At 38.9% G+C, this 72,089-nt stretch overlaps 4 protein-coding genes, 1 non-coding gene and 1 pseudogene across 7 annotated transcripts; 2 read left to right on the top strand and 4 right to left on the bottom strand.

The window, feature by feature from the left end:
- Nucleotides 1–12,852: 12,852 nt before the first annotated feature.
- Nucleotides 12,853–13,628, bottom strand: LOC148801889 (uncharacterized). The gene has a single exon (XM_088898429.1). It carries the CDS (start codon nt 13,472–13,474, stop codon nt 13,055–13,057), a length of 420 nt encoding a protein of 139 aa, XP_088754555.1. The 5' UTR covers nt 13,475–13,628; the 3' UTR covers nt 12,853–13,054.
- Nucleotides 13,629–21,777: 8,149 nt separating this feature from the next.
- LOC104594679 (receptor-like protein kinase HERK 1 pseudogene) lies at nt 21,778–25,704 on the bottom strand (annotated as a pseudogene). The gene has a single exon (XR_016082612.1). The product of XR_016082612.1 is annotated as a receptor-like protein kinase HERK 1 pseudogene (transcript).
- An 8,751-nt stretch (nt 25,705–34,455) lies between these two features.
- Nucleotides 34,456–41,519, top strand: LOC104594678 (kinase-like protein). The gene is made up of 9 exons (XM_010255084.3): nt 34,456–34,672; nt 34,809–35,343; nt 35,450–35,928; nt 36,027–36,159; nt 36,336–36,404; nt 36,502–36,573; nt 36,930–37,001; nt 37,108–37,325; nt 40,836–41,519. Exons 1-9 carry the CDS (start codon nt 34,519–34,521, stop codon nt 41,090–41,092), a joined length of 1,989 nt encoding a protein of 662 aa, XP_010253386.1. The 5' UTR covers nt 34,456–34,518; the 3' UTR covers nt 41,093–41,519.
- A 1,835-nt stretch (nt 41,520–43,354) lies between these two features.
- LOC104594677 (putative NOT transcription complex subunit VIP2) lies at nt 43,355–62,303 on the top strand. Of its 2 annotated transcripts, none has more exons than XM_010255082.3 (14): nt 43,355–43,583; nt 45,003–45,128; nt 48,260–48,368; nt 48,476–48,654; nt 48,765–49,134; nt 51,824–52,033; nt 52,127–52,228; nt 59,030–59,118; nt 59,223–59,405; nt 59,534–59,965; nt 60,054–60,106; nt 60,199–60,240; nt 61,768–61,912; nt 62,012–62,303. In XM_010255082.3, the coding sequence occupies exons 2-14, from the start codon at nt 45,111–45,113 to the stop codon at nt 62,069–62,071; spliced, it is 1,992 nt and encodes a 663-aa protein (XP_010253384.1). In that variant the 5' UTR covers nt 43,355–43,583; nt 45,003–45,110; the 3' UTR covers nt 62,072–62,303. The 2 variants fall into 2 exon arrangements, with proteins under 2 accessions (XP_010253384.1, XP_019052829.1); XM_019197284.2 differs by lacking the exon at nt 43,355–43,583 and adding an exon at nt 43,712–43,829.
- On the bottom strand, nt 48,288–48,368 carry LOC148801888 (small nucleolar RNA snoR35). The gene has a single exon (XR_016083322.1). It is a non-coding gene; the product is annotated as a small nucleolar RNA snoR35 (small nucleolar RNA).
- A 1,780-nt stretch (nt 62,304–64,083) lies between the features above and the next one.
- LOC104594676 (chalcone--flavanone isomerase-like) lies at nt 64,084–65,479 on the bottom strand. The gene is made up of 4 exons (XM_010255080.2): nt 65,194–65,479; nt 64,885–65,043; nt 64,559–64,782; nt 64,084–64,447 (listed from the first exon to the last, which is right to left on the bottom strand). Exons 1-4 carry the CDS (start codon nt 65,411–65,413, stop codon nt 64,283–64,285), a joined length of 768 nt encoding a protein of 255 aa, XP_010253382.1. The 5' UTR covers nt 65,414–65,479; the 3' UTR covers nt 64,084–64,282.
- Between the last annotated feature and the right edge of the window lie 6,610 nt (nt 65,480–72,089).

Raw genomic sequence — 72,089 nt, 5'->3', positions numbered from 1 at the left:
ACCCTTCCGCGTTACGGACTACGAAGTAACGCTTCTTCCAGGCCGGGACTTTGTTGGGGAGCTCGTGTAACAACTTGTACCCGGGGCGAGGAGACATGTAGTAACTACGCCTGTGCTCGGGTAGAACACATGCAGAATTCTTCTTGATGGAAAGGATCGAGGAAAAAATGTCGAGATCAAGAGGTTGATTATAGTCGTGAAAAAGGGAGATGGTACCTATAATATTGCGAATGGAGTTCCGGTGGAGCTAGTCTATGGCGATGTCAAAATTTGGTGATCTCGATTATGAAAGGGTGGAGTGGAAAACGAAGGCCAGTTATGAGTTGGTCCTCGAAGATCACGATCTCATCGTGACTATGATCCCAAGGAAAATTGCCTAAGGGGATATTATAAACGAGGTCGTTAGGAAGTCTATAGCGATCAACTAAGGAGAGGAGCTTGTCTGTTGTCATTGTAGACGGACTGAAGCTGTTTGACAGGCGACATCAGTGTGAGGAGGAAGCCAATTTTCCAGAAGCTTCTCGCTCTCGCCGAGGTGAGTCTACATCGAACGGATTGGGGTCCTCATCTTGTGCCGAAGTGCCCACCTCGGCAGGATGAGGCTCCACAGTCTGCACTAAGGTACCCACCTCGGCCCTAGCAGACTCATCGCTCCCATCTAGAAGGCTATCTAAACTAAGGCCAGGCATAATGAATAAAAAGGAAACAAAGGAACTCACCGAAAGACGAAAGAGGAAGCGAACTGCCTCGGATACAAGACGCGTGCTGAAGAACGGATGCGTGACATCAACTATCGGATGCACTTTGAAAGACGAAGGAAAGGGGACTTGGGTCCCCCCTATTTATAGCCACCATATCCGGGAACTGACGATTCAGATCGACGCGATCCTACGGCTTTCGTGAAAACTGGCCGCACTCTCTTCGAGGAAAGATTTCAGTTGAGTGCGATTTTTGGCGTCCGTAGAGTTTATAAACCACGTCGCATCTGCGTGTCCTCGACACGCGACCTGGTTTTTCCATTGAGCCACATGGGTTAAATTGATCTGACCATAAAACCAGGAGGTGAGGCAAGATGAAACCGGGCCAACCGGCTTGCATTGACCGTAAACTCCCCGCACCGGGGTTGCGACCCCTGGCACGAGGAGTGGGGGGAAATTGCTGAGGGGTAATTTGGCCCGACCTAGCGACCGAGGTACACGTGGATGCGATTGGCCAGTAGGGTGACAACTCAGCAAGGGAGCCTCGCCAGCAGCTCGAGACTTTGAGCACCTCGACACCTAATTCAGTTTGGGGCCAAAGGACCAAGGTTCCAGTTCGAAGCCAAAGAACCGAGGTGCCAGTTCGGGACCAAAGAACCAAAGTACCACGTAAGTGACTACAGAAGCTTCCCCAACGGATTCTGAATCTCCCGGGATTACGACGTCTAGTAACAGAGCTCATCCTCACCCCGTCCGAATTGGAGGAAAGTGATAGACCTTATCAAATGGCGCATTGCTCTCTTTCGAAAACGGAATGGATCTTATCTATGCAGCTCAGGGATCCCAGAGCATTTTCGTAAGGTTCACAACTACTCAACTATATAAGGGCATCTATCCTCAAGGCAAAGGTACGCGCGATTACTCACATTCAAGCTCTCTAGCATTCATACTGAACTTGCAAACACAGAATACTGACTTAAGCATCAGAGCGACCTTACTGGGTCTTCCACCCCGGTCCCTCTGAGCATTGTTTTACAGATTGATCAAGCTCGCCATGCGAGTACGTCCAGGCATTCTCCAGCTAAGAGCGTCCAGATCGTACATCATCACAACTGATTTATTTATATTATAACCATTTTACTGTGACTTTATAAAAGAAAAATAAAGAAAAAATAAAAATATATTCTTTATCATAGAAATCTTGAGCTTGGCCCAAAAAATTAACGGTGTTTTTGGCTCGAGCCTTTACGAACATGTGTGGGGGATGGGCTACCCGGCTACCCCCTGTGTAGCCCTATCATGCCATCAGGTCATGAATCGAAAAACAAAACTTTAGCAGTGCCATCGGGCCATGAATCGAGAAACAAAACTTAGGCAAAAACTAGATTTTTTATTTTTTATTTTTATTTGTATTCGTAATTATGGCTCAATTTGGAAAGAGTACAAATATAAATATGTACAGTGTAAAACCAATCAGTAAATTTTTGGCTCCAAGTCGGCCGAGTTATGGACTACCTACTCGTGTTTAGTAATAAAATAATACGGAAATAATTCTATATTTACGTTTAAGCTCCTTTGTTCCTTCATGTCTATTAATTATTTATGATCTTGTATTTTAGTAACCTCTGATTGCAACTCGCTTGGAGCCGTTGGAAATGGTAAGGGTTGCATAATTTTATATATTTGTAATCTTTGCAACCCGTGCATTTCTTTCCAAAACAAACTTAGCTGGGGTAACTTTGTTATAAGGGAAGTGTTGCCTTATTTACTTTCATACCAAAATAAATAAATAAATAAGGATAAATTGCTGAAACAAGTTTAGTAATTGTAATCACATGTTCAAAAATACCATGCAGTTATTTTGATTAAAATGTTTATTTTTCAATTGTTTTTTGTAAGCTGGAACTTTTTAATTTCTTTTCTAAAATTGATTAATTTTTCAAATTTTTCCTTCATATCAATCTTTCAAATGTAAAGTTGTGACTTTAAGTTTCTCTATTTTTTGTTGTTTATAAAGTTTGTATTGTTTTGTTTTCTGTAGAAACCAGCCTCAAAAGTAATTATATGGGTATTTTGGATATTTTTCATCCTTCTTTTTAGAAGATTCTAATAAAGGGGGTTTATTTGCAACTATGTAATAATGTTTAGGGGAGGTGATTGCAAATACCAAACTTCAGGGGAGGTGTCATTAATTTACCCAAAAAATAAATAAAAATAGGGCAAATTTCTTAAAGTACCCCTATGGTTTAGGAAATTTACTAATTTTACCTTTACTGTTTACATATTGTTTTAGAGTACCTTTAAGTTTTTTGACAATTGTCTAAAAGCTCCATTGCTATTAACTATCCATCATACTCCGTTCACATGTAACGTCACGTGACTCATATATATATATATATATAATACATATATATATATATATATAATACATATATATATATATATATATATATATATATATATATATAGAAATCCTAAAATACCCTTTATTGGCATCTTCCCAAAAGAGCTTTTTTATCCTAATTTCTTCATGGAGCTTCGGGGTACAAATTTCTTAGTAGAGTTTTGCAGCCCAGGCAAAAAGTCCAACAGTTGTCGAAAAAGCCAAATAACGTGTTGTGCCGCCCATGGCCCGACACGGCCCGGTTTGACTTTGGTCTGGCCTAGAATGGCTCATCACGTGGGCACGTGGGTCATGTTAGGCTCGGTATGATCGTGTGTGCCGTGTTGGGCTTGGGGTTTTAGGTCCACGGGCTGGGCCGACAAGGCACGATCGAGCGAGCCATGCCACCCACGGCCCGACCCAACACGACCCATATATATTATTTATATATTTATATAAATTATAATTATATAATAATATATATTATATAATATATTAATAAAATAAACAATTGTTTTTAATTTTATTATATTAATTTATTTAATTATTGTATATATAAGCAATTGTATACATCAAAATTCATAAAAAATTAAAATTTTAAGTTTTTTTTTTCAAAATTTTTAAATAAATAGCTTTGGCCCAGTCCACGGCCCAACCTAGCTAAGGCTTGGCCCACGAATATGCAATAGGATTGATTCCATTATTACCATCAAGCCTTACACAGTTAGTATTACACCCCCTATTGCTCCAGCCTTGGTGTGGCAACCATCTAATCTAAAAATCTTTCTACAACTATCCAACAACCCATCCTTTGGACTTGCAAGACATATGAAGACTTTGTGTTGAAAATCCCAAATGTTTCTTCTTCTCTAGAAAGTGGGGCATGTAGCTTCACCAAGGTTCAAAATATTGATACGCCCAATATGCTCGGCGTATCGGGTGAATCGATATTCCTTTTGGTGTTTTTTATTTTTTTAATTTTTTCGCTAACTAGTTCAGGGGAGTCGGTTTAGGTCTTCGCCACACCCTAAACCGGTTAGACCACCGACACACCCATTGTAGGGGCATATCTGTGGGGTGCCAGAACGATACGTATAGGGTAATACGGGCCGATACGTGTCGATGCTTGAAACCTTGAGCTTCACAATAGACCCAAGGTTGCTTGCAAGGAAGGTTGTACAATACTGAGGGAGTCTTGCATATGATTCAACTAATGATCCCCTGATTTTATCAACAACTTTAAGACTAGCTTTGTGTATTTTCCTCCAAGAGGCATCTATTTCATACATCCTCCTAATTTCAGACCTAAGCACATGGCTTGACATATTAGGATCAACTCTTAGCAACCCTTCAATCTTTGCTGACAACTAAGCATTTGTTTCTTCCCTATTTGTTGTCAAATTCAAACAACTATGTGTATCGTTGAGGGTCTTCACTATGAAACTGCCTCCATCATAGCTAAGGGATGTATGAATCTTTCAGTCACGGTCAACTACAGAGCAAACCCTAGTAAATCTACTATTCTCATTTTCTTTTCTTTTGATCTTTATACCCTCCACCACACAATAATGCCTCAATGCTTGCCTAAACTCTTTTGCAGTGTCAAGCTCCATACCAACCCAAAATCCTGGTTTGGAAAAGTCAAAATCAAACTCACCCCCTGTATTGCCTCAGAGCCTTGGACTGTCATAATCACTGATAGGCTCATAGTTAGACAAATCAACACCACCTCCTAGACCACCCTGTACACCCTCACCACTCTCACTACCACCATCCTATACACCCTTATTGTCAACACATTAATCATCAAACACCTACATGGTTCATACCCTCATGATCATCACTATCCAAGTCGTCAACATGATGATCATCTAATCCCTCATCCACCCCATCACTATCCAAACCCTCAAATTCACCATCACCATCATCAACATCGCCATCACAACCCAACTCATCACCACCATCCTCATCTAATCCCTCATCATCAATTACACCTCCTTCAACATTAACTACATAAAAGTCATCATCATCATCATCTTGCAATTGATCATTTCCCTTTACAATACACCCATCATCCATACTAACACACTTAGGCTTCGGTATATGTAATATAGAACATTATCTCACAGAAGTCCCTGTGGGTGGCAAACATAACTATTACATCATTTTCACAACCAACAACACCTAAATGCTCCTCTAACTTCCAACCCGATATCTTATAGTTGATAGTCACCATTCTTCCAGGAGGTACACTAGTCACTAAACAAAAGTCTTTTTTTTTCAAGCCCCAAAATTTACTCCTGGTGGTGGGGTGGCCATCAAAACTTTATTGATATGCAGAAAACCTTGGAGGGTGGGGGGACGTGAAGCCTTACCCCTCGCTCTATATAAAGGAAGTCTGGCTCATATAAATATAAAGGGTCCAAGCAACCTAGAATCAACGAATTCTCAAAATAGGAAGACCTAGACCATCTGCTGTAACAAAGTTCATGATTCAACAAAAGTCATTCAAGATGTCTAGGTAACATATTCTGTCACTATCCACATTATCTACATATCCAACCTGACCATCTACGTATTATAATTTACCATTTGTGATCTTCTAATGACCACCATAATTGATGATGAAAATGTATCTAACACCATCCACTGCCTACATCAAAGAAACAAACAAATACTAGCTACATCATAAGCTACACTATGGGCCCCACTTTCAATTATAAGCATACACATGCTATAAGGTATAGCACATCATATATTGAAAACTAGCTACATCATAGGCATGGTCCCTACATTCAATTATAAGCTACACTATAAGCATGCACAGGCTATATAGCATATCAGAGATTAAAACCCAACTATAAGCATATACATTATATTATAAACTATATTATAATATAGCACATCAGATATTGAAAACCAGCTACATTATAAGCTAGGGACCACATCCAATTATAAGCTACACTATAAGCATGCACAGTCTGTAAGGTATAGCATATTAGAGATTCCAACTATAAGCATACACAGTATACACTATAAGCTACATTATAAGTTACGCTATAAGCTATACTATGAGCTACATTATAAGCAATAATATAAAAGTTAAATTTTAAGCTACACATATAAGTTTCAAGCATTTACATAGGTTTTAGGCCAACCCATATTCCCGTGTCAGAAATCAAGTGGAAACAGTGTTTCAGGCATTTTGTCAAGCACCTGAATCCTCTTACCCACTTGTGGATCCCATGTGTATGCATTGAAGCAGGCACATGGGTCCAACACTGTACAAATGGTCTCCAACGCCATTTTCCTGACCAAATGGGGGTTTGTCAACGAATCTCTATGCGTAATCCCCCATAACCTAGACTATACCTGGCTTTTAATACGCAGAAAATCTGCAAAACAAATCAATAGTAAGATAAAGCTCATAGAAAAGAGCAACGAAGGACAAATGTCATCCTTCCATTGAACAAAAAGATTAGAATATGGTTTGCTATTAAGGGTTCAAAGGTATCAAACAAAAAGATGAGGATAGGGTTTGTTATTTAGAATAAGGTTTTATTTAGGATTTGCTATCACAAACCTTATGCCGCCATACAACTGGCTAGATTATGCAGTGGTAGTCATCGAAGACTATACGTTCCTTTTCTGTTGCACTCCGTTGGAGGTTTTTAGGAAATGTTTCTAAATGGGCGATAGACTTTTAATCAATCCCTTTTTTATTCTAATAAGAGGGTAAAAAGTAATTTGAACATTGTGAGAAATCTTACTGGAAGGGTAAAAATGTAAATTCAAGATTTTCGTCCAAACTTAACGATGATGGTAATTGTGAGAAAATTTAAGGGTAGTTTAAGACAATATATAAATAGTAAGGGTACAATTAGTCAATTTCGCAAACAGTAGTGGTAGTTTAAGAAAATTGCCCTTAAATTAATTAAGCGCATGCGCTTTAAGATCGATATTCTTTGTGTGCAATAAATATAATAGGATTAAGTCATATGTAGTAGCCGGTAGGTGGCGGTGTGCATTACCATTGGTTGCGTGCTTTACTGTGCGATTCCACGTGTAATCTACTTTATTAGAGGATGATGAGAGGAGGGCTTCTCCACTTGATCAAAGCCTTTGATTTATTGTTACAAAATTAAAGGATTTGATTTTGAGTCATTTTGTAGGTGTTTGGCATCGGTGTTGGGAACTTTGCACTTGGTTTGTGGAGTTGTAAGCATCGTTTTCTTAGAAAAGGGTGCTTATTTTTTGTTTGGAACCAGTGTTACCACATAGGCTTTTTTTGAGAAAACAATGTTGGTTATGTTTGGTACAAGTGCTGGCAGCAACATTTTCAATATTGATCTATGTTATTCAATGTCAAAGATGATGCCACATCATTGCATCGTTGGCAGCAATGCACCGTTTTCTTAGAAAACATTGAATTTAGCATTGCTCCATACCACACTTTCCCAATTTCCAAGGCATGGTTTGGAGCAACACTTTTTCTAGAAAAATGGTACCAAAAAGAGGGTGTTGTTTGAAGCACCGCTTTCTCTAATGTGGCACCATTTTTTCAGAAAACGACAATGGTGCCAAACACCCACTGTTGTTTTGGCTAAACATTACGATATTGTTATAGCAAATGTGATTTGATTCGAAGCATGTTTAGGAGATTTATCAAGAAAAAACAACAAATATGTATTTTCTTAAGGCTGCGTTTGATTGAGGTGTAAATGTGAATCGACGTAAAACTCAACCGTTGATTCACATTTACATCTTTTTGTTTCCGGTGTAAAAGCGAACTGGTGTAAAAGCTACATCGAAAATTGATGTACTCCTGTTTTTTGGTTGACTTTTACATCGTTAACTGATGTAAATGATACATCTATAAAATCGATGTACTTTTACATCCATTCTCTCTTAAAAAAATTCCCAACGGTTCAAACAGTTTTAACCGATGAACTTTTACACGATGGATTTTTCCATCAATTGACTTTTACATGATGGATTTTCCCACCGCATTCAAACACAACCTAACGGAATCCTGTCTGCACCAAGGTTGGGGGATGGGCTACCCTCCCAACTCCCCCTTGGCCATTGTGTAACCCCACAGAGGAAAAAAAATATTGTCATATGGCAAGTGAGAGATCGAGTTGTATGGCTGGTGTGGAGCAAAATTATTGGTCTTACAATCTGTGAAACAGTTACCAAGGAGTTCACATCAACCCCCCACAAGACGCCCAACAATGTCCCACAACACAACTTAACGGAATCCTGTCTGCACCAAGGCTGGGGGATGGGCTACCCTCCCAACTCCCCCTTGGCCATTGTGTAACCCCACAGAGGAAAAAAAAAAATTGTCATATAACAAGTGAGAGATTGAGTTGTATGGCTGGTGTGGAGCAAAATTATTGGTCTTACAATCTGTGAAACAGTTACCAAGGAGTTCACATCAACCCCCCACAAGACGCCCAACAATGTCCCACAACACATCCCAACCTTGTATTGGGAACATCTCCCGATGATGTATCATCATTTCTAGTACTATCATCGATAAATGTTCCCAATACACGACTGAGATATGCTGTGGGATGTTGTGGAGCACCCCCTTATGGGCGGCTGATGTGAACTTGCTATCAAGTTAAGCAAATCCATTTTTCATTCAACTAGCTTCATCTTTTTTGCAAAGGTGTCGTTTGATAACACTGAAGTCTGGTATTTGAAAAGTATAAAAGCTATTATTTAGCTCTGAAGTCTGAAAAGAGGTATACATGCTTTTCTAATTTTCAGAGAATAAAGTTGTTTGAGATAGATCAATCATTCAGCATCTAAAAATGGTGGATTTTACCATTTTAATCCAAAGGGAAGAGTTCATCCTACCATTTACCGTATTGAGGTTGAACAAGTCAAAATAGCATATAGTTGGTGGATGCACCTTCCACAAGGAACCATCATCGGTGTCATCGGTAGATGCCGCCGGTTCTACAAAAATGAAGTGAGAGTTCCCAAAGGTATTGACACCGGGATGCATACTTTGCCCATGCTTCTTCAGCCATAGGAAATTCGTGCCTTGGAAAAGCGACTGGTTGGAAGCAGAGGGTCTGAACGATTGCTCTCTAACGTTTACAACTGGCCAGGATCTTGGTAGGAGAAGGTGTTCCTTGAGTTCCATCATTAATGGAGAGCTTTACAAAGTGAAAAGTGGAAATCATTGCTGGTAAAATTCATTGTTTTTTTTTTTTTTACATTGTGAGAAATGGAAACAATCGATGGTAGAGTTGTCAGCATGGAGAAGGAAGACAAAAAAAAAAACTAAAAAATATGTTGTTTTTACTTGGAAACTATTCCTGGTAGAGTTGTCGGCATTGGAGAAGGAGACTTGAAGCTTTAACTTGGGAAGTGAATTGGGGCTTGGATTTGGATTAAAAGAAGCAAATTTTGTCATTTGAAAATTGATAAGAGGGCATTTAGGATATTTTATCAGCTCTGAATTGCCTTTGACCGCATTAAGTAGCTGGGCGACCTCTTAAAGTTTTAGTTCTAAAACTGGCATCTAGATCCTACTTTTAGACATGACCCCAAACGTCTATTACCACTACAAACAAATTTTTCAAAGATAAGAGGCGAAATTAGTATTATCAAACACGGCCTAAGACAGGTAGCTTCATTTGATGACGTCCCGAGGCCCAACTGCCCAAGTATTAATTCGCAAACTGGTCCCCGTAAAATAAATACACATATATTTGCATCTTGCAATGAACCAACGAGACTTGTATGATAAGTCTTGTGTTGATTAGATAAATGTATGTGGTTGGATTGATGAGACCTAGAATAATAGATGCCTCAATCAATCATCATCATCTTCATCACTTCATCGCTTTTCTTCACTACTTTTCCCTACCATTGCTGCTGTTAATGATGCTCATGATTCAGACTCTGAGTCACATCCACTCACTCTTTCTCTCAAACTCAACCACACCCCCATAATGAAAGATTTTAGATTCTCCTAATGTCTCAGCTTAATTATATTCATTTTATGACTATAATAATACATGATTTACATGTAATTAATGGCTTTATACAAGATTAATTAACCGCCACTTGCATTTGCTCCCGTATGAGCAAGAGGGAAAAGAGAGTGGATAGAGGAAAATAAACGGTTGCCTTGACGTGAAGATATTGAGGAGGTCTAAAATTGTTGTTTCATAAAGGATAATTTAAAATAGGGAGAAGTATTTAACCTTCCCCTAACTATATATTATTTAGGCAATGTGCTTGTCATGACCCCTTATATAAGATTAGATGTATAATAATAGTAATAATGAGTAAGTTAATTAATTTGACTAGCTAATTCTTAACCACAATATTTTATATTGTAGATTAGAAGACACCAATTATCTCAAGATTTAATTTTATATTAATCCAATTTCTATGCCTTTTGATTAGAATATTAATTTAACAAAACAAATATAATGGTTATGAAAAAAGAAAAAAAAAGATTCATGGATATGCTTATAAATGTATAATTTATTTAAATAGTCCATATTTTTAGAATTCTAATATTGCATAAATTAAAGTAAAGAATTAACATTACATTTATTTATGTTGAATAAATAAAAAAAAAGGATTAAGTCCATGTAACAATTCAACTGTACTGGTGTGTGGTAGATGAACAGTTCAACTCTTTGAGCCTGTGGCTTTATAAATCATATGATAAAAATGCAAAATACAAAAACTATAGAAAAATTATCATGCCTTAATATTGTATGCTTATCACGTTAAACACAAATAATATGCATTAATATTTAGCTTATGACCCATTGACCAAGCCAAATTGTTCAATGGCTCAAGCAAATGTATCACTAGGTCCCATCATAGCTGTCAAATTAAAAATGGGATAAAAATATTGATATGCGCGTGGTAATACTTTTGGCTATAAAACCAATTGAAAAAAAGTGGATCAATTTATATTAGGATCTAACCAATATAAATGCATTTACAGGATGATAAGAGGGTTGGAATTGGTTTGGGCTATATTGAAATGGACTAGATGTGGATTTTATCTATTAATCCACTCAAATTCGAATCTAGATTCAGTAGGTTGGTAGGGCATGGAGGCTAGGGATGAGCAAGAAAATCCGATTAACTGAATCGATTGATTTAGTTTCGGTTTGGTATTTTTAAAAAAATTGAAGGTATCAGTTTGGTTTCGGTAAATTAATATAGAAAATCGGTGGTTAATCGAATCAATCGGCATATATATTTTATATTATATATATATATGTATATAATATATATTTTATATATTATAAATTAATAGATATGCTTTGTATATAAATATATATATATACATATGGGTAAATCTATGATGCCGAAAAGATATGGTATAGGAAAAGTTTTAACCAATCAAAACCCACCCATGCTTTTTATATATTTCTATTTTTTATTATATATTTATATGTTTTTTATAATATATATTATAAATATAAAAAAAAAACTAAAAAACTGACGAACCAAACCAACAATTAATCAACTGGCTTCAATTCAATTTCAATTACCGGTTTTACAAAAACCAACAAAACTGGTTTGATTTAAAAAATAAGCCCACGGCTCGACTAACCAAACTGTGAGCAACCCTAATGGAGGCGAGAACATTTTAGATGTGGAGTACCATTTTGGTAGATGTCACAATGCCTTTATGATTTTTATGATTCTTCTATGTTTTAATTGTTTTTTTTTTTTCATTTACAAATACAAAATATCAAATATAAGACTACTTGAATTGTTATTTTATATTACTAATATTTCCAACGACGATTGCGACTGGATGAAGGTAGCCAACAACGTTTTTGTGGTCTCAAACTTACACCGTTACACACAACTATTACAAATTTACAATGTCCTTTTTGTATTCGGAATACGATTTTAGTCATATGAGGCACTTTGTCACCAGTCCATGTTCACTTGTAGTACTTTTTGAAACAAGGAACTGAAGTTCTCTAGTTATTAGTCGTTCCATGTTCTCCCATAAGCTGAAAATTCCTCTACTTTTTTAAAATAAACTGAAACCTCTTTATTCAAGAATCTCCGTAGAAACACAAATGGAAACATCCACCCTTCCCACTTAATGAGATAAAGTTTTCTTTACAATCAAAGTACTAAGAATACCCTAATTGATATCAACGGTTCTTGATCCATTACTTACAGACCCTATATTGGGGCCAAGACTTCTCTTAAAGCGCCGTAACCCGATCCATTCACAGGATTAAGCTTAATGAATAATGATTGGAGTTTCAAACTACCGAACTTTATGTGTTTGGGGGATTTTTATAGATTTGTAAATATCGTAAATGGATTTAAAATAATATATTAAAAAAAAACAATAAAAATTTACAGGGGAAACAAATCATAAAATTCCTTGCATAACCCAGTGATCGGGTTATCACCTGTTATTTTACTACTCACCAAATACATAGCCTAACATGCAAGCCAAAAAAAATTAAAAAAACAATAATACAAGACTTCTATTAGGTTTTGTATAAATAGAGCTCGGATTTCTTTAAATGGAGCAATAATCAAGTAATTAACCACGGACCTATCTTTCCTCTGCATAGATGAATGGCCTTCAAATTTTCGCTGACAAGTGACTAAATTGTGTTTCATCACAGAGAGAGAGAGAGAGAGAGGCATGACTGCTGAATGAACAAAATTAATACTATAAACTCAGAACACCCGGAATTAAAGAAGAAAGTAAATTTGACAAATTTCTAAGCCAGCAAGTCCTCACTCTTTTCACACTAACTTTTCATTCCATCTTCCAAAGAAGCAATTACAGAAGATTAAGAAAAAGGACCCTGATGGATAAACAGTAAGAAATACAACCTAACTTTTCGATATAAATAAAGAAGAGAAAAGAACTTTTCGATATAAATAAAGGAGAAAAGAAGAAGAAGACAACGATGATGAAACTAAAACTCACAAGTACTCAACGATCCACCACATCTACAGTGGTAGTACAGGATAACAGCCTGTGAAAGATGGAGAACAACGCGGCGCACGATACCTCCTTTACCCTTCTCATCACAAAGTACTTCCTTCCACCGCTACCTCCACCATTACCGTTAACCTTTCTTCTCCTGCAAACCACCCTTTCTTTAACTCTGCCCAAACACTTCTTCGTCTTCTCGGGCATGGTTTCTTTCCTTGAAAATGTATAGCTCCTCAAGTACATCTGTCTACACGAAATGCTGTCTACCACCCTCGGGTGTCCACATTTGCGCGCATTAGAGCTCACCGATTTCACGAACTCAGCGTCAGATTCCGGCCACTTGTACAAGTTGACGTACGTTGCCCTCACCGGAACACGGGCGTCATTGACACAGCTCGATATGCAGACAGAACTCATTGTCTTCTTTTTCTCGCTTTCTCCGGCGAGTGGGAGGACTGATCTCTGTAATGGGTTATAGAGGAGATCTCCTCTATAAATCCAATCAAGGCTTAGATTACAAGGAAAGATATTGACTATATTTAACTCAGTAGAGTGCGAGAGAGAGAGAGAGAGAGAGGGGGGGGGATAAGTAAATTTTTTGGTTGGTGCTTTTAAACGATAACTATTTTTTTCATAGGTGAAGGTGTGAGTAAAAGCTAAAAAGTTGAAAATGGGTTTACGAAAAATAAAATAAAATGAACTTTTGAGATGATAAAACTATATTTAATAATATTGTTAAATGAGGGTATTTTGGCAAATTTGAAATATATATATAGAGCGAGAGAGAGAGAGATGTAAGATAAATCCCCTCTGTAGCTCTGTTTTCATGGTGAAAGGAGATGTAAGATATTAGGTATAGGCGTATAGCTAAGTTGGTATAAGTATTTCATGGAAATCATAAAGGATGTATAAGTAAATTACTCTTGTTTTTATAAAAAAGTGTCTGGTCGTTTACACTGTAATATATGGGACTCGTGGAATGGAATGATTTATCATCATTTGTAATGACTGTTGTCTTTGTTTTATAGGTATTAAGCAGAGAGTAAACTAAAGCTAAAATGCAAAGAGTAATAAGAGCATATAAGTTGAAGCCTCGAGAGAAGTTCACCAGCTTGACGGAAATAACCCTCGATGGAATGAATGGGCAATGATGTGGATGTCTTGTGGGCTCAGTAGGAGGGTTTGTCCGACCCGGCTTAGACTCAAAGCAACCCGATCTAATTGGTCCCTGGGTCTCAAGTACTGAATAGGACAGGACTGGAGGCAGGTCCTTACTCCTTAGTCCTTACTTCCATCACTGTTTTGATTTTGAACCTGGAGTTGACTGTTGACTCACTCAGTCGGAGCAGTGGTCTAGTCACTATCCCGGTTGGGATTAATCCATTGAGCTGGAGCCGGCCTGGAGGGAAAATGGTTGAAATTCGAGGCCGGATTTTAAAACAGTAAATGCGTTTCAGATGATTACTAATTATCAAGTGGTAGTGCCGTGTGTGGATGTGGAAAGAGAAAGTGATTGTATAAGTGGATTGATAGGAAATTAATTACGGGGAGTTGTCACTTGTATGGATTGAGTGATTGTTAAGACTTAAGAGATGAGGAGGAGTTGATGAAGTCTCTACCTAATTTTAGGGCTTGGTTATGTGTCGTCTGCCTTGGAAAAACATGGTCCATGGCCGGTTGTTGCAATTAAACCACCAATTGAAGATATGGGGCTTACGTCTCTCGTTGCTCTTATCTCAAATCTTACCAAAGAAAAATATGATTCTCTGTTTTTTTTTTTCAAGTTTTTGGTGGGGGTAAATTGTAAACAGAGAGGAAAAGCATTGAAGACTATAAAGACTAACATACAAGGCAAGAAACAGGGGCAAACACATGTGCTAGTGTCGAGGGAATCGCGTGTATACATGTGCCCTTTTTTGGAGAATATGTGGAGACACACAGAGAGAGCGCCCTGTCCTGTCTTCTCTCTCTTTCTCTCCGAAAGGATGGGTTCAGTAGGGTTGATTAAAAGAGGGGATTGTTTGTTGTTTTCATTGTTGTAGATGCTTGTAATTGCATGACCCATGTGTATGTATTGTGTAACATCAGATGAGAACACTCTTAGTCTCTGTTACCTAGAGATTCTTCAATGGCCGAGATGGGATGTCTTCATCGTCCAAACATGCTTCACTTTTGCAAATTACGACTTTGTAGACACCTGCTTGTTGGCATGTGTGGTACATGCCACCTGACCCCTCACATATTTATTATGCGGCATTGTGTAATGTGCACAATTGAAGGAATGGACCCGGTCGGGTTGCAGTTGGGTTTGGTTGGAAATGCAGCATCCCAACACATAAGAGTCAAGAGATAAGACTCGAGACATTCCTCCCTTTTACGCTGGGATCTGTAGTCAACCTGTTACCTCCACACTTCACATGGAGGCCCCCCCTCTGGTTTTGTTTAGTAGCCATTAAATTAAGGGCACTTGAGAATTGTCTCTCTCTTCACTCTTCGTTCTCAGAGACCCAAGTGTCAAGTTGCACAGTTAAAAAGATACTTGATGTTCTTGACTGAACCACCGACTTTTTCATGTGCAGGAAACCGATTACATGAACTCAGCCTCACACAGATTAGAACAGGTGGCGCTCGTCAAGATTCATTATTATTGGCGTGAGCTGTATGTAACTAGGAGAGGTAGAATCAGAATCTATGTATAATTAGGAGATGTTTGTATATATATTTCTGAATCCCTGCAAAGGAAAGACGATAAGAAGAAGAGAGGAACAGTTTCTCATTCTACTCGAGTTATCATGGTATCAGAGCATACCGATCTATGATAAACTCGACGATATGATCGCCGCGAAATCTTGGTCGCCGACAGAAGCTCCATCCGCTGCAAATCTCTGATCGCTGCGAAAACTTGGTTGCCGGAGGTGACCACTTCTATCACCGCCGCAGGTCGTGATCGCTGCGAAAACTCGGTCGCTGCTATCTCCACTGCAGGTCGTGATCGCTGCGAAAACTCGGTCGCCGGGAGGTGACCACTGCTATCACCGCCGTAGGTTCTGATCGCTGCGAAAACTTGGTCGTCAGAGGTGACCACTGCTATCACCACCGCAGGTCGTGATCGCTGCAAAAACTCGATCGCCAGGAGGCGACCGCTACTATCTCCGCTGCAGGTCGTGATCGCTGCGAAAACTCGATCGCCGGGAGGTGGCCACTGCTATCACCGCCGCAGGTTCTGATCACTGCAAAAACTTGGTCGCCAGGAGGGGACCACCGCTATCACCGCTGCAAATCCTGGTCGTCGCGAAATCTTAGTCACCGGGAGGTGACCGCTGCCATTACCGCTGCAAGTCTAGCGGTGGCTCTATCCGCTGCCATTACCACTGCAACTCCGGCAGTGGATCTATCCAGAACTATCAACCTCACTGCGGACCCTGGGTAGTTGGCTACTATTACTGTCGTCGCAAGACCGACAGGTGCTCTGCTGCAATCTCGTCGCCCCATCGTGGTCGACGGTGCTACTACCGCTACAACCCGCTGATAATCATGTCTGATTCGAAAACCTCAGATCCGTTTGGAGAACAACGGCCTAATCCTACTCTCACTGAATTGACCACCAGAATGACTGAACTCCTGCACAGACCGATCTCAACTACAGAAACCTCTGCTGCTCAGATCGGTATCAAGTTGGATGGCACCAACTATGCCCTTTGGTCCCAAGTTGTTGAGAAGTATATATCTGGCAGAGACAAACTGGGATATATTAATGGAAAACTTCCTCAGCCTCCACAAACTGACCCAACCTTTCGAAGGTGGCGCACTGACAACGCTATTGTCAAAGGTTGGTTAATTAACTCCATGGACGTATCCTTGATTGGTAGCTTTATTTGATTCCCTACAGCAAAGATGGTGTGGGATTCTGTGGCTACCACGTACTCTGATGGCAGTGATACCTCGCAAGTATATGATCTCCGGCGCCGTGTGACCCGCTTGCGCCAGTCTGGAGGGTCTCTTGAAAAGTACTATAATGATCTCCAAGGATTGTGGAGAGAAATTGATTTTCGCCGTCCGAATCCGATGGAGTGTGTGGTAGATATTCAACGGTACAATACTCTCCTTCAAGAGGAGAGAGTGTATATCTTCCTAGATGGTCTTGATGACAAACTAGACAAGATTCGGGCAAATGTACTCCAAATGCACCCATTTCCCACTATTGAACAGGCTTACGCACATGTTTGAAGAGAAGCTATCCGATAGAGGGTCATGATAACCGGCAACCATATTGAAACTCCAGGAGCAGTATTGACCTCTAAAGGTGTTAAGACTGGGCAACCTACGCCCTCTTCAACGAGCTCTCTGCCTGCAAGCAGCGAAAAATCTGGTAAGACCTCTAAATCTTGAGCATCTTTTGGTGGTACTAAATGCTCTCATTGTGGCAACTCAAAGCATACCTGGGAGAACTGCTTCAAGCTACATGGCTATCCTGACTGGTGGCATGAACTCCAAGCTCGGAAACGCCAAGACAAGGCTGAAACAAGTGGTAAGGCTGCAACAGTTACAACAGAATTTCAACCCTCATTCGCACCACAGGGAGAAGTTCACCTCTCGGATTCAGGTAACAATCTTCCCAACAAGACCATTGACAACAAGGCATGGATACTTGACTCAGGAGCCACTAACCACATGACCTATGATGCTACTGATTTTTCAAAGACTTCACCACCAAGGCGGACTACAATTGCTAATGCCAATGGGGCAATTTCTCAAGTCACAGGAGCAGGCACTGTGACCTTGTCACCTGCTATATCCTTGAAAAACACCTTGCTCGTTCCCTCGCTCTCCCACAAATTACTATCTGTTAGTCAAATCTCCTCTTATCTGAATTGTGTTGTGCTCATTTATCCCACTTTCTGTCTTCTTCAGGATATTCTCACCAAGGAGATAATTGGGCGTGGTATTAGGCGAGGGGGGCTCTACTACATGGATGATCTTAGCACGGGTCAAGCGCATCATACACATCATCAAGGGAATGCCAAGGAACAACAGATTTGGATTTGGCATCGCCGGTTAGGACATCTATCATTCAGTTATAGGAGACATTTATTTCCAGAGTTATTTTCAGATATACAGCCGCATGTTTTTCAATGTAACACTTGCATCCTAGCTAAGAGTCATAGAACAATCTATCCCTTAAGTATGAATAAAAGTCAAGTTCCATTTGCTTTGATTCACTCGGACGTGTGGGGGCCATCCCCGGTGACTACAGTCTCTGGATTCCGATGGTTTGTAATCTTTGTTGATGATTGCACTCGCATGACATGGTTATATCTACTGAAACACAAAGATGAAGTGCTGACTGTCTTTCAATCCTTCCATATAATGGTGAAGACTCAGTTCAAATCACATATTCAGGTACTCCGGTCTGATAACGGCGGGGAATACATGAATCAACGGTTCCAAGATTATTTTCGGATTACTTCATGAGACTTCATGCCCCCAAACTCCACAGCAGAATGGCACTGCAGAAAGGAAGATCCGGCACATACTCGAAACTGCCCGCGCCTTGTTACTTGGAGCACATGTACCTAACCGATATTGGGCTGATGTTGTTGCTACCACCGTGCACCTCCTTAACCGAATGCCCTCACGGGTCTTGTAGTTTAAAACACCATTACAAGCTCTTTCATCTCATGTCTCATTGCCCTCTGTTTTGATGATTCCACCTCGAGTTTTTGGCTGTGTGGTGTTTGTGCATTTACATCCAAATCAACGTACAAAACTGGATCCACGGGCAGCTCGATGTATATTCTTGGGGTATGCGCTACAGCAGAAAGGGTACCGATGTTATGACCCAGTCACCCACCGTACCTATGTTACCATGGATGTCACCTTTCTGGAATCTGAAACCATCTACTCTCGACCTACAACCAATTCTTCTTTTCAGGGGGAGAGTCAAAGTGAAGAACAGAACTGGTTTTTACCCGATTGGCCGAATACGAGTGCTTCAACGGAAATGGTGGTCCATGAAGCAACCAGTAAGGCACCTACAGAGACTACACTAGAAGTATCTACAAAAACCTCAACGTCGGCATCACCTCTACCAGCAGAAGAAGTAGAGACCCCAACTTCGCCAGTACCGGAAAGCCCACCTCCTGAGGATATCCCAGAAGCATGTGAAAGCATCCCTGAGGTAACCTCCCCTACCACTCCTTCAAGCTCTAACGATACTTTGGTTGGCTACACCTTACCTTTCAGGCATAATCGTGGCAAACCGCCAAACAGATATTCTCCAGATGTTGAGGATAGGAGGACAAAGTATCCAATTGCCAACTATGTATCAACGAAAAGACTCACCAAACCTCTAAAATCATTTGTGCAAGAATTGTCCTCTAATCATATTCCCACCAGTGTCCAAGAAGCTTTGACAAACCCAAAATGGACTCAAGCCATACAAGAAGAGATGGAGGCACTACTGAAGGACAAGACATGGACTCTAGTCATCCTGCCTGAAGGGAAAAGACCAGTAGGGTGTAAATGGGTATTTTCCGTCAAATACAATGCAGACGGGGCAGTTGAGAGATACAAAGCAAGGTTGGTCACAAAAGGATATACCCAGACACAGGGTGTAGATTATCAAGAGACTTTCTCCCCAGTAGCCAAGCTGAATACGATCAGAGTCTTATTATCTCTTGCCGCAAATCTTGATTGGCCACTACACCAGTTCGATGTGAAGAATGCCTTCCTCCATGGTGATCTTGAAGAGGAGGTATACATGGACATCTCACCTGGTTATACAACGAACTCTAAGAACCAAGTTGTGTGTAAGCTACAACGAGCACTATATGGACTAAAGCAATCTCCACGGGCATGGTTTGGGAGGTTCAGTCTTGCGATGAAAAAATATGGCTTCCAGCAAAGCAATTCAGATCATACACTATTCTTAAAGCACCAACGAGGAAAGGTGACAACCCTAATAATATACGTGGATGACATGATTATCACAGGGAATGATTCGGGAGAAATAGCAACACTGTAAAAGCAATTGGCATCCAAGTTCGAGATGAAGAACTTAGGTGGGCTAAAGTACTTTCTAGGGATTGAAGTTGCTAGATCAAAGGGAGGCGTATTTCTATCCCAACGGAAGTACACCTTGGACTTACTCTCCGAAGTAGGACAGTTGGAGTGCAAACCAGCAGACACGCCTATCGTTCAGAACCATAGACTTGGAGAGTACCCAGACCAAGTACCTACCAATAAGGAGAGATACCAAAGGCTGGTGGGTAAACTCATTTACCTTTCCCATACTCGCCCAAACATCGCCTACGCCGTCAGCGTAGTGAGTCAGTTCATGCACTGCCCAAGCGAAGATCACATGAATGCTGTAATGCGGATTCTTCGATACTTGAAGTCCTCACCCGGAAAAGGACTCATGTTCTCAAAAAATGATCATCTGAAGATAGAAGGGTACACAGATGCAGACTGGGCCAGAAATGTCTCAGATAGAAAATCCACCTAAGGGTACTTTACATTCGTCGGAGGAAATCTGGTTACATGGAGGAGTAAGAAACAGAAGGTCGTGGCCCTATCAAGTGCTGAAGTTGAGTTTCGAGGAATGGCTAAAGGGCTGTGCGAGCTACTCTGATTGAGAAGACTGATGACTAAAATTGGTTTTCCCCCAACCTCTGCAATGGACCTATTCTGCAACAACAAGGCTGCCATTGACATCTCAGAATCTCGTCCAACACGATCGAACAAAGCATGTGGAGGTGGACCGACATTTCATCAAACAAAATATCGAAGACAAAACCATTCGATTTCCCTTTGTCAAATCTGAAGACCAGCTGGCAGATATACTTACAAAGGCTGTATCCAGTAAAAACTTCTACAACTCACTTGGCAAGTTGGGCGTCCAAGATCTGTACGCACCAACGTGAGGGGGAGTATTGGCGTGAGCTGTAAAACTAGGGGATATCCCTTGAATTCAGGGATAACTCTCAGCGTAAATTGTATGTAACTAGGAGAGGTAGAACCAGAATCTATGTATAATTAGGAGATGTTTGTATATATATTTCTGAACCCCTGCAAAGAAAAGACGACAAGAAGAAGAGAGTAACGGTTTCTCATTCTACTCGAGTTATCAATTATTGCCATGAAGAATAGATGGCGCCCATTAAAATTGCTCTATCGCCCTGAGTTTTCATCTTCTACACGACATCAAGAGCTTGATTGAGACCTTTTGGCTCTTGGGTCTCACTCCTAATTAACCACATGACTGTAATATAGCCCTGTTTGCAGAGTTATACCGTAAAGCAGTCCTCCCCACCCAGATATCTAATATCTTCCATGAAGCCATAAACCCAGGCCCATAATATGTAGGAGACTGTGTTAATTGGTTTACTCCTGTATTTGTTTCCTTTCTCTTCTTTTTCCCCAATAGAATGCAAATTTGCAACTTCTGATACCTGACAGGTCATTTTTATATGCAATTGCAGGTTGCAGCCAAGGTGATATAGAATAGTTGGAGGCTTGGACCGACTCTGTCCAATTCTCACTAGTTGCTTAGTTAGTTGACTGAGTCCTAGTGGTACAAAAAAAAAAAAAAGGCTGGCTATGAGCCTATGACCACCACTGCTAGAGTGCTAGATGGATAAATACGAGTCCCCTGTCCCTTTGCAGCCTGGATTGTTGTTACTTGTTTGTTGACAAATTAGAAAAAGATTGAATCTCATTCCTTGGATTGAAAACACAAATATTCTATAATGGCTCAATAACTGAATCTACTGATTACAATTACAACAAGAATACACTCAACTAGATGGAGATGGATGTATTGTTTATATGAAGTGAAACAAATTACTCGAACCCTCACCCTGTACAAAAGAAAGAGCACTACTACTGCACAATAGAATATAGATAGAATGCCCCTTTTGATAATCCTTGGCTAGAGCTGCATGTGTTGGATCACCTCCCTTCGGATTTCACCAGCTGAGAGAAAACCCTACTCATGGAGACACCCGATAGATCACCCAATGTCGACCCTCCCAACCTCTCAGTTGTAACACTGTTCTCCACCGGATTCACATTGATAACTAGCGGCGACACCTCACCAATCTGATTAATACTGTCTTCATCAGTTTCATTTGCTTCCTGAAGCTGAAGTGCGTACTCCAGGTTCCATAGCACATCCCCGATTGTGGGCCGATCAACGCCATACTCGGCCAGGCATTTCTCGGCAGTCTCTCCAAATTTCCTCAGAGAAGCAGACCTTATCTTACCCACAAGGTTAGGGTCTATGATTTGCTCCAATTGCCCTCTCCTCTGATGAATCATCGCCCACTCGGCCAAGTTCACCATCTCCCTTGGAAGGGATGGATCGATGACAGGTCTTGCACAGATGACTTCAAACAAAACTACCCCAAATGAGTACACATCTGACTTCTCCGTCAGTTGTTGTCTCCTGAAATATTCGGGATCAAGATACCCAAAACTCCCTTTCACAGCAGTACTGACATGGGTCTTGTCGATCTCGGGTCCTGTCTTGGAAAGCCCAAAGTCTGCAACTTTGGCCATGAGATTCTCATCCAGTAATATGTTAGCAGACTTGACATCTCGGTGGATAATTGCCTTCACAGAACCGGTATGAAGGTAATGTAGTCCCTTGGCTGCTCCAATGCATATCTCAAGCCTCTGTTTCCAACTCAAGCTTGGTAGATTTGAGCCATAAAGATGACCTTTCAGGGTCCCATTCTCCATATACTCATAAACTAAGATCATTTCTTTCCTCTCATCACAGTACCCAATCAGCGCCACCAGATGGCGGTGGCGGAACTGAGATAACATCTCGATTTCAGTCCAGAACTCTGCAAGACCCTGCTGGGAATGGGGATTACCCCTTTTCACTGCAACCTTGGTGCCATCTCCTAAAACTCCCTTGTACACCTTGCCAAACCCACCGACCCCAATAACCCAACTCTCGACAAAATTGTTCGTGGCCTCCTGCAGCGCCCCAAAAGGAAAGCGGTATCCAAGGTTTGGGGCGATGCTCGTTGCAGTTCCATTAGAGAACTTGCTCCCCATGCTGTGGGAGTTACCTCTTCTATTGATGGGTAATGGAATCCACGTCTTTGAACCATGATGCTGTGCCAGTCGGCGTCTCCTGCACAAGAAGAACAGAACTACAACTGCCAATGCAAAGAACACCCCAAGGGCGGCACCCACCACCAAGCCCATCTTCTTGTGCGAACTCGATGGTGTGAAAGTGGTTGCAGAGACATCCCCATCAAGGCTTCCCATGGAATTGTTCATCTTCATAATCTCCAGCCCATTCAAAATGCCATTTGGGGGAGCTCCACCCACCGTATTAGGACCAATACTGACCACGATCTTGCTATCGGAACTTAACCCCAGAACGAAGTCCATAAAAACTGGAGCACCCAGGACGTTAAATGTTTTATCGGAGAGTTCCAGAGCCTGTACAATTAGTAAGGAGTTAATAAATACATTGAAGACGAGCTGGTGAGCAGCTTTACTCACTATATCGCAGAAGTGAAAGCGAATGAGGTACTGGAAATCAGGTTCGACATTAAATTTCCATGTCACATTGAAATTGCTGTTGGGATCGGCCGACGAGTTCATCGCTTTGCAGGTGCCATAGACAGCAGTAGGAGCAATGTCCCGAGAGGTCCCGCCATTCACATAATTGACGGCCGGAATATTCGACACCGCCACGGCCAAATTCTTGTTCAGTAAAAAATCTTGATCGGGAATCCATGTTCGACCTAGAGTATCGTTCAGAGGGGAGACAGCTAGGTCACCCATGTTCACCCTCCAAACCGTCTCTAAAGCCTGTGTTAACAGACCTTGATAACCCGTCGAACTCTTAACTTGAACGGCATCATCAACAATGAGATCGTCGGGGACTGAAACAACTTCTAAAGCATTTAAGAAGGCGAACGAATTATCTGAAGGAGTGAAAGTGAGGGTGAGCCTGTCTGAAGTAATGTTCACAGAATACTCTTTCATTAGAGAACCATTCTGTATTTGAAAATTGCTGAGGAGGACGAAATCTTGAGTTGAAACAGAGAAGCTTGCCATGCTCATGTTGTAGCTTTGGTAGACAAACGGGAAGAAATATAGTCGAATCCAATGCCTTCCTTGCTTTTGGATTGGAAAGCTGTACTTAGAGGACCCATCGAGGATTCGAGCTGTTTGATACAGAGGCGAACTGGTGGTGGAGGAAGCGGTGTTGTTGGCAAAAATGTTCCTGGAGGTCGAAAGGAATCGGGGATTGGAGATGTCGGACACATAGACACGATTTCCCACCGATGTATTGGTGGATGATCCACAGTCTATGAGGTAATTGTCCACAGGAGTAAATCCAACAGAAATACATGCCAAAGACAACAGGGATGAAACCCAGATAAACAATTTAACTTCTCCAACATTCATCATGAAAACAGAGAGAGAGAGAGAGAGAGAGAGAGGAATAAAAAGAAAGATATACAAATCGATTTCAGCAAACTCAATTCTAGGGTTCAAAAGAGCTGCAACACAACTTCATAACCACAAACCGAACTGAAATTGAAGACCTTTTTATGACATAGAAAATTGAGAAAGATGGCACCTTTGTAATCGTTTGAACTCCCACAGAGAGAGTGGCAGATTCTCCATCACCAACCTAAACGGGAAGACGGACCTGTTTCTTCCTTTTATGAATCCTCAAGCTATTCAGTTAGAATAAGAAACAAAAAGGAGAACAATGTTTGCAGTGATATATTGGCCAAAGCATCCTGTGCTCAATATCGAAACTGGGTTATATATGTCGACTGCTAGATTACGAAGCTAAAAGAGTAAAATAAAATAAAATAAAATAAAATAAAATAAAATAAAATAAAATAAAAGAAAGAAAGATGGGTTGATGGATGAAATTGGAACGGACAGAAATCAGGAATCCAGCTAAGTTTGGAGAGCTAACCTTCTCACTATGAAAAAAGAATTAAAAAAAAGGAGAACGGAACAGAGTTTTTTTTTTTTTTTTTTTTAATCTGGTGTGTCCTTGCAGTGGTGAGAAAATGAAAGAAACTTAAATAAGCCAGAAGATAGAAGAGAAAAAACTAAGAAGAAAGGAAGAAAGAAAATGAAAGTGAAACGGAGAGGTTGTTGTTACTTGTGAGGGGAGGAAAGAGACAATAGTTTTACCACAGTATCGCCATGAATGGAGGAGAGACAGGCCTTACTTTTCGAATAGAATAATTGGGAACTTTACAAATGTCTCTATCTAAGAGCGACAAGTGCGGATTAATACACCGCTCTCTACCTTCCCATGCTCCGCATCACCATTGAAACTTGGAAGGCAACGCAGGCAGCTCATCTCAAATGTTTTGTTCGAGTCTGAAATCTGAATGCTTATTGCTTTTCAAGTTTCAACTTTGAAGGGGCATAGAGAATCCCACATTCCCACTTCAAAAATATCTAAATCAATGGCACACAAATTCTTCTGAGAGTGGGTTTGAGCTTGAAGAAATGGCAAGTCTTCTATGAAGAGGAGTATAAACCGTAGGATTGAAATCACTAGTGGGTGAGGGTGAACCGTTAACAGGAGATGATTGAATCAATATGTATTTGGACCGATGGAGACTGTCCTGTCAACGATCAGGATTCAGGATTCGAAAAGAAAGAAACAAAAGGCCGTGTGCAGTGTAGCAGGCAGTATACCAAGCCAAAGTTAACGCTGTTGGGGAGCTGGCATTTGGAAAATGACATCGTCATGATGTAACCTGTATCATACATATATATGATACATTGTTTGACTGTCTTGAATTATATTTTTTTCCCTAAATTGGAGGAAGGAAAGAAGGAAGAAAGCTGAAACAAAGGAGTTGATGAGTTGATGAAGATGAGTGTAGGCGGAGGCGCCAACCAAACGCATAAACGCGCAAAACCAAACTTGCAGCAGAGAATACGTGTGGGGTCTGGGGACAGTGGTGAGTGCAGGCAGCAGAGACAATTAGTAGCTAGGTTAGTGGTACTAACTACTAAGGAAGGTGGGATGAAGGTTACTCTCTTGATCTTCTCTTATGTTCTGTGCTTGAATTTGACTTTTCTTTTGACTCTGGATACGACAATCGTAACAGGCGGGGCAGGAGAGGGAGAAGAATGGAGGTGCCTGGTCTGCTGCCATTGGAATTGGGAATAATATCATCGTACAAATTCACTGTTTGTCCAATTGAAAACATCGGAAAGAATGTGAGATATTTAAATCCAATAAATCTGGGGGATCAAATTAGCATGATCTTACAAAACTAAATGCAAAACAATTACTTTGTCTTATAGGGTCAGACCTATTAGTCTTCTGAACAGAAACTCTATGGGGTCTGGTTCGGAACTAGTTTTGCACTTTTACTCTTTGGGTCTATCCTAACCCAGACCAGACAAGACCCATTGACAACGATACCCAAATTACAATATACATGGTGGAGTGGAGGTTGGGGCTGTGTTGTATTGGAGGATTGCAAGACTTTGCTGCGACTTTGGCCTGGTGGGTGTTGAATGACGAGAATGAACTTTTTTTGTTTGCTTAATTGTTCAAGCTAAACTTGCATTGATTTGTTGAAGTAGAAAATTAAGTCTTATTTCTTTATTTGTGGCGATTGGCCAACCAGAAAAGATGCGCAATGATATTGTCTTCGAGGCCTAGCATCACTTGGCGTATTGGCTACTTTTTTTTAGCATGAAAGATGAAATTTTATATCATAGTAGTGTGGGTATACGTCTGTCTAGAACTACCAATGGATGAGATCCTTCTAAAGTTCTAAACCAAAATCAATTTAGACGGATTGGACAGATTAACAAGACTTGGACTTGTTCAGACTTAGTGGTCCAAAGTATTTATTGAATTGGATTGAGTTGGACTGAATCAATTTATGGTCCATTGGTACAAGATAAGTGTCAATGGATCAGATTTGGATTGGAACCAATCTAAATTAAAATAAATTTGAACAGATTGGACTAGGGCTGTTCATAAGAATGCCCAACCCGACCAACCCGGACCGACTCAACCCGAGTTGGGCGGGTTTTCATCCGTACCGGTCGGTTTCGGGTTGGGCACATACATAAACCGAAATCTCGGGTTGGTTTTGGTTTTCTTGCGTGAAAACCGAAACCAACCCGACCCGAACCGAACTAGTATTCTACTAGTTTGGTAGTTCCTATTTCCTAGTTTGAGTAGTTTCTTAATTCCTAATAATCTTCTACTTTTAGACTTCTACTAGAACTAGAACTCCAGAAGGTTCATTAGGCAATTACAATTAGAATTCAATTAGGTGTCCTTTTTTAGTTTTTTACCTAGATTAGAATTTATAAGGTTTCTAAATTTTTATTTGATTGATTTACCTACTTAAATTTATCTAGTTTTTTACTCTAGAAGGCCCATTATTGACACTTGTTTTTACATGAAGAATTTATTGATTTTATTCTTTACCTGAATTAAATTTAGATTTATCTTGGACTCTTGAATATCAAATTATCAACTAATTCAGATTTTATTTGGCTTTGTACAGGAGCAAAAGCGAAACCGACAAGGTCGGTTTGGCCTGTCAGTGGGTCGATTTCGGTTCCCACCTTAGCTAACCCAACCAGGTCGGGTCGGTTGGAAAAATCTCAAAAAACCGACCCAACCCGACCCATGAACACCCCTAAATTGGCAGTCTAAAGTTTGAATTGGACCAAATCCAGTCCAATTGATGCCCCTACATCCATCTATATAAAGGTAAAAATATAAGTAAATGATATAAAAAATAATCAAATTTAATTTTTATGGCCTACATCAAAATCAAGGCAATTATCTGTTATAAATTATTAGCAGTGAATAAGTATGTTGACAAGATCAAAGATCATATGCTATTATTATTCCTATGTATGATTTGAAAAATTGGGCTTTGGTCTGCCAAGGGTTGGGCCGTTTGGGGTTGAGCCTTTGGCAGTATCCCTTTTCCTAAACTCCATGTTCATCTGAGGTTGGTTTCATTTTCTGCTATTTAGGGAGTCTCGCTTAATGGGATCGATCTCTATTGAGGTGTTGTCCCTCCTTTTGGGTGTTATTTAACTCATTGTACCATTTGCAAACGTCTCATATGTTATAGTATATATTTGGTTCTACAGACGTTTATAGATAGTCATTTATAAACGTTATTTGTATTTTACTTTAAATGTTTTTCTTGTTTTTGTTGTTTGGTTGAGTATTATTTTAATTATTTTTTGCCTTCTACCTCAGATCAACACCACATAAAAGTGTGTCACATGATAATTTCATTTCAAAAAATATTGGGGCATTGGGAGAAACGAGAATATGACGTTTTCCATGCCCTATTCACAAAAATCAATACATTTCAGTTTTTAGTTATTTATTCGATAAAAGATAAAACCAAACAATAGTTTCAAATGCAATAAACGCTAATGCCTTTGTGACATTAATGTAGCAGTGTGTTTTTAATAAACGTCCATGAAACCAAACATCACCGGTCTCTCTGTGCTCGATGTTTTTTCTCTCGAAAAATAGTATGGTCTGATGTCTAATGTTGTTTATTTTCCCATCTTTTCTTGCTGCATGATTATTTTCAAAATTCAAAATAAAATTATTCCACAACGACAAATAACAAAAATAATTGCAGATCAACTTCTTTTGCTATTTGGAGCGCTGACATGTTAATGTTTGCAAGTAAAACTTAAAATATTGATATATTATACCCGATTATCACATTTGTATCAATGGGTATGGGTACATGGGTACATGGTGCCTTCAAAAAAATATAGGTACATGGATAAAAAATATTTTTAAAGATTTAAAATTTTAAAAATACTTTATTGGAGGGTCTTAATGATTATAAAATAAAATAAAAAAAGCTAGTATCAGTCATATCAACAAATATTTCAATCCTTATTTACAAGGCCAGCTCATCTTTTTCTAGTTTACTAATTGTGGATAAAAAATTGGCCCACATGAAATTTGAAACGTCTTTGGCTATCAAAAGCTTGACACAATGCCAGGTGGATTTTCAATAAAAATCAATTTGCGCCTTATTTGTAAATTGTAATACATGAGTTGGCTATTGCTTAGCTTAAATAGTTAATTCTGCCTAGGCCACACTAAACCAAACCTTTTTTTTTGGTAATCTAAACCAAGCAGATTTTATTTTCAAAGTTGAAACCACAGAATAATGGACCCACAATGAAAGCAAGCAGATGGGATGATCACGGGCATCGCAAATAATCCAGTAACAAACAAAACAAATTGAGACAACAGACACGTATTCTAGCCTCTAGTGGACTGAAGGGTTGCTGTATTCTCTTCAATCACAAAAGTTGTCCATGCCAGCCAAACATCATGTTTCAATTGGGATTTGGGACAGAAATGATTTTTAGGGTCCGTTTAATTAATAGTCAGAATGAGAATTAGAATCAAATTTGTTTGAATCGATATTAGAATGGCCTATTTCCATAATTTGATTGGTTCAAACAAGAACTAAAATAAAAATTGAAATCAGTTGAAATTAGGGCTATTTCTTCGAGGAATGCCATTCTAACAATAATGGGAATGGAATTTTGATTCCATCCGACCAAATAATTAGAATGGAATGAACCATTCTAGACTCTTATTCATGCGAACTAAACGGACCCACAGAATTAAGAAATCCATAATGCTTTTCCTTCAAGTGATACACAAATCTCTCTGACATCACCAACAACTATTAGCAAGGCCCAGAGGAGTGGGGTCTACCTTCATTGATACAATGTTACAATTAAGCTGTCAATTTAAAGCTATCGTTGGACTGGATTTTGATTCCAACTAACATCGAATCCGAAGTGATTCAAACCAATCACAGTTTATTTTCTTAGTCAAAAATCTAATCCATTTCGTTACAATATTTGAATATCCTTTTTAATTATTCTAAAAACTAAATCAAAGGGTCTTTTCTCCTTTTTATGAGTAATTAGGGCTTCTAGTCGATAATGGCAATTTTTTGCCTTTAATATCAATTAAAATAATAATTTTCATATAATAATTAAAATAAGATAAGCTTTTTGTAAAATTATCAATTAAGGGCACTATGCAGTACTGTTGCGTCTTTCCTCGGCTAACAAAGAAAGAGTTCCATATGCCAAACTGAAAATCTCAGGATCTGAACATCGACCTCCCTGAAGGTTCGAAAACACAGATGATGAGAATCCTGAGATGAACGCGATTTCATTACTTGAAGGTCACAATGGCGGTGGGGGTTTGGAGGTTTCCATGAGAGAGAGAGAGAGTGGGCAAAGCGAAGCCAGGAGCCAAATCGATGAACTGTGAGGAGTGCGGTTTTTGTTTTCCATCTCATTGACTGCTTTGAGAGAGGAGATGGAGAAGAAAAGAAAACAGGAGTGGTTTTAGGGAAGTTCATTTTAGGCAGTTATCACCGAGAAATTCCTGATTTTCCGTCGTTGGCAAATTGTTAAATGAGACCCAATGGGTATCATATGCTTAGGATGCAACTTGGATGTTTGATGGGCTTGGATTAGGTTTTTGTCAAAATTGGAATGGGCTTGGCTCGAAGGCCTCAGCCTGAAGCAATGTAAAGGCTAACTTAGGCCAATCCGATGGGAAGATGAAAGCAGAAGTCGACAATCTTTAGAAAGTAGCATTTGGCTTGAACAAAGCTATGCCGAGTTTCCCATATCTTATTACCCAACCTAGTGGATTATCAAGATGGTAGAGATGTGGGTTCAATACAAGATGTGCAGAAGAAAAGAAGGAAAAATCTATGATGCTGGAAACACATGGTACTGAAACTGTTTTTTTTTTTATGCCATCAAACAAAGGATATCACCGGTACTATTTAGGTTGGTTTTTGAATCACCGTTGATCTGGACAGTTGGACCATTTGGCCCTAAAATCGTCTAGGCAACTAGTTCTATTTTACCCCAAATCCAGTGCCCAGCCAAAAACTGTTGAATCGGTCAATAACATTTTTTTAACATGTTAATACTCAATGAGGGTGGGCTCAAGAGAGTGCCATGTGTTTGGTGCAATGTTTTAAAAAATGACCTAAACCAGAACCATTTTGGTTATTGATTTTTGGGTCAATGATTCGACCATCCAGTTCGAACCGATGACCCGTTCTAACAAAAATTAAAAAATAAAAAATAATAATTAAAATAAAAACGACCAAAAACCATTGAACTGGTCGAATGGATCGACGATTTGAACACCCGAATCAACAAGTCGTTGATCAATTCAATGATTTTTGGCCAAGGACCGGATTTAGGGTAAAACAAAACCAGTTTCTTGGATGGTTTTTCAGGCTGAACGGCCCGACCGTCCAAATCAACGGTGGTTTGAAAGCATTGGTTTGGTGTATACTAGACCTGTTCATGGGCCAGGTAGCCCAATGGGCTGGTCTGGCCCAGCCTGTTATTAAGTCGGGCTTGGTCATAATTTTAGGCCCGTCAGCTTGAGCTCGGGCCTAAAGCACCGGGCCCGATTTATTTTGGGCCAGGCTCGGGCTTTCCCAAAAAAGCCCAGCCGAGCCCAAACCCGACTTGATACTATATATTAAATAATAAAAAATATATTTTATTTGATAAAAATATATATAATATTTTTTATTTGTTCTTCTCTTTTTTTTCCAAGTAATAGTGAGATGTTTATTATTTTTGAGTTTTGAAGGTTTTTAATATGAATAAAACACTTTTTTATTGAATAAAAAAATTATATTTTCAATTTTTTGGTCAGACTCAAGACTTAGGCCCGGTGGTCGGGTTGGGCTCCGGCTCGGGGCTGAATGTATTCTGTTGAAGTGTTGATATATATACAAAGCCCTACCCGAACCCGGCCCGTCCCAGCCCATAAACAGGTCTAGTGTATACTGAACGAGTGAGTTGGCATGATGTCATTGGGCAGGTGGAGGATCCTTTCCTCACCAGGCTGGAGAGAATTCGGAATATCCTATTCATGTGACAAACTGATAATCAGTTTTGGCTGTTAGCTGGGACAGCCTATCACATAAATTTATTTCCTAATTTCTTGAAAAATCACCCAAATTCTTTGTGAACAAAGAATTCAAGGGTTCGATTATGATATATTAAAAAAAAAAAACCTTATAAATCTACAAGGTGGTAGTCAATCAGGGGGTATTGGGGGTGGATTGGTCAAAGTTGTTTATATATGATATCTTCTGGCAGCATAACAAAAATTAGGGGTGTTTGGTCAAAATTCTTACGGTATCATACCTTTCAGTATCATAGATTTATGCATTAACTGTATCGATTTTTTTAATACTCTTCATAAATCATACAGTAGAAGGTGGGAAATGCCGTGTTGGATCGCAAAAACATGCGTCGAATTACTGGATTGAAGTGACAAAGCTTATTCCATGGATGGATAGATGGATAAGGTGTAAAATACGCGAGAACCTTTTCGGGGCCCAGCCTAGAATTGCATGGGCTCTATTATGGTTTAGATGTATAATATTCCTAAAGAGGACCCAAAACTCAAATCCAGCTTTTCAGTGTTCAATGCTAACCCAAGAACGGAGCAAATTAGATTTCCAATGAAGACCAAACAGCTTTCTGATTCAGTGCTAACTAACCCAAAATCCAGGTTAAAGCTCAGGGTATGTTTAAGAATTTTGCCCTTTTGAACTATTTTTGTTAACATGTCAATACTTAAATAAATTTGGAATGGGATCAAAAGAGTCCCATCCCATGTGTTTGGAGCATACTATATGAATTGGCATAAAATCATTTTTGGGCCAGTAGAGGATATTCTCCGCACTGATCTGGAGAGGATTGTTTATTGGGAAATGGGAACCCCCTATTCGTTTGACAAACTGACTGTCAGTTTTAGCCGATACACCCTATCACATAAAATTATGTCCATCCTTCTTGGGCTTTTTTTTGGAATTAAAAACCATGTGATTAAAAAATAATAAAAACTGATATTGTTTATTGAGAAGTCCAATGAACAATGATGGTCATTCATGTTGAATCATGATATACCATATCCACGGTGTTGAAGGCAGATGTTTGCCACATTACCAGATCTTTTGATCCAACCTCCTTGTACGGCTTAAATGGATAGACTTGAGTATGATACCTGAAAAACTTATAATCAACCCACGGGTATCATAAAAGTTACAATCAATCAACTGGTATTCATCAAAATTAATTCATGAGAGAGAGGTTTTGATATTCCAATCGTAAGACCCTTCATTTATCTATTATTAACGTATTATTAACTTACATTTTTATCTTTATGACACATATGCTTCGTAAGTGCCCAGTAATTTATATTTCCAACTTCCATGTATTCCCCCAACAGGGAGAAAGATCCTTTTGGGCCCCGGCCCAGAATTGCGTGGGCCCTATTATGGTGTAGTTGCATTATATTCCCCCAACAGGGACCCAAAAGTCGAAAATGGCGGAACAAAGATGGGTTTAACATGCTGGAGCTTATCCATTAACACGCAAATGTTATGAGCTTATGATTAGGTTGATAGGTCAACACCCATGAAAGTCAACTCTCCATTACAGCACTACCACTTACAAGCCGTTGATTTTGACTAAAATACCACGCGTAAACGAATCAAGCCAAATGCCCCAAAGCCGCCCTACATGGACACCTTTTGTCATATTAATGCAGAGTTTGTGAAGAGCAAACACATCTTGGGTAGCATAGTTGCACATTAGGGTCCGTTTGGTTTGCAATTGGAATCGAAATTTTTTAGTTTAGACAGGAATATAAATGAAAATTGAAATTAAGAGGAATAGGATTTCATTTCCAAGAAAAATAGATGAAATGGCCATTCTCTCAAATGGGAGGATTCCCATTCTACCCAACCAAATTGAAATCAGAATAACCCATCCCATTCCAATTCGAGACCCTTATTCCCGCGAACCAAACGGGCCTTAATTCTCCCTCCCCAAAAAATGTTGAGTTGTTGACCAATTGGCTTGGCCATTCATGTGTATTCTCATCTCTGACGCTGCTTCCCTTGGGACCCACATCCAATATCTTCCTTGAACGCTACATCCCTGTTGACCTGTTCGAGACCTTCAAGTGAAGGTGGGCCCAGCCCATGGCCCATGTGTTCGTTTACCATGAAAGATTTCAGTCGGAACTCTCATTATTCTCTTTGAAAAATTGTCTCTATATTTTGTTCTTGTACTCCTATACTAGGCTTCCTAGTAAAGGATCTCACTACTGTTCTTGTCAAAATATACCAATCTAAGCAAGCTAGGACTCCCATTCCATGAACGAATGATACAAATAGAAAATAATTAATAAAGTCAAAGTCAACCAAAAATAAAACAAAAATTAGCAAAGCACATGAACATCCTGTCAACAATGCTCTATATCTCCAGCGCAAATCACAGTTCATAGTTCAAAACAACCTATAAAATGGGTTGTAATTCCTCTCCTCGATAGTCTTGATTCAAAAATGGAGCGGAGCAAATTCAAAATCCCTGCTAGCTGCTACTCTCCTCTCTTTGTTCCTTCTTTCAAGAGTTTCATTACTGCTGCCATGGCTAAGGCTCACCATCTCTTCATCTTATTACTTCTAACCATGTTAGCTATATCTGTATCGGCACAAGGTGAGCGTTAATTGCATCCAGATCCAATACTTGTTTTTCTTGTTTATCAGTTAAATTTCTGTACGTATATGCATGAATGGTTTATGATCGAGCACTCACAGCTTTCCCACGTTATATATCCAAATCCAACTTGCAGTGTTTGTAAGCATAGACTGCGGTTCTACGGATAGTTACGTGGATGACAACGGGATCACCTGGAGCAGCGACGATCTCTACATTCAGACCGGCGAGAGCCAAACCGTGCAAACGACTGCTGCTGCTTCTGTCTCCAAGGAGATGACCACTCTGAGGGTGTTCACGGCTCGCAAGAAGAACTGCTACTCGTTCGGGAGTGCTAATGGAAAAAGGCATCTTGTGCGCGCAAGCTTCTACTATGGAAACTACGACAAGAAATCCTCCCCTCCGACCTTCGATCTCCATTTGGACGGCAACCTCTGGGCCACCGTGTTGACGACGGCGAGCAGCATTAACCCGATTTATTACGAAGCAATATATGTTCCCAAGGGGGATACCATAAGTGTGTGTCTGGCTCAGACCCAGCCCAATCAGTTTCCCTTCATATCGGCACTTGAAGTTAGGGAGTTGGGTTCAGAAATGTACAGTCACGTCAATTCAAATCATGCCTTGTTCTTGAGAGGGAGAACTGCTTATGGAGCCACCGATATCATAAGGTAATTAAGTGCAGACCAAATTAAATGTACGTCGATTCAAATTAGGCTTTGATTTATCCTCTTAGGCATGCTGAAAGTGAGAAATCGTTCTGATGTCTGTTGGTAGCTCTCCAGATGACTTATACGATCGTATTTGGGTTCCAGCCAAGCTTGCTACTGGTTTGAATAATGTTACGAATGAAGCAATATTCATTGCCACCACCGATGCTGCAGATGAACCTCCAAAAGCTGTGTTACAGACTGCAGCTACAGATGCAAACGCATCTTTCTCCATTATCTTAGGCACAAACCTTCCAAATGCTCAAGTCCCCACCTACATAAACTGGTACTTTTCCGAGGTGTCTCAGCTGGATTCTACGCAGAAAAGGTCCTTCCGGGTTTACATAGACAACACGCCTATATCTACCCCCATAATTCCTCCTTTGGAGAGTGTCACTGAGATATTCATCGGCAATATAACTGCTTCTTCAAACACTTCGGTTTCTTTGGTACCCACTTCCGACTCCACACTTCCTCCACTGATAAATGCCATGGAGGTCTTTCAAATTAGCGATCCACTGACTGATGGAACCAATAGCAAAGATGGTGAGACTCTTATCGATCTTCAAATTCAACTCATAGCTACAGACTTTGACCCTACAGCGTCATGGCTTTACTAACCTGCAGTTTCAATTCTTATCCAGTGGAAGGATTGGCCCAGTTGCAAACTCAATTTGACGTACTCCAGGGGTGGAGCAGTGATCCTTGTCTTCCTGCAACGTTTAGCTGGGACTGGGTTACTTGTAGCTCTGATGACAGGCCTCGCATAACAGCACTGTAAGCAGCAGCCTCCTCTTCTTGGTCCTAGACTTCTATAAACATGACTTCTGGTTCTGGATCAAATTGGGTTTCTTCACGTAAAGTCGTGTAACAGGGAAAAAAAGTATTGTTCTTCAAAGGTCAAAGAATTATCTGCATTTTTACTGATTTAATGATTTATCTGGAATCACCAGGAATCTCGGTAGTTTTGATCTGATCGGGTTTCTTCCAGATTTCAGTTCCATGGATGCACTAGTAACCATGTAAGTGAAAATGGATAAGAAGCACCAGCAAGTACAAAAACACAAACGTTTTGGATATCATGTTCTGAACCGCTTTATCGTTTCTCATCTATCACAGAGATTTGCACAACAACAGCTTGACTGGAGAAATCCCTGCTTTCCTAGGGACCTTCCCCAACCTCAAAGAGCTGTGAGTTTCTCTTTCTAATTCCTTTTATCCTGGGGAGACCATTACAATTAAGGGTCCGTTTGGTAGTAGTTGAAATCGGAATGGTCCATTCCTATTTGGTTCAGACATGAATGAGAATGGAAATTAAAATCAGCACGAATAGAATTTCATTCCCAAGGAGGGGCAGGGAATAGCCAATCCCTCAAATCGGGGAATACCATTCCAGATGGAATGGGAATGAGATTCCAATTCCACTCAACCAAACAGTCATTCCGATTCCAAACCCCAATTCCTGTGAACCAAACGGGGCCAAGTGTTCTTTGTATTAATTTATGTCAAAAATTAAACTAACCGTGTGCCCCTTTTTCCTCTTGAAGTAACTTGGCAGATAATGAATTCAGTGGGTCCATACCTTCTTCATTGTCTAAGAATAGCAAATTAAAGTTGGTGTAAGTGACCCTAGCTTTATCAAGATTAATTCAACTCTTCCCAAAATAAATTACCAAAATTCAAGAGACTATATTGGGTTTTTAATTGTTTTCTTTAACCCTGTAGTGTGTCAGGCAATAAGGACTTGTGTGTCTCCGGCCGGTCATGTCAGACTTCCGGCATCGACACCTCTACTGGGAGCTCAGGCAGCAGCAAGAAGAGTAAACTACCGGTAATTCTTGGGGCCACAATCCCAGCTGTCGTCATTTTCTGGGTGATTGTAGGAGTTCTGGCTATCTTGCACCACAAGAGAAAGGCCGCTGCTGTAGCAGGAATGACTACAGGTAATTAGCAACTTTAAGTTGAAATATTGATGGACTTGTCAAGATGTGAAATTGTTTGGTATTGGTCTTATCTTCTAACCAGTATGTTGCTCGATCATATCTCCTCAGGACAAATGAGGAGTAGCAAAACTCACTCTGAATTTTGGTCATTACCTTATTTACCTGAAAAATAAAAGAATATGGGTAAATGCACTTACTTGGGTAAATGTTTTCTAGGAAAAACTTACCTAGGTAATTGCATTTACCCGAACAAGTAACTTACCAAAAAACTAACAAGGCCTTAATGTCACAAGCTAATAGTTTGCCCAAAATGGTTATGCCTGACGAGGGTATTGGACATAATTGAAACCTGTGCCCAGTTAATACAAGGCCTAAACAACAAAGCCACTTTAACAATTACTATATTAGAAGACTCATGCATGACTATGCATGGATTCCTACATCATTGCGACTCTTTGTTATTTGTTTGGTTTTTATAATCAAGCATAATTTGTAATTGTATGTAGATATACAGTATAAGCCCATATCTGGGCATGCTAATTCAAATAAGCACTTTATTTTGGGCTGGGACTACACCAATAATCACTTGTTTGTATTTGGAAAATAAGCTTGAATAAATGCTTATTCCTGAAAATAAGCACTTATTCAAGAGCCCAATTTTTAAGTGTTTATTTCTTTTTTGGCCCATCTTGGTCTGCCATTATTTTAAAAATACCTATACTACCCCTATTTGAAACAAGTGCTTTTTCACCAAACACTCATAATCACGTATCCAATAAGCACTCCCAAATGGGGGCTAAACCCAATGAGAGGAGATTTATACTCCAAATTATATTCCATTCCTTTATAGATCAAAGTTACATGGAAAATGAAATAAAAAGAGAATCCCACCTACTAGCTTGTAATTACTAGTCAACCCTTTCATCAGGTCTAGTTTTGCTACTACTATGAGCGAGAATTGCTTTGCATTTGACAAGGAACTCCCAAACTATTAGCTTGTGACATTAAGGCCTTCTTCGTTTTTTGGTAAGTTACTTGTTCGGGTAAATGCAATTACCTAGGTAAGTTTTTCCTAGAAAACATTTACCCAAGTAAGTGCATTTACCCATATTCTTTTATTTTTCAGGTAAATAAGATAATGACCATTTTAGTCATAAAAATCCATTATTAAAAGGGATATTTTTGTCTCATTCAAGTGTTAGCAACTTTCTAGTGGAAAATTTATTTACCCACCTACGAGATAGGTATCACTTACCCAAGTAAATGATACGCAGGAAAATAAACTTTTTCTGGTCCCAACATTAATCTAAAAAATGAACATGGGATTCTTGGTCAGTGGGAACCAAAATCTTATTGACCAACTTTCCCCCCTCTCAAAATCTAAAAAAAAAATGCCCCCTAAATGGAAAACCGATTGTTGGAAATGGGTTATGTAAAATATCAGCCATCAAGTGAACCATATGCACTAATTAAGAGAGACATTTCAACAACCTTCTCTCTAGCAAAATGCAGTCAAGGACAATATATTTGGTGCATACATGAAATCTATGTTTAGTAATAAATGTTACTCCCAAATTATCACACTCTATAGAGTAGGCCGAGAAACATGAGAAAACCCAAGTTCCAATAAGTATGATGACCCATTTGAAGTCAACAGATGTAGACACCAAGCTGTTATACTCCAACTCAATACTAGACCAAGATACGATGGATTGTTTAAGAGATAATATTGGCTCTAAGAAACATATAGAGCTTAAGATTCCATGAGTAATAATGTCTTTTAAGTATCTTAATTAATATGTGTTTCATGTAGTCAAGTGATATGAATTAGATAAAAAAGACATACCTTGGTTATATTTCATCTCTTTAACAAGTTTATTAATGAGCATAATGGCCCTATTATTCCAATGGGGAGGAGAATCTATATGATTGGCTTTTTACGAAATTTCCACATGAACAATTTCAGTGAAATCTTTCAGTTTCTTATTTTACTATGTCCAACTCTCTATATTTCACTATTTGTGTACTACATTGAATGTACAAAAATGGTTATAATAGAGTTTCTATTATTCATATTAATAAGTACTCTAGGAGGACTTTTTTATGCATTGCTAACGATTTAATAACTATCTTTGTAGTTCCAAAATGTTTTATTTTAAACTCCTACGTATTATCTATATATACTAAGAGAGATGTACGATCTGATGAGGCTGCTATAAAATATTTACTCATGGGTGGGGAAAGCTCTTCTGTTCTGATTCATGGTTTCCTGGCTATATGGTTCATCTAGGGAAGAGATTGAGCTTCAAGAAATAGTGACTGGTTCTTATCAATACACAAATGTATAACTAGGAATTTCAATTGTGCTTATATTCATCACTTTAGGAATTGAGTTCAAGCTTTCCCAAACCCCTTTTCATTAATGGGCTCCTAACATATATGGAGGAACGTGACTCATTTGAAAATTTTCTACCTCTATATCTATCTCTAAAATGTTTGGATTTTTCAAAACTCTGTAGACATGCGGAAGAGAAATGCTATCCCACTCAGACCAAGACATAATTTTTACCAAAAGTTTATCATGATATTTTTGTTCAAATAACAATTAAGGTGAAGGAGGGTTAGAAACAATGTTTCTCTTTGTGATAAATAGATCCATTTTGCAAGTTCGTTATTACGGGTAGGAAAGGATCAGACTAATGATGTATACAATACTTGAATTCTTGATGGAGATGCTACATAGTTGGTTCTCATCCTTCAAAGACCAGGAGTGTAATAGGAGCATGGATCACCCTAAGATGATTATCCCATAGCTATTGAAAATATATCAAATCAGATGGTTCTATTTCTCAATCTTTTTGGCTTGCTCCTATGGAACCAAGGTCAAAAAGATTGAAAAAAAAAAAAAAACATTCATTTACAACAATTGATGAAGGATCCCTCGAAAAAGGATTAGTAATCCTTTTTAGAAATCAAATGGATTCAGTCTTTTATATATATAGATTTAGTCTTATACATACACGGGGAAGATAACCCAAAAAAGAAGATGAGTTCTTTTTCTTTGATCACTTAGGAGCTGTGTGAGATGAAAGTCTCATTCACAGTTTTGAATGAGAGAAATAAGTGAGAAATCCCCATTTCAACTGTGACTCCCCCGCTTTAGTCATTGCTTTTCTTTTTGTTACTCCAAAAGCAGTTGCTTTAGCTTCATCCACTCGAATTTTTTATTTCTCATCAAACGATTCCCATCTTCTTTTGGAAATAATACTAGCCATTCTTAGCATGATATTGGAGACCTCATTGCTATTACTCAAATAAGAATGAAACATATGCTTGCATATTCACCCATAGGTCAAATAGACTATTTGACGTTCCCGTAATGAGAATGTTTTTGAGCAAAAAAAAATCTTAACCAATCATTCATTATTAAGAAGGGTATGGCTCTTGGAGAATTCTTCTTATAGTACTTCCATCATATTAATCTTACATTGACAAAGATGATGGTTGCAGCTCTTGATGCTGGAAGCACACCACAATCCATGTGGTCAAAACCTCACGTGGATTGGTTGAAGACTAATATTGATGGGGCAATGAGAGATAATAAGGCGAGTGGTGCTATTGTTAATGGGATCATAATGGGAGTCATGCATATTCTCTTGTTGTTTCCCTCCCTTGTGATTCGCCTATTGGGGTGGAAAGCCTGGGCCTTTTTCCATGAAACCCAGATTTCCTACTCACTTTTCCTATCCATTCTCTATTTGTCGTGAATTGCAGCCACACATCTCTCAACCCATAATAGAGATGTATGGCTGCAATTCACGGCGGGTAGAAAAAGTGAGTAGTAAATCCCGTTTTTTTGCATGGTGTTAAGTTTACAACCGACTTGCAATTGAACTCAGTAGCTTTTAAGGGCGATGCTAAACAAATTATTGAACTCTTGTTGGTGAATTCTTCTCTACCGTGCTGTATCAACCGATCGTTATTGCTTATTGTAGGAATTTGTTATCTCGCTTATATTCTTTTTCAGTTTCTCATGTTAAGTGGCAAGCAATTATAGCTGCCCATAAAGTCTCTAGAATGGCCATTGGTTGTAATTCTATAGTCTCTAGGCCGATTTGTCTAGATTTTTTGGAAGCCATTGTATCTTCTAATATTGGAAACTGAAATGAATGAAAGTCCTGTTATTATTCCAAAGGAAAAAAAAAGACACATGATGCCAAAATCAACTTATAACCAAACAATTAGTGTCATAAAAATGATAACCAATCAAGTGGAAGTGCAATGTATGGAAGGATAATTGGCCGAAAGATAGCACTCGGGATTTCCTACTCACTCTCCAATTCATGACGGGTAGAGAGTGGGTAGGAAAAGTTTGTAGGAAATCTGGACTCGAAAGATAAACCTCTAATAGATATAATAGGCTCAAATAGTGGTAACTAGATAAACATGGAGCTCAAGGTTGAGGATCTAATTAATAGCCAAACAAAATTTGGGATCGAAGGAAATTAGATGAGAATATTCCCCATGAATTCATCCCAAAAACTAAAGCCATTCATCTCCTGAGTGACAATGAAGATGATCTAGTTTGGGGCTCGGACACCAATGGCTCTCTTACTATTAAGTAAATGTTTGGCATCAATTCTGCATATACGACATCGTTTTTTGAGAAAACTGTGCTATGTATGTGTGGGTTGGAATTGGTAGAACATTTCCTAAGGCAACAACAGCACATTCTGTTTGGTACCAATGCTTTATATCTGTTTTCAGCACCGGTACCCATTATAGAAAGTCCACGTTACTGTCACATCATGTCATCGTTGGTAGCAATGAGTTCTAAATTGAAAAAATGTCGAATTCGGCATTTCCTCAAACCATGCCTTTTCAAATTCCAATGCATGGTTTAGAGCACCGTTTTTTATGAAAAAAATAATTCCAAACATGTTACTGTATTTTGGAGCACCGATTTTTCCAACATGACACTGTTTTATGGAGCAACGACATTGATGCCAAACACCGCCTTAATTGGCTTATAACTTAATATGACCAAACCAAACCTTGAGCCCATAAAAGATAAGTCTAATAAAAGCATGTAAGGGTCTCCTCCCTTCGGAAAAAAAAAATTAAATTCTTCCTTTGGCTAATGATCTTAAACAAGTTACCAACAAAGAAAACCCTCTAGACCCAACTACACCTTTTGCATACAAGAAGAAGATAGAGATCATATGATAGCGAAATGCCCAGTGGTAATCCAATGTTAGGGCCTATTGGACCAAGAATTACAACACCAAATGACTGATCCAAACTGAGACCTAGACAGCTAGTGGATAAGGTTCTTAGATGAAAACAGAACCAAAAATTCCATAAGTAGGGGAACTACACATCAATCATCATCAAAGGTGACTCGCTCCTAACAATTAAAATGTCTACAAGGGTGTTGGAATGTTCTGTGGACGTGTTGTTCGCTTTAGAAGACTGCCTTTAAATCGCCAGCAATCTCCCAACAAGGGTATCCTACTTGCATACTCTCAAAGAAGGGAACCAGGCTTGGCAAGCAAAGGTCTTGATTGGGAGGATAGCTTTTTCTCACTCTAGGTCGTGGGACCTGAATTTCTCCACTCCTTTATAGTGACAATCTAATTGATTAGAAATGTTATTGTTTATATCGTGATTATTAATTATCAATTTAGTAAGATTAAATGTTGGAAATCAAATTTAATGCATAAGGATAAATTTTTACATATTTAGTATTGGAATCATTCACTTCATTAATAAGATAATCACCAGCAATCATTCACTTTCATGAAAGGAGTATAAATACAAATATATAAAGCACAAAATCTTATATTTATATTATTTTGTATGTATTTGTATTGTACATATTGTACAAATTGTATGGAAGGCGTAAGGATTTTTTATAATTTAAAACGCGGGTTTGGGTTATAAATTCGATTCGATCCATTATTGTTTTATATCCGACCCATTTGATCACATTCATAGTCCACATAGTCCATGAAGCACGAAGAGCAGCTTGCAGCAACCCGTTGATGCGAGAATACATTTTTGACCCTGAAGTGCGGCCATCGGTGGACCGTCAAGGTTGAACTTGTCCGTGAAAACTGAAAACCCTCCCTCGATAAAGCTCTCTAATTTCTTTGTGGCGCTCCTTTTCTCCGTCTTCTCACGTTTTGGGGCAGAAACCGAGCCAACCTTTTCTTTCACTCTGAAACTAAGATCCCTCAGTTGCCTGCTGCAACTTAGGTACCGATCTCTATCATCTCATCATCTCACCGCATTTTAGTGCTGTTCATCCCGATTTTACTGTCATCAGTTTATCTCTGTACCAATATCCATCGACTCGTAATTGGGGTTTTTGCGAGATTTCATAGATTTGAGGCCCCCTCCCTACCCCGAGATTTCATGGAAATTATCGCACTGTATTTAGAGATTTTCCATTCTTCTTTTTTGGTTCAAGAAGGTTGTTCTTGTTCATGCTTACTATAAACGGTATATATGTTCTTTTTTAGATATTATTGTTATTGTTATTATTATTTTCCGGGAGTTGGGGGGCGGTGGGGGAGGAACAATGAATGTAGTTTGGTAGCCGATAGATAAAACTTTTATGTAAGTTTATCGCCATACCGCTTAGCATTGTTTCTTCTCTATGTGTTGAGCTTAAACTATCTACTTCTGTAGTATAAATGTAATTTGATTGTCCAGAGTTAACAAAACCAAGTCTATCCTTATACAAGAATTTTAGAAGAGTTTGGGTAGCAGGCAGGACAGTCCTCTCATGTGCTCCTTTTGCACAGACAGTCTTCCCCCGATACTTGCTATTTTACACCGTAGAGTGTTGTCATTCCAACTAGTTTATACTCCTCTCTATTTTCTTAGTCTACTCCTTGGAGAATTATAGTTGTTGTCACCAGTAAAGATGTCAGAGTGAAGGGAAAGTTTCTGTTTCCCCTTTTTATCAAACGGATACCATGTTTCATACTATCTGCATATGGCCATATACATGACTTACGGGTGTTCCATTGAACTTTTATACAATTTGTGGTAGCAAAATGGGGAAATTACTTGCAATTAGTCACCTGTTTGCCTCAACAGATTTTGCTGCTCAAGGAACATGTTGATCTTTCACATTATAGCTGTATCTACAACTTAGCAGGAAGACAACTTGGATAGAGGCCCAGGGCCCTAGTATATTAGGTTTAGCCAAGCCTTAATGGTTCCAGAGGGGATTCATACTCATTAGTGAAAGAAATCTCATATTGCCATATAAGGAAGTGAAATAGGTGGGTATATGAATCGTGAATGCTCAGTTCATGTAAAAAACTAGTGACGATTTGATACCAAATTCAGGCATAGGATAAGAACGAAAGAATTAAAGTTGAAATGCCTAATTAAGAAATGCTCAATGAGGCTTTTGATCATGAATTTTCAGAGGCCAGTACACAAAATATTACCTCTTATTCTGAATTTCTATTAAGTTCTTTTTTGTATATACTGTTCTTCTAGTGTAATTGGACATACAAATACAATGGGGCCATTGGGTGTGTAAATGGAACTACATTTTCTTTTATTAAATATTTTTTTATTAATATGTGTTCCATTGGAAACTTCTGCCCCAAGTTTAGGGCTTTTGATTAATCTTGATTTACATTCTGTCATTGGCAGAGAAAAAGATTTTCCCAGCTGAAAACCTTTAGTGGCAACAACAAGGGCGAAGAAGGGCTTGTGCTTGGCGAGGGATGATTTACTGCAATTCCTTTTGATTTTTCTGCAATGTCTGGGTTAATTAATGTATTTTCCCATCTTTACAGTATCCTGTACACATTTTATGATACAAGTATAGTATACATCTTGTGGTAAGGTCATTAAGGAATTCCTTTGTTTTGGATGAATAATGGAAAATTGGTTCATGCATGCCAAGCTTCATAATTTAATATTATTTATGATTTTTTTTGGTTAGCAAGTGTATTTGTGAGAGGACTTATATCTTATGAAAAATTGAAGTTTGATCCCTTTTTCAACAAGGAAAAAAAGATGTGTCCGGTTGTTATCCTAATATTGTCTTTCCAGTGCGTAATGTGATTTTTGAGGTTATTTGAATCCTTGTTATTAGATGAACAGGTGCAGCATGCAACAGAGTGTAGTTTTATGTTTTTTTGTGCAGCTGAGCAAAATTGGATATTCTTTTGTTTGTAAGATGTAATATCACTGTCTTAAAGCAAGCATCACATGAATTATTTGGCATTTCCAAATTCCAACATGCTCAGAGTGCTCTGTTCTGAAGCAGCATTTTAAAAGGCATTAATCAAGGCTTCACAACCTCCAAATGGGAGGGGTATATTTTTGTGAGTCTCAAAATACAGTACATCTGCATAGAGTAAACACTTGTGAGCTATTGCAGAAGAAAAATAACACTTGTGAGCTATTTGCATCACAATCTGGTGCAAGTTTGTCCCTCCAGAGTGAGTTTCTTTGTTTGGGAGGCTTGTCTGCATAGAGTACAGTGAGCTGTTGCAGAAGAAAAACCTTGGAAGGCTTTTTATCTCCCCTCACGCCTGTATCCTCTGCCTCCGTGAGGGTGAGACAACTGACCACCTCTTCATACACTACCAGGTTGCCAGCAACATCTGGAACTTCTTCCTACAGCTAGTTGGCTATAGTTGGGTGGCTCCTAAGCACCTTCAGGATCTGATTCTCAGTGGCAAGGAAGCGGCCTGAGTAAGAGAGGTGAGACTTACTGGCTGATAGTGCTTCATGTGGTACTCTGGGGAATTTGAGAGGAAAGGAACAACCGACTGTTTGAAAATAAAATAAAATCAAAGGAAACAAATGTGAGCTGATCAACCACATCTCCTATCAGTGCAATTTGTGGGCTTCCAGCTTAGAGGAGTTCACAGGAAACAATGTTAACGACCTTAACAGAAATGTGTACAACTTTCTGGTCTCCTCCCCCTCTATCCCATCTCCGCCCCCCCCCCAGAGTTCCCTCTTTAAGAAGGGAAGGAATTTGGACTCTAAGCTTTGATGGTAGTGCTTTTAGTAACCCTGGAGCAGCCGGCATAGGGGGAATCCTAAGAGATGAAAATGGTCTCACTTGCTGGGTATACAGTGGACCGATTGGGATAGTTGACTCCACAAAGGCAGAAGTGTTGGCAGCTCTCACAGGGATTCGCTTAGTCAGCAAACTGGGTATTCAGAACTTCTCCATCAAAGGTGACTTAGCAAATACTATAAGATGATTAGGACAACAAGAGACTGGACCTTGGAGACTTAGTCACTTCTTAACAGAGGCAAGGGACCTATTGGCTCATACGAACGTTTCTCTATATTGGATCCCAAGGGAGCTAAATGCCATTGCAGATGATCTAGCAAAATTAGGAGTCATTTTGGAGACCTTGTACTGTGATAATTTTCCTCCTGTGTAATTCTCAGGGGTCTGGCCCCTGTTTTGTATTTGTACACCTTCTTGTGTACCCCTTTTTCCTTTAATGAAATCAGATAACTTCTTTCAAAAAAAAATAATTTTAATGTTAATTCTAGCACAAGCCTGATGGTGCTCCTTTTCACTCTTTTTTTTTAATTTATTTAAATATTATTATTTTGAAGTTTTATCAACAAAATAATATTTTTAAATATTTAAATTATTTTTTATTATTTTACTACCATTTTATTAAAATTAATATTTGTTGATTAATATGAATTTATCAATGCCTTTTTTCAATATATTTATCATATAATATGCAAAAAGTAGACATTTATGATCGACTATGTAGATCATTAATAAAATGTATATGAGATACATGGAATCAAAAAGTGTGGTGTGGAGGTCCAATCCACATAGTCTATCCACAGTTCAGAACAGCTGTGGAGTGCGGTGTGGTGTGGATTGGTCCCTGCCACAGGGTGTGGTGTGGACTAGTCCACACCCACCAATTTCTCATCCACACTACAGAACACCCCCTAAGTAACACCTAGATTACTTTTTTCTTCTCCTATGTAGTGCCTTTATATCACCTTTTCTTTTGTATACATGTTAACACTTCCATATGAGAGGAAAAGGGCAAATTAGACTATTTATATTATCAGTATGCTGTTTATTACTTGTTTGTTGGGATTCTTGCTGCATTAATCCGTTGCTTAGATTTAATGTGCTATTGCTTTGCTTATTTGCATGGATTCATGATTTTAGCTATGTGTTTATACCTTGATGAATAATTGATTATATTGTATATGGAATATGGAAACATATAGTTAAAAGTGATATTTTTCTTACAAAACTATTTATATTATGCGTCTTAGATGCAATATTTTTTGGTTTTTAGCTTGCTTTTGGTATTTTTTTAATACAAAATAATAAGAAGAAATTAAAAACATGGGACATGCTAACATATGTTCATACCTAATATATTATAAGCCCCATCTGTCAAAAAGCCACTGCCTACTGGGAGTTAGGTAGGCAACCTGTCTAAGTTTGTAGGTGATAAAGTGGTACCCTGTCAGTCAATTTTGCATTGCCACCTCAATAACTTTGCTCCCAATCCCAGTTAGGATTGATCCTTCTTTGCTTTGTTATCATTTATCAAGGGACCATTACTTGGTGTAATGGTAAAATCTTGGGTTGACAAGCATGATAACATGTTCATTTTCTCAATTCTCTTCTAGCTTTCTTCAAAATGGCTGGACACATTAGCAGCTTAGCCTGTCTCCAAATTATGCCATTCATTGCTTGTGTCTCTTTTGGTATCTAAGATGCTTGATTTTTTTTTATCAATATCTAAAATGCTTGCTTTGAAAACTCTGTTCCTGTAATAACAGAAAAAACTTCTTTATGTCTTCCCTGCTCCCTGTTGCCAGAGTCTTATATATCCTCACAGTGCATCTTTTAGCTATTCATGTAAAATGTGTGAAACTTCTGATTGCAGCAATCTCTCAACGGGTCCACTTCAAATATTCCTGACTCTACAGGCCGATCTTTTGCAACATCTTTTTCTGCTCAGTCTGCTGCAGCATCTCCTGTTTATCATCACACTGGTGGGAGGATTTTGATTAGTCTTTCAAGTTTCAAGTTTCAACCTTTTAATTATCACTGGTTTACTGTGCGGTGAATAATTGCAAAAGTGTTTTGTCAATACATGTAGGTACCATACAAGGGCTGCATAGCATTCATGGGAGTTTCAATGTTCCCAACATGCCAGGATCACTTACATCAAGGAATTCAACAATGAATGGTGTTCCTGCAAGTGGTGTCCAGCAACCCACAGGAAGCCTTTCTAGTGGAAGATTTGCATCAAACAATCTTCCTGTTGCTCTTTCTCAGGTGTTTTGATTGATTTTTTTCAATGCTGCTTAACATTTAATCTACTGATATTGGTTGTAATGTTATGAATTGTTCTTTACTTTGGTTTTGTTATCCTTTTGATATTTCAGATATCTCATGGGCATTCAGGAGTCACAAATAGAGGAGGTATAAGTGTTGTTGGAAGCCCTGTATTTAGTAGTAGCATGAATGGCGTTGGTGCTTCTATTCCTGGGATTCCCCCAACATCTTCTGCAATTGGTAACCGGAGTGCTGTTCCAGGGTTGGGAGTATCTCCAATTTTGGGAAATGCGGGTCCTCGGATTACAAGCTCAATGGGAAACATTGTTGGTGGGGGCAACATCGGAAGGAGCATAAGTTCTGGTGGGGGTTTGTCTGTGCCTGGTCTTGCTTCACGCCTAAACTTAACTGCTAATAGTGGGTCTGGAAGTCTGGGTGTGCAAGGGCCCAACAGATTAATGAGTGGCGTACTTCAACCAGGTACTTGCTTTAACATCATGAGATGTTAGAACACTTATTATTTAACTGGAGCCTTTGCCCTTCTCTTGTTTTCTTGTTTAAATCTAGTTGATGGAATTTGCATCCAGTAACTTTAGTTATCACTATAATAAAATATGTTCAATACTGTTCCCTTGTGCAGGTTCTTTATTTTTTTCTCTATGCATAGGCAATTACTAGAGTTTCAAACCATTTAGATGGAGGTTATATTATCTATCAAAAGAAAAATTTAGATGGAGGTTATATTATCTATCAAAAGAAAAATTTAGATGGAGGTTATATTAATATGTTTTTATTATTTATGTGTCCGGGAATACTGGGTGGCAGTTATAACAATCAATATTTGGGATTTTTTAGCTAATTGCTTGCAGTTGTTTGTAATTTATGCAATATGACAAAAAAAGCAGGCAACTTTTCATGCTACACTAGTAGGAGCAGATCTTATAAGCACAATTTTTGGTGAACTAATCAATGCACTTTGATAATTTTTAAATAGCATTGGTTAGTTGCTAAACCAAAGTGGTGCTTGGCACTAGGGGCACTCACAGTTTGGTTAACTGAACTGTGGGCCTTTTTTCTAAACCAAACCAGTAGTACCGGTAACCGAAATCGAACTGAAGCCAATCAGTTAACCGGTTGATCGGTTTGGTTAATCATCGGTTCGGTTCATAGGTTTTTTGGTTTTTTGATTGTCCATAATATTATATATAATAAATATAAAATATTATATTACAAATAATATATTATATATATATGTATACCGATCGATTCGATTTACTGCTGGTTTTTTATATTGGTTAACTGAAACCGAACTGGTACCTTTGGTTTTTTGAAATACCGAACTGATTGGTTTGGTCAACCAGAATTTTCGGTTCGGTCTCATTGGTTCAGTTTTTCATTTTTTCATGATCACCCCTACTTGGCACATGTATCTTATCTTTTTTTTTCCATAAATTAATAACATTTCTGGTTCCGACTAAAAAAAAAATTATATCAAGGAGTGGGGGTGGAGAACCTCAATGCCTTATTCTGCAGTGCTGTTAGGAGTTTTGGTTACTTGACAAAGACCTCACAGGTAGCTCTAATTATGTGATTTTCTACAACAAAATTCCATAAATTGGAAGAATAAGTTCAATTTCACAAATGCATTATCCAACATATGAAGAGTATGATTAGGCTGCTCCAAGATGGTCATTTCAATTTGCCTTATAAAATGTTTCAGTGGTCTTTCTTTGTGCGCCTCTCTCTTTTTATCCAGGTCTATCATGTTAATTTGAAGATGGTAGCAAACTGGTAAATGTGTTAAAGTTTCTATTGCTTATCTTGGTAGAAAACCTGTCTGCTCTTGCCAAATGGTAAACCACCAACCTGCATGTTTTCCCATAAAAAACTCCATCATATCAAGTGGCTATTCCCACTTCTCACCTTTGTCTTTCCCACATTGATGCAAGGTGTGCTTGTTAAGTTGTCTAGTTTTTGTTTCTATTCCTATCATTTTCTGCTTCTTAAACCACATTGTTTTCCTTGGACATTATGTTGGCATTCCATTTCATTGATCCCAGGCATGCTATATCCTGCTTATTCAGCATCATTTGGTTGCAGACATTCTGATGATTTTAGTTTGTTTTATGCTGTCTGATGCCAGAAACTGCACTTTCATTTCTTTACTTTCTTTAACAAACCTAGGGAAAGAGATGTATAAAATACAAAGCGACCACTGACTAGATTTTATTGCCTAATCATCTGCCTAAACCGTATTAGAACTTGTTTTTTTTGAAAAGTAAAATAAAATTTCATTAAACTAAAAAGAAGAATACTCAAGGAAGGTGATAAGATATCACCTGACAGAAAATCTGGCTGCTGACTTAGAACCTCCACCAACTACAAGACTTTAAAATAAAGAGGAAGACTACTCCATGATAGTGATCCTAGCGGAACCAGGGCCCTACTCTTCCCCTATATTAGAACATGGAGAAATGGCTTTCCTTGTTGATGCCATCATTGGAACATATTGGTTTGATTCATATCACACTATCATGTGCATAGAGTGCATAGGGCAACTCATCAAATTATTGGTTAACCTCTTTATTCATAGCTCAGGTTTGTTGTGTCATGTGAAATCAGTGCAGTATCAGAAGCTATCAAAAAAGATTAATCTCTCTCCTATGCAGTTATTTTTTGGGGGATTAAAATACTACTTCTGTAGATGCTTGTTTTATGCAGTCTTTACAGTTCAAGTTTCTGCATTTTAATTAGCCTTTCTTACTATTTTAGTTTTGGACTTTTCTTTTAGTTAGTTTGTCACCTTTAATTAAATTATTACCCTGGTTCTTTGCGATCCTTGTATTCAAGCTTAGTTTGTATTTTTGTCTACAGATATACGTATACTATGTATGCGTAATTAGGCTAAAAATCTATATGTGGTCAGAATTGAAGATGTATTGCCTCTGTCAACAAGACTGGCCCTTGTTCATCTGCTAGACCAAATAAAGCATACTGTATTTGGCATCATCTAAGTGTTGTTTTTGTTTGCCACTTAAATAACATGTAATGTGTTTTTCTTGGGAGTTAAGAGTTTTTACCCCTCCTTTTGTATCTTTCTTTATTAATATCTATTAATAAAAGTCTTTGTTCTCTATCAAAAAAAAAAAATAACATGTACCGTGTTCAGCATCACCGCAGGTGATTTCTATGCTAGGTAATTCTTATCCTGGTGCTGGAGGTCCATTGTCTCAAAGCCAAGTTCAAGGAGGGAATAGTTTAAGTTCAATGGGAATGTTAAATGATGTAAACTCTAATGAAAATTCTCCTTTTGATATAAATGATTTCCCTCAGTTGACTGGACGGCCAAATTCTGCTGGAGGGCCACAAGGGCAATTGGGTAATTGAAGAGCTAACCTGATCCTATTTAGATATTTTTTTCCCAAGTGCTTAATGTTGCTGCTGGGACATCATTTGACCCACAGATTTGCAGGTTCACTCCGAAAGCAAAACATTGGTGTTAGTCCTATCGTCCAACAAAGCCAAGAATTTAGCATCCAAAATGAAGATTTTCCGGCTTTACCTGGATTTAAAGGTGATCATCTGTTCTTGGGACCTAGATATGATCCAATACATTTTTCTTAAGTAATTATCATATTATGAATGCTGTACTTTATGCAAGGAATTGACTTTCACAGTGGCTCATATAATGGGCAGTCAGTGGTTTATGATTAACTTATTTTTCTTTTCATGATTGATTTGGTGTTTATTCATATTATTTATATTGATATGTATCTGTAGTTTGTTAGTGACTTTTTTATTTTATTTATCTGGTAATGGATAGAATTCTGTTGCAATATTTTGGAACCCAGATCAGGTTAGATGGGATATGGATATAAAAACTAAAGATATTTGTTGAACAAGATGACCCATCTGAGACAAACATATGAACCTTCTCATCAAACAACAATTCAACAATGAATCCCAAACAACATAGCTGATGGACTACTAAAACAAGGGGGAAACAGAAATCTTTTGTATTGGGGTTTGGTCCCCCGAGGTGATAATATGCAAGAGAAAATCAGTTGGGGGACTTGCTGAGGCTTTTTTTTTATCAATAACAGAACCAATTTCATTAATTAGGAAGGGGAAAAAGTTACAAAAACAACAAGGGGAGAGACAAACTCTCTTAGCCCTCCCCAAAGAAAGAAGCTTCTACAAAATAGCCCAAAACAAACTATCCCTTACCACCCCCTTGTTTAGCAAGAGTGTCAGCAAGTATATTGGCATCCCTTCTCACCCATTTGAAGTTCACCTCCATCCTCTGAAGCAATCGCAATACTTTTCTTTTTTTCAAAGATACAGGGCCACTATCCCTCCTCTTCTCCTTGGAGCCACTCAATTGAGCCACCTACAATGACAAGCTTACTAACATTCATCTCCCTAGCCCTTTAAACACCTTCCACCACAAACATAATCTCTGCTCTCAAAGACTCACCAATTCCAATCAGTCCAGAATAAATCGTAATTATTTTTCCTCCCTCATCTCTGAAGGCTCCTCTGATTCCAGATGGACTCGGATTACCTTCACTGTTACCATCAAAGTTAAGCTTGATGGAGCCTCTAGATGGGGGGGGGGGGAGAATAGGCCTAGTAACCTCCCTAAGAGGAGAAGGACCAGCCACCTCCCTCCATTTTCTCAATAAATCATCCACAACAATATTCTTGAAGAGATCCATTGTCTTCACCCAATGGACAACTCTAGTGAAAATGGCTTCAATAATAGTGTCTCTGCTTCTTTCTTTATCAAGAAAGATTTTGTGATTCCTTTCTTCCCAAATTGTCCAACAAACTGCCGCTCTTGTGCATTTCCATAATATTCTGCCCCTCTTCTTTGGCCAACTGAAGAAAGTAGAGGCGAACGGACTTTGTACGTTTGATGGAGGGTTCCACCTGCACCCAAACAAAGAAAAGAACCATTCCCAAATTGAAAGAAAGAGGTCAAGAGATTAGTAAGTGAAAGCAATTCTCACCATTAACCTTACAGAGAGAACACCAATGAGGGGAAAGACACCAATTAGGTCTTTTCCTTTGCATTAATTCACAAGCATTAATTCTCTCTAAATAAACTTGCCAGCAAAAACCACCCACCCTATGCGGAAGAATAGGTTTGCTCCAAACCTCTTTCATTGGAAAGCAATGTTTTCGAACCGTCGTTGACCCGAATGGTCGGACCGTTTGGACCGGAAACCGTTCAGGCGACCAGTTCCGTTTTACCCCAAACACGGTCTCTGGTAAAAAACCATTGAATTAGTCAACGAACCATTGACCTGGACGGTTTGACCATTGAACAATTCAATCCGGAGAACGGTTTGCGGTTTATTAACTTGTAACAACAAAATGAAAAGGGAAGAACATCTCAGATCTGAGATCTACTGAGAGATGTGTGAGACAGTGAGAGAGATCTCACATTTAGAGATCTGGGAAGAAGTTTAGAGTCTTTAGACTCTAGATGACAGATCTATGAGAGAGAGAGAGAGAATGAGATCTGAACAGAGAAATCTCAGATCTACTCCCGTTTTTCACCATCACCGCCGCTATTGCCGCCATCGCCGCTGTAAGTCACCGCCGCCGTCGCCGCTGCAGCCTTCAAGCCCTCCTCTTCCTTCTTCTTCTTCTTCTTCTTCTTCTTCTTCTTCTTCTTCTAAACTCTTTCAGCTGACAACTTCTCAAATACCTATCATTCCATCTCTATTTTCTCTTTATATTTATATGCATCTTACCCTAATATTCCAATCTAATGGGTAAGATGACATATCATTGTTAAATTACTCAAACCGTCTGAACCGTTTGACCTGGACGGTCGAACCGCTGACCCAGAAACCGGTGGCCAGAACGGTTCCGTTTCCGGGTCAGTTTTTAAAACCTTGCTGGAAAGGACAAACCTTGACTATCTCTTGGCTGAATAAGGGAAGAAAAAACAGAGGCACAAGAGAAGGAACCAGAAGGGGACAAAGTCCATATCCTCCTATCCCTTCTTGAATCATCCAAGCATACCCCTTCAAGGTTTTGAAGCAAGCCAATAACACTTGTAATTTCAGACTCCCGAAGACCCCTTCAGAACCCCAAGTCCCAAACAACACCATTACTAGAGTTAGAAGGGGCCACAAAAGAAGAAATGGGCTCCTCCCTATGATTGGATAAGGCATAAAATGAGGGGACTAACTGAGGCTAGCCACTAACAATAGTTGTTTTTAACATACTTTTTATAAAAAACAATAGAACACTTTCTTTTGAGCTTTTTCCCACTTCAATCCTTATTTTTCTCTTTTGGATCAGTAACTTCAAAATTTATTGATGTTAAAAGAACGCAAAGATATACAGCATTTATATATGGTACAGTATCTGTTTATACCATGAATGCAAAACTTATTTGTAGAAACCTAGGAGTTGCTCCAATAGGTGGTAAAATGAGTTAAAGCAGACTAAGTTGGTTTGGGCACATGTAGAGAAGACCATCTACAGCACCAGTAAGAAGTGAACTGTTACAAGTCGAAGGGCTAGAAGAACTAGGGGCAGGCTGAACAGTATTCATGTGGCTGACCCCATATATTTGGGACTTGGCTTTGGATGATGATGATGGAGGCAGTGGTTGGGTTGAGTCAGGGTTAGTGTATATACCCAGTCATGACCCACTAAGTAAATGTGCAGTATCTGTTCCAAAGCAGACCGTTAGGGTCTGCAATCAGGACTATTGGGTCATAATTGATAGCTATGCTTTTTAACCTGTAACTTGACAATAAACCTACATATTTGTTAAATTGAGACATTTGAACATCATAATGTGATAATATGACAAGCATCATCATCATCATCATCATCAAGCTTGAGGCGGACAATCCTCCTGTAATAAATAAGCTAGGTTTGACCACTCATCACATAATATTACAAGTATACCATGAGAAAAATATATAAAAATATGTATTAGACTGGGGGTATCTTTGTAATATACAATATGCATATACATGGTTATAGATATAGTTGGTTAAGATCTTCATTGGTTTGGAACAATCAAAACCCATCCCAACCCAATTATAATTGGGAGACATATTGATTCAGGTCTGTTGGACCTGCCTGACCCATTGACAACCTTGTGGATAACTCTGTTTTGATCATTCCTATAACTGCCTCTCTGAGGTTGTCCAAGAAAATTCTGGCATTCCTTTCTTCCCACATTATCCATAGAATGGCTGCTCAATTACGTCTCCAACTTTTTTTCCCTCTTTTCTTATATGGATAGAAAAAGTTGGTCAAAGAAAGGTATCCAAGTCTAATGGGTGTGACCATCTAAAACCTAAAAGTGCTTCCTGAATACCCTTTATGAAAGGACAAGAGATAAGCAGGTGACACATGATTTCACAACTTGCCTTGCAAAGAAAGCACGTGTGGTGATGGTGGGGGTGAATTTGGAGGAAAGGGAAATCATTGAGAGTGTAGGTATTTTGGGTTGTTTTGTGTCCCAAAGGCCTTTGGTAGAACAGTTCATAAAGAGGTTGGCCTTGTGGAAGAGTAGTTATTTGTCTTTAGGAGGAAGAATCACCCTGATCAGATTTACTCTGACCAAACTACCTGTCTACTAGTCAGAATTAAGATTCCAGTTGGGGTAAGCAGAAGTTTAGAGAAACTGATAAGGGATTTCTTATGGGAGCCAGGGGAGGAGAAGGATCATCATATGGTGAGTAGAAGCAAGAAACATGGAGGATTAGGCCTTTGGAATATCCAAGAGAGGAACATGGCTTTGTTGGGAAAATGGTTGTGAAGATTGCATTGGAAAGAGATAAGTTCTGGGCAAAGGTGATAGTATCCATTGGCTTGTGGCAAATGGTTGGGACTCTAGAACTTCGGCTAGTATTCATGGGTGGTTTGTGTTAGGAAATCTATCTGGAAAGAATTATACTTACTTGTGAGCTGCAAGGAAAAATTCCTAATTGAAGCCTCTCCCCCCACTGGTGCCCTCTCTGCAAAGTTAATGGTGAGAATTACTATAACTTACTAATATCATGCCCTTATTCTTCTACAATTTGGGAATGGTCTTTTTCTTTGTTTTGGTGCAGGTGAAACTCTCCGCCTAATGTACAAAGCTTGTTCTCTCATGCTTTCGTAAGTTGGCCAAAGAAGAGGGGAAGATTGCTTTGGAGGTGCACAAGGGCAGCGATGTGTTGGATGATTCGGGAAGAAAGGAACCAGCGAATATTTCTTGGTAAAGAATGAAGCAAAGAAGCTGTTACTGAAGCTATTTTCATCAAGATGGTTCACTGGGTGAAATCGTCAGAGCTATTCAAAGATGTTTCTGGGGCTGAGATGCTGAGAAACTGGAGAGAGATTGTTAGTTCTTCCCCCTTTAGGGTGGTGCCATGGTGATCAGACCTTTATGGTCCCCATCCCCTAGAGGTGAAGGCAACCTGGGGCCCATCTGGCGTTGGATGAGTGCTCAAGAATGAAGAGGGAATTGTCATTGCATTTTTCTCAGGCCCAATAGGAGTTGGGGACTCTTTAAGGGCTGAAATTATGGCAGTTATGGAAGGGCTTCAAAAGGCAAAGGAGATGAATATTAGGAAGCTGTTAATTAAAGGTGATTCAAAGCTGGTAATAAGCTGGCTCTAGAAAGAAGAGGAGGCTGGATGGTGGTTCTATATTTATGAGAAGAGGAAAGCCATGAATCTGTTACAAGGGATAGACATGAATTGTAATTGGGTCAGAAGAGATTCAAATGCCTTTGCCAATACACTTGCTAAATAAGGGGTGAGGAGAAATAGTTTATTCTGGGCTGTGTTGTAATTTTTATTTGGGGAGGGGTTAAGAGAGTTTATCCCTTCCCCTTTCTTTCTCTACACTTGTACTATTTTCTTAATATTGAATAAATCTGTTTCTGTTATTGATAAAAAAGCATGTGTTATGATAGGGTCCAGTATGACCTTTTCTTAAGGATGTCTAAAGTACTTCTCTTCTGATGATAAACTGTAAGGTGGCTTGTCAGCTTTGGCAATCTCTCTTGGACCTCATCCACGGATGTAGCTTCCACTGGGTCCTCCGAATTCTGTTATTGATTTTATTCTTCAATGGCCTCATGCAAGTTGGTTGAAGAGGCATTATTTTCTGGAAAATGCTTATCTATGCAGTAATGTGGTGTATCTGGGAGGAATGGAATAGAAGAATCTTTGATATCAAGTCTTCAACTTTGGAAGGACTTAGAGGCAGAGTAATATCTCTGCTATTTTCTTGGCTGCTGGTTTGTAATCAGTTTAAGGGCTAACACTTAAGCGATTTTGACAGAAATCTTGTTGAAGTGCTGTAGTCCTCACTTTATACTCCCCATCCTTTCCTATGCCAGTTCCAAGACAGGAAGCTTTTTTTATCTTGGTGTTTGATGGAAGTGGCAGAGCTGTTTCTAATCACAGGGGTCCAGCTGGTATTGGTGGTCTAGTTCCGAAGGCTGATGGGAGTGTGTTCTGTTCTTTTAGTGGACCAATTGGGACTGCAGATGCTTCTGAACCAGAGGTTAGGGCTCTCTTCTGTGGCCTCAGGATTGCCAAGTCCCTAGCCATCAGTTTTCTTATTGTGGAAGGAGACTCCAAATTAGCTGGGACTCTAATAATGTTTCAGCCCTTGGAGATTTGCTCACTTTCTACATGAGATTTGGGATATTGCGGCCTCTTTGTCTTTCTCTTTCAGATGAATTTCTAGGGTTTTAAACTTTGAAGGCTGATGCTTTATCTAAATCTCTAAATCTGGGGTAGATAGGGCTTTTTTTGTATAGAGCCAATTCTCTGCTGATTTAATTCAGGGTGGCTTCTTTTTGTTTTTTTTTTTTTTGCCTCCTTGTCTGTAGACTCTGTACATTCTTCATATACATACCCCTCCCCTTGGAATGAATTCATAGTTACTTTTCTCTCAATCACCTCAGAAGCCCCATGCTTAATCACCTGATTGGTTTGTTCTAATTTGAATTAAATTGTTGCTGCAAATTCTCATCCTTCAATAGATGAGATTTTAGGTCGTGAGAAGTAAATGGAATGTTACACTTTGACATGTTTATTATGTGATGGCTTTTTAAACCTGACTGGCATGGTTATTTGATGTTGCCTGATAAATATTATAGTGCATGAAGATAAAGGATAGAAAAACTGATAAAGAAGGATAGAAGGGGGAAGAAAAAAGGATTTCTACAAGTTCAATGCACGTTACAACCCCCACCCCCCTCTCTCTCTGGTGGTGGTGGTGGTTTGGGGGGGGGGAGATATCTCATGAAAACATGATTTCACCCCCACTGGCACTGCAAATGATTGCATGGCTCAGTTTTAGTCTTCTGGCTTTGATCACACTACTTGATGTGCAGGTGGTAGTGCAGACTATACCATGGATTTGCACCAAAAAGAACAACTTCATGACAATGCTATGTCTGTGATGCAATCGCAGCACTTTTCAGTGAGTTTCTGTCTTAACACTTAATGGAAGATTGATTTCCTGATTTCTTTTACAGTAGTACCTAGGCCTCTTGTTTTTGATCTTGACTTCTCTTCTATGTACAGATGGGGAGGTCTGCTGGATTCACTCTAGGGGGAACATATTCATCTCATCGTCCACAACAACAGCAACATGCAACATCAGTTAGTAACAATGGGGTCTCTTTTGCCCCGGGAAACAATCAGGATCTGCTCCATTTACATGGGTCTGATTTGTTCCCATCTTCTCATGCAACTTATCACTCACAGGTGTGGCTCCGGGATTCCAGGGGTGCTTTTGTGTGCGTTTTGGGGTCATGTAACTGTGTTTAATCTTAGACTACCAAGAATCTCAAATTGACCAACCTCCTGATTCTTGTTTCCCTTTGTTCATCCAGGTACAGACCGGTGGACCACCCAGCATTGGATTGAGACCTCTAAATTCTCCAAATTCAGTCTCTGGTATAGGATCTTATGACCAGCTTATTCAGCAGTACCACCAGCACCAAAACCAATCCCAATTTCGCTTGCAACAGATGTCTGCTGTGGCTCAGCCATATAGGGATCAGGGCATGAAGGCCATGCAAGCTGCCCAGGCCATCCCTGATCGATTTGGCTTGCTTGGCTTGTTAAGTGTAATAAGGATGAGTGATCCTGATCTGACATCCCTTGCTCTTGGTATTGATCTGACAACTCTTGGACTAAGTTTAAACTCAACAGATAACCTGCACAAAACATTTGGCTCCCCATGGTCTGATGAGCCTGTAAAGGGAGAACCAGAGTACAGTTTACCAGAATGTTACTTTGTCAAAGACCTTCCTGTGCTACATGTGAGTTGTTTGAATCTGAACTCGAGTTTACTCTAAGCTCCTGCTAGCCACTTACATTCTCACCCCAACCTCTGTTTGATTGATGCAGCAAGGCTACTTTTCAAAGTTCCAGTTGGAGACATTGTTCTATATCTTCTATAGGTGCTTCACTTTCTTGGATCTTGTGTTTTGGTTGTTTCCAAATAATTTCTAGAGCTGTAAAATGATACAGGATCTCTTGCTTCTATTCGCAGCATGCCGAAAGACGAGGCCCAGTTGTATGCTGCTAATGAGCTGTACGCCCCTCATCAAGACTTTTCTTGATTGATTATTTTTCTTTTCTATTCTATTCCCTTTTTCTTCACAGAACAGTGCTAGCATGAAAGGAGTGAGCACCATGGAGGGCCTCAAATCACAGGACCATTGGAAACAGGGAGAGTTCTGTGCAAATACATGGTGTTACAGGGTTGTTATGCCCTGTCTTGTGATTTTAAGGCCATTGTCTAACTCACTTCTGCAACCTAACCATAATAAGAGAGGTATCTACTATCTAGAATACCATGGAAGATACCAGCTAAAAGATGTAACTTTTAGCAACTCCTTGATTGAAATTACTTCTAGTCAAACCTAGAGGAAATCACTTATCTTTTATTTCTGATCAAACTTGGTGTAAACAATAATACATCATGCAAACTTAAACCCAAGCAACATGGCACATTGGCACCATGCAACAAGGGGTTTAAACAGAAGCTGTTTAATAATTAAAAATACATGGTACAGAACCAAGTCCCAATCAATTTGATAGTAAATCATATAATTCAAACAACTGATTTTTTTTTTCAAGAAAATGAATTGATGGTAACATGAATTAGAACCCAAGTTACACATCCAATAAGATTCTTGAGTTTATGATGACTGTTTTTTTGCTCATCTAATCTACTCATCAGTTCTGCTAAATTGTAGATCTAGGAGCATCTAGTCACTTGTTATTTGGACAATGCTGCATTTAAGAGGTTAACTTCCAAGAACCATAGAAAGGGAGGGAAAGATGGTTCATGTTAATAAACTTAATCCAGGGTCCATGCATAATTTTTGCATTGGAGTCGGTGTTATCAATGTGGTAAAGCGATGACTAGTTGGTGCCTAGGCCCTGACTGGTCAATAAAAGAAGATATGTTTTGAATTTAGGGTATTGATGCAATCTACTAAATGAGTTAATATAGAGTTTAATTATGCAAGAATATTTTGTAAACAAAGGAAAAGTTTAAATTCATTTTCATGTGCTGAAGATTGTGGGTGGTGTGGCAGTTAATGGTATTCTTTTGCCACATGTATTTGACTAATACTTTACAAGGGGCTCCAAATCAATAACCATATCTTCTCTCTTATTGGCTTAATACTAGGCGCTATCCTTGCCTCAGTGCCTCTTTTCATATATTGTTTTTTGTCTCTGTTGGTAAATCTTTTGGGGATATATTCATGCTCTTCTCTTGGGTAAATCTGTGATACTGGAAGAGCTTTGACCAATCAAAATCTCCCTGTGATTTTTTGTGAATATCACCTGATTGGTTACCATTTTTATGATTCCAGTTGAATGGTTACAAGGTTTTTTTTTGGTGATTGATTGGTTATAAGGTTTTCCGATATCATATCTTTCCGCTATTATAGTTGACCCTTTTTATCTGCTCTTGATTGTGAAGAATTGGACCTACACCTACCTTTCTTTAAGAAACAATTTTCATGGATTTAACAGACAGGATGAGCAGGATTTATGTTTGGTTGCGCTGATGAAATTTATGGGTGTGCCACCCATTGGTTAACAGGCATAATAGAGGATGGTTCTATCACAGAGAACATCGTTTGTGGTTCATAAGGGTTGCGAACATGGAGCCACTGGTCAAGACAGGCACATATGAGAGGGGATCGTACCTTTGCTTTGATCCGAACATGTGGGAAACAGTACGCAAGGTTCTCTCCTCTCTGCCTCTCTCACACACACTGGTTTATTAGCAAGTTTACTTGCTTTGTTTACCTTTTAATCTTTCCTATGAATACGATTTGGTGCAGGATAACTTTGTTCTACATTATGACATGGTGGAGAAGAGACCGGCACCACCTCAACGTTAAGAAAGCATTTTTTTATGTAAAGTTTCAGCCCATGGGGCTCATATTCCCATGTAAATTAACTCAGTTATTGTTTCATTTGGCAGTTGTAGCCAATTGTTGCATCTTTCCTGTTATTCGGGCTGTAATTTGCCTGTGTAGTTGTCTTACTTCCCATCCTCAATGTGCACCCTGCATAGATTCAAAGCCTTCAATGTTGGTTTACTTTCATGGCTAAAATAATTTGGGTGACAAATGGGGTTGGCGATTAAATTTAAGAAGCACCAGCAAGAAAAAAAAAAAAAGGAATATGCATTTATGGATGCTCTGGAAGGGCTCCCCTTAAGATGCACCATCGATTAACAGCATGTTTCAATTTACTTATAATTTTAGGTCTAAATGCTAATTCAATGAGTTAGCCCTCATTGAATTAGCCAAGAAATGTGGGTATTGTATTGTCGGCCCCAATCCTTTGTTTTAAATGCTCCCTTGCCCCTGATCTCCCTTTACAGTGGGTCTTTTATATTTTGGTTTGATGCAACTTGTTGTAGGTTATATGATTAAACTGTGTGCAAGTGGATCTTTTTTTTTTTTTTGGTAATGCTGAAATTGATATTCGATCATGCATCTTTATTCGACTGATAATTCTTAGTTCAAGTCTTGCTTTGCATACAAACCATCTTTTATTGGTGAGACAGACTTGTATCTATATGTTAGCGGTTCAACTATGATACCGGAAAAACTTATAACGTACCATAAAAGTGGTATCAGTTGGGCTTTCATCAAAATTCATGGGGTTGTGATTGGTCAAAAAGTAAAACAAATAACTATTTAGGCTGCATCCGGAAACAATGCAAATAAGTGTAAATGCAAATATGTAGAGTGTAAAATGGTTCATATAAATTGTAAAATTGGGTTAGTTTTGTACTAATAAATTTACCTTCTTATCAAACAGACTTTTAGCTGTAATGGATGCAAACATGAATTCTAATAAATCATATGCTTTTTTTTTTCAAAAGCTTATTTTGATGCAAATTTATTTCTTTTTATTGATGTACTTTTACATCTTATTATCAATGTAAATATGCATTGGTCTATCATTTGTCAATGCATAAATGTAATGTTGTCAAACACATACCAAAGTGAATTAGAGTGCAAATTTACCCTGAATTGATATTTACACTCCATTTGCATCATTTTCAAACGCAGCCTTAATGTATGAAGAGTCCAATATTCATACGTTAATGGATTAACCTATCAAAGGTAAAGGATTTATTATTACTATGTTAGGTTTTTTCTTCATTGTCCGTTCAATTTTCAACTTTTGAAACTTTCCTCTTTCCACATTTTGTTCTATAATATATTATAATGCTCGTATTCATGCTTCATGAGTTCTCTCTCAGGGATCTTTTATCCCACCTGGTAGTTAGGTTTTAGATATTCAGTCCCAAAAATTACAGCACCCGTTTAATTGGTGGACGGTAGACCATGTGAAACCCATAACTATAGGATTCCAGCCTATGTTGAAACTTCGTAAGTGATGAAGTTGAACGTGTCCGGAGTTCACATCACGATTTACATGCACATTTCAACGTGTATTGAGAACATTCCCGTTCTTGTCAGATATTCACAATACATGTTTGGAATGTGCTGTGAAACGTTTTGGGGGCGCATTAGGAGCAGATGTGACTTCGTCTCCGTCAGTGGAGTCCGGAGTGCACTGAAGCTGAACGCTTGCCTCCTTGATTTAAAGTGCGAAGATAAGCATAAGCTCTTATCTTGGTGCCGACTTGTTGGTAAGGTCTCTTCTGGTTATCAGAGGCTTGAGATTAAATTCTGCTTGCACCTAGGTTTGGGATGAATGACCCCATTATTGTGAAGCTCTTTAGAGTAAAAAATAAAAAACCAAAATAATTGGAAATTAAAAAAAAAAACAAAAAATCCATTCAAATCAAAACAATTTTTTTTCTTAATTTTACCAACTAATGGTCTCAATCGGATGGTCAGCACTCACCAATTCCAAGTTTGAAAAGAGCTATGACTAATCACAGTGGTTCTGAAGGTAAACTTATAACATACTCGCAAATACACAGATAAGGAAGAGGAAGAAAGAAATGGAATACGAATACATAGGTATAGTAATCTGAATCTTTTCAATTTCCATCCTTCGATTTTTTATTTCAATAATAATAATAACAATAATACGATGGCAGTGGCATCAATGGAGCATCCTAATTAGCTTCTCAACATGTTCGATAGCCGCCGAGCCAAGGATCGCTTCGTGGCAGGCGACACCCCTTGTCGGCCGATTACGGATAACAGGTAGGCTTCCCCGAGGGCCTTGTTCTTGATCACTGCCGCTCCCTTCACTGGTATGAAGCTCCCATTCGAGAACGCCACCTCCACACCCACAAATGACAAATTTAACACAAGCTTTCAATTTATATCAAAAAGGAAAAAACAATCTCTATCAATTAAGCTCAATAAAATAAATCAAATCAAAGCAGATACCGTTGCAGATCCTGAGGCGGTGTGTGTTATGAGAATGGATGATCCCGAAGGACAATTTCGTCCCTTAAAGGCCTCCTTGAACTTGTGTACTGCAGCCTCCTCTTTTGGACCATATTTTCCATTGGCCTTCATTATATTGACGCAGTTCTCCGCCACCTTCCTAACGAATTCTTGGCCGCTCAGCGTCACAATCAGAACCACCCTTGTGAACTTGTCAAATGGCCCTGTCGTGAGATGGATTTATTTTCCATCAAAAAATGGGAACCGATCGAAACAATTACACCAACTAAAGGTAGCCACCCCTCGAACCCGGACCCGATACATACCAGTAGCGATATCCTGGAAAAACTTGACTGAGCTTAGTAACTTGTTGGCTGGTTTCCCTTTCCACTTGACGGAGAGAAAGGGAACGGCTTCTTTTCCCAAGTAGATGCCGGTGACGGTGAACTTCACAAATGTGCCGTTTATGATCATTCCCCTCACACCTACATAACTAATTAAGGTTAGTTATAACTTAACAACAAAGTGGGATATGCGAGTGGAGGAGGGACAAGATGAAGATGAAGTCAGAGTACTACTTAGTGAGAGAATAAGAGTTTGTTTCTTTATCAGAGCAAATTAATATATTAAACTACCTGCCCCTCCAAGGAAGAGAGTGTTGGAAGAACCAGGTGGTTTCACGAACGGAGGGTAGACGAAGCCTTGGACGCTCAAGCCGGTAAGAGTAGTGGGTCTGGTCATGTGCATGGTGGCTCTGCATTGCCATGGTTGAATGAAGAGATGGAGAGAGAAGAGAAGGTTTGAGAACAAGACTAGAGGTAATTGGTTTGTTAACAACAAGAGCCGAGGTGCCATCGATCAGTCGCACCAAAACCTTCCCATAAAATATAAATCCGGTTTCAATTGTATGTATGGTCTTTTAGTTTTAATAGCTTCGGGACGTGGCTTTACCATTTTTACTTGTTAGAAGCTAGCTACCACCAGCAACAACAGTCGTTGGAAGGTAGCTACCATTTTTATTTTTGATTTTGACGTAAAATTTGTTCACTCTTTTTTGAGAGGATGGGAGGGTAGCCACGTGCTTGAATTTTGAAGGAGAAATACAGATTGCCGTGTAACTAAATACAATTAATAATGCTGTATAAGCATTTCCGTCGTCAGAGATGATCTCAGCTGATGCAAGCTTCATTAAGATGGTTTGGTTTAGATTGCGTAACCATTATAGCTTATAGGAAGGGGCTTTGACGAGTTCTTTGAATGTCGTTACCTACTTACCTGAGTACCTTCTCTCTCTCGGTTTCCTGTTTCTCAATTCATGTAGTAGGTGAGTCGATTGAACCATGGTTTTTAGAAACGAACCGGTCATGGGTCCGGTTACCGGTTCGAACGGTCCGACCGTTCGACCCGAACGACCGGCCCATTCTGACAAAAATTTAAAATTTTGGAAAACGGTCAAAACCGTTCGAACGATTAACCAGCCGGTTATGCAATTTATTGATCAAAATCAACGATTTTGAGGAAAAAAACAGTTTTAAAGGAAAATGGAGGTGACCGGTTCCTGGTTTTTTCGGTCCTTTATCGGTTGATCCATTGAACATGGCAGTGGAATGGACTCTTTGTCAGGGTCATTAATGTTGTGGGTGGTTAGAGAGAGAGGGGACAGTTGTGTGTTGATGAACTTAACAAATTCACCATCGATGTTCACCCCTTCAAATTCTATGCTTTTGCAACCCTACAACTTACTTTTCATGTTTTATTCACAATCTATTCTTACATTTTTATTTGTTTATGGCTTTGGCATTTCTTATTTTAAGTTTTTTTATTTTCTTTTTGCAGTTAAAATGCCCATGTGAATACTGAATCTTTAACTGCGAAAAGGAAATAAATCTTTAAGTTCAGTTTGAAGAAGTATCACACCAACCGTCGTCTGTCCAGGACAGGACTGAATTAGTGTGAAAACAAGAGGGTTCTGCCAAGGGGAAATTGTAAGTTTTCATCCTTCAAGGCCTCGATGACCTTCTCCGCAGCCTTGGCTTATGCTTGTGCAAACTGCAAATTCGCTTATATGCCACTCAGTTCTCACTTCTCAGCAATATTGTCAGATGCGGACCTGATTGGGTATTTGGACAGTCAGCATGTCGCCTTTTTTCGGTTCAGATTTTTCAATTTCTCTCGTCTCATGTAGGTAAAATTTACAAGTCTATTTTCATGATGTCTAACAAGACTCCATTTTGGGGGTCTAGTCCTGGTCCCCGCCAGTGAGGTGCTGATTCTTCAATGGATGCATAGGCCGGGTTGGGTTGAGCCAGGTTGGCTTAGATATGTCATACGTCAGTTCCACACCCAACCTCTTTAACTCATTGTATGGAGGTTTTGCCCAATTGACAACGTTTTTTTCTTACTTAGGGTTAGGGGCTTGGGGTTTATTCTTTTTTGGGATGTTGAGAGAAGGAAAAATTGGTTAATAGGATCTTGGTTTCTATTGATCAAGAAACTCATGTTCTTTTATCAGATTTATGTGAGATCTCACTTACCCAAGTATGTGATACCTGTCTTCCAAGTGGGTAGTAATTTTCCCACCTAGGGAGAAAGTTGCAACCACTTGAATATGACAAAATTACCTCTCTTAATAATATCTTTTTATGACTAAAACGGCTATTATCTTATTTACTCGGAAAATAAAAAAACGTAAAGGCCTCATTCACTTTTCGGTAAGTTACTTACGTGGGTAAATGCAATTAATTGGGTAAGTTTTTCTTGAGAAACACTTATCCAGGTAAGTATATTTACCTATGTTCTTTTATTTCCTAGGTAAATAAGGTAATGACCATTTTAGCCATAAAAATCCATTATTGAAAGAGACATTTGTGTCTCATTCAAGTATTAGCAACTTTCTCCCTCGATGGAAAAGATATTTACCCACCTTGGAGATGGGTACCAGTGAAATAAACTTTCCTTGATCCCCACATAAATCTAAAAAATGAATATGGGATTCTTGATCAATGGAAACCAAAATCCCATCGACCAACTTCCCCCCACTCAAAATCCAAAAAAAGAACACCCCAAAATAGTAACCTACCAAAAAAGTGAACAGGGCTTAACCTTTTGGCGCCGGGGGTTTAGAGCATGGTGTGTCGGCAATTCTTGGTTCCAGAACACAAAATATCACGACTTTTTAAGGTGGTGTTTGGTTTTATGGTTCCAAAGAGGATGTTTTGTTCTTGATAAATTTTTTAAACCATGGTATATGAGCATTGATTGTCTAATTTTGATCTATTTGTACTTGCACTGTCTAATTTTGATCGTCGTCATCAAACCATTTGGTGTGTCTAAAACATTATGGCTAAAAACCATATTGGTGTGTGAGAGACACCATGTAATTACCAGTCTACCATGTTATGTTTCATAAGCAAGCCATGCTTCTTTGGTTGAAAAAGCTATAAAAAGTTGTATTCGCTGGAAGGCCATTTAGCTAGTTCTGAAACCATCATACGAATAATATAATATTTGTAAAGAACGCAAACCATATAAAACAATAAAACATGAACACAATCATGAACTGAACACACCCTAAAAATGATTATTTCTCGTTTATCAAAACAAACAAACCACACTTTATTGCCTTCAAAAGTTCAATACAACTGATTCAATCCATTTCATTTGAGAGCCAATACATTTCAAATTTAACTTGGGAACACACCACACCACCACAATGCACATCATCAATCACACCTGTGGCCACCAGTTGCTTAAAAGATTAGTAATAAAATGTTTTTCTACTCTCTGTTACTTATTTATAAACCTGTCAATACCTAGATCTAGGAGTGCTTGGCACAATTCAAATTGTACTCCATTCTCTTTTTAATAAAATATTGAAACGTTACCGATAAAAAAATATAAATCATCCTGCCTTTTTTTCCATTCATCAGATGTTCAAAGCAACACCAAAAACAGAAATAAGCGTCGGAGTCAGATCTTGAGCTAGTAGAAGAAAAAGAAGGGAAATGGATTTGAGGTCGTTGAACTTGCACAGTTGCACTTGCATGGGACTAGAAAGAATACCCCAGTGCACAGATAGACAAAGGTTCTCTGATAAATTCAATTGGACAAAGATACCGAAAAGGCATGATACCTGAAGAACTGATAACCAATCAACAGGTATCATAGAAGTGGTGATCAATCAAAATTGACGGGGGTTTCTGATTGGTCAAAGATTTTTTAAAACCATACCTTTCCAACGTCATAGAAATTGCCCAACAAGTAGTTGCCAAAATACATTTAACTAGATGAAGATACTCTTCAATCAAATGAGTTCAGTTTACCAAAAACAGTCTAATAAGTTCAGGCAGCATGTGAAAATGACTAATTGATATTGTTCAAAAAAGGACGCAAATGGAATTAAAAATTTCGGAAGAACTTCACTTTTTGATCTGGGTTAAAAGAACTCTGTACAAATCAAAACTGAGGTTTCTATGAATACCTAACGGGGAAAAGGGCCATTTTCTAGATTCAACGTGGGGTTTTAAGGATGAAATTGTAACATTCCAGATGTAGATGTGATAAGCAAATCAGTCTAAAAGGAGTAAAAATTAAGGAACAAGGATGAAATAAAGGGGAAATATGGGCTGATAAGATCTATATCAAGTTGAAATAAGCCACAAGGTCCTCAGATTGCTTGCTTGAGGGTTCACAAGCATTGGGAACATCTACTTGTATATTTTCATTCATGGGAAGATAATGCACGACTGGAAGTGTTGTGAGGACAGTGTAAGGATCAATTCTGTGAGGATGAAACTTGGATTCCACCTAAGCATACACAACAAAAAAGCCAGGCAGAAGATAAAGTTGCTCAATAATTAAGAAAACAAAAAGGGAACAGGTCTGGACTACACTGTTTAGTGACAAAAAATTAAATTAATAAATAATAACACGAAAAAAATATATATAAAGGAAGAACATAATGAAATATTTAGATAGGAAATAAAGGTGGATGAATGATTCAGCAATGAAGAAAGAGAATGAACTAAAAATAGGTCCTTGTCGTGTTGCCCTAGCACAAGAAGGTTTTTCTATGAGTCAACTAGTCAATGCCTCTATAAGTTGGGAGTAAGCTCCAAACACATCAGCAGAGAAAACTCTTAATTCGTTCACTCAATTAAATGCTTAAAAGAGTGTTTACATTGGTTTATATAGAGGATGAAAAATAGGGTATAATCCTTGAACACATCCAGAGGTTTCAGAAATTGACTTTTAACATACCCTGAGGTTCTAAATGGACTAAAGCATACCTTGTTGGGTGGCATCACTGGTCTTAAAACACACCCTCTGTTAGTGAAATGTTACATGCCATTGGCATGTGATGTCACACGATTAGTTTAATATTTTAAAAACCCTATTTTGCCCTTTCTCTTGCTTCCTTCCAAAACTGTGAACCCAAATTTCTCAAGGTTAAACCAGAGAATGAACAGAGTGGTGGTCTCAGATCTCCATTGAAGAGCCCATGAATTCCCCATCAATGAGGATGAAACAATCCCCACTAGATTGGCTCAGACTAGGGAACATTGCTCTGACTCTTCCTCATAGCAGAGGTGAAGGAAGACCAGTCTAGCTCAATTTGGAGGATGGCACTTGAGGTCTTTGGTGCTCTACACTTCTACAGAGAATAATCTCCAGTTAGAAGCTAAGAGGTGATTAACAGATTTGGAAAAATCACATTTTCCCACCAAACCCAGATAAGAGTATACCAGTTTCTGGAAAAGTTGGACTTTCTCTGATATGATTTGGGTCACAAACAGTAGGCTTGAATAAGAACAGAGAACATGACCTCAAGAAGTCTCTGAAAATGGGGAGGTGGAGAAGAAAGAAAAATGGTGAACTATAATTGCTGCAATACTTATTGCATGATTGATACAAGAATTGTAACAGAATCTGACACAAGCCTGCACATATAAATGGAATCTCTCTCTCCCTGACCTTGGGATTTTTTTCTGTTCAGAGCAACAGAAGACCTCAAGAAGCTGAAAGGTGCTTTACAGATAATCCCTGGTTAGGAGAGCTCATAGGTTTCTCATTGCAGAGTCCAAGATCTCCTGCTGCTATTGATTATTAAAATTCATTCCCACAGAGATGATTGCTCCGAGAGCTTTGAATCAGCTTTCTGAGATGCCACTTCTGTTGTGCAAGGTATTGATATGATATGCCCCATATCAGGTGTATTGTATTTTATCTTTGAGTTACCAATACGGGTTTTAATGGGAGTTCTGGTATGTTAAACTTTTAAAATGTTAAAAAATGATGTGACAGGGCCACTGTCAAAACATCAAATTGAAATATTAAAAAATAATAATACTTTTCATCGGCTGAACTCTTGATATACAAAAAATAAAAAATGCATATCGAAAGTACTGATACTTTGAACCATGGTGGTGACAGGAAAGGCTCCAAGAAGTCATGCTGATGGAAGGCATAGAAAATTTTGGGTTTGACTCACAGGCACAATGGTACCAAAGATGAGGATGAAGAGAGATATTAGGGCACTTCTTTGAGTATTTTTCCAAAGTTGTGGAGATATGCCAATGGAGAAGCAAGAGGGGAAGAGTGAATGACCGACATTAACATCTACATTCTACAGTGGTAATATGTTGCAGACGAATGGAGAGATCATGTTCTACAACAAAGGGGGCAAAACATTTTTTTTATCATTTCCGTTTATCATAACAGGGACAAGGTATGTTTAAGTCCTGTCAGAAACCCTAGGTTATATTTAAGGGTTTTTAACCTGAAAAATATCTCTTTTGAGATATACAGTATATTTATTTGATTTCCCTAAAGAATGAAACTAAAAGGAGAAAACTTGCTAGAAAAAGATCTTAGAAAACCCAACTATCTAACAAACCTTAAGGATCTAAATTAAATTGGCAACCAATTTCCCAGGCTTGCTAGAATGAGATCTATTTTGTGGATATTGGACTGTTGGGCTTGATCTTGTCCGATCCATCATTAGAGCCACTAGAAGGACATAATGCCCTAGAACAAGGATGGCTTCTTCATTCTATTATTGGGTAAAGATGGTGTTCCTTTCCTCAGCCTTTGGCCCCTGCATCAACCCCCCCCCCCCCAAAAAAAAAAAAAAGATGTCATCCTGAGCTACTTAAACCACAATTAGGACACATGAAGATTGAGAACCTTGTGAGAAGTCACCAAAGAAGGTCAAAATAATGGCTTTAAATCTCCATGTGAGGAAGAGGATAACGTAAAATTATAACCTTGTTACTGTATGAAAATATCAAGCCTTCATTGAGCATATGATATTTCCAAAAATTCCTCCAAAGATGAAAGATCCAACCCATGGAATGAATCAACCAATCTATTGGGATTGGTATATCTCCTAGACCTACATGGCATCCAATGTCAATAAAACCATTAGTTGACAACACTAGATATTATATGGAAAAAGAACATTTTTTCTGGGTACAGAAATTCCTCTAGAAGTTCCTATCTCCTGAAACAGTAATAACAGAACTGTCAATAT

The sequence above is a fragment of the Nelumbo nucifera genome, chromosome 2 (genome assembly GCF_055504915.1).
Source record: "Nelumbo nucifera cultivar China Antique chromosome 2, China Antique-T2T, whole genome shotgun sequence".
Taxonomy (NCBI): Eukaryota; Viridiplantae; Streptophyta; class Magnoliopsida; order Proteales; family Nelumbonaceae; genus Nelumbo; species Nelumbo nucifera.
Note: the sequence above shows the minus strand (reverse complement) of the source record. Positions and strands in the feature narration are given on the sequence as shown.

What these genes read in the sequence shown, in the direction of transcription:
- LOC104594677 (XM_010255082.3), top strand. An exon ending in TTCCTGTTGCTCTTTCTCAG is followed by an intron (nt 48,655 to 48,764) that starts GTGTTTTGATTG and finishes TTGATATTTCAG; the next exon opens with ATATCTCATGGGCATTCAGG. An exon ending in TGCAATCGCAGCACTTTTCA is followed by an intron (nt 59,119 to 59,222) that starts GTGAGTTTCTGT and finishes TTCTATGTACAG; the next exon opens with ATGGGGAGGTCTGCTGGATT.
- LOC104594678 (XM_010255084.3), top strand. Translation starts at nt 34,519, where the DNA reads ATGGAGCGGAGCAAATTCAAAATCCCTGCTAGCTGCTACTCTCCTCTC. An exon ending in AGGCCTCGCATAACAGCACT is followed by an intron (nt 36,160 to 36,335) that starts GTAAGCAGCAGC and finishes TGGAATCACCAG; the next exon opens with GAATCTCGGTAGTTTTGATC. An exon ending in ATGGATGCACTAGTAACCAT is followed by an intron (nt 36,405 to 36,501) that starts GTAAGTGAAAAT and finishes CATCTATCACAG; the next exon opens with AGATTTGCACAACAACAGCT.
- LOC104594676 (XM_010255080.2), bottom strand. Translation starts at nt 65,413, where the DNA reads ATGGCACCTCGGCTCTTGTTGTTAACAAACCAATTACCTCTAGTCTTG. An exon ending in TCTCTTCCTTGGAGGGGCAG is followed by an intron (nt 65,044 to 65,193) that starts GTAGTTTAATAT and finishes TTAGTTATGTAG; the next exon opens with GTGTGAGGGGAATGATCATA. An exon ending in CCGCCTCAGGATCTGCAACG is followed by an intron (nt 64,448 to 64,558) that starts GTATCTGCTTTG and finishes GTGGGTGTGGAG; the next exon opens with GTGGCGTTCTCGAATGGGAG.
- LOC148801889 (XM_088898429.1), bottom strand. Translation starts at nt 13,474, where the DNA reads ATGAGTTCTGTCTGCATATCGAGCTGTGTCAATGACGCCCGTGTTCCG.